Source organism: Oryx dammah, unplaced genomic scaffold, assembly GCF_014754425.2.
Source record: "Oryx dammah isolate SB20612 unplaced genomic scaffold, SCBI_Odam_1.1 HiC_scaffold_29, whole genome shotgun sequence".
In the NCBI taxonomy this organism is placed as follows: domain Eukaryota; kingdom Metazoa; phylum Chordata; class Mammalia; order Artiodactyla; family Bovidae; genus Oryx; species Oryx dammah.
This window is the reverse complement of record NW_024070213.1, coordinates 89,531,284-89,598,603: the sequence shown is the minus strand read 5'-3', so window position 1 is coordinate 89,598,603 and position 67,320 is coordinate 89,531,284. Positions and strand designations below refer to the sequence as shown.

The window sequence follows — 67,320 nt, the reverse complement described above, 5'->3', positions numbered from 1 at the left end:
GAGATCGCCACCTACAGGCGCCTGCTGGAGGGCGAGGAGCAGAGGTGAGGACCATCCCAGCTTGGCCCTGACTACCCATTCCCACCATTTACACAAATACTTCCCTTGATCCTGGCTGAGCAATGGCCAGGTCTGGGGCAAACCTATCATTTATCACTTTGAGGTGGGGTATTCTGAGGACTCTTCCTTCTGACACTCTGCTCCTTCTTACCACTCGTGGACCCCACTCCAATAAGTTATGGAGTTCTGTTTGCCGCTCTGATTCAGTCACTAATGTTGCCTTTTTCTTTTTCCCTCTCAGACTGTGTGAAGGCGTTGGGTCCGTGAATGTCTGTGAGTATCCTAGGCCCTGTGTGGATGGGTTCACTTGCTTCCTGTAAAGGATAGAAGGAGTGTTTTCTCTGACACCTAAATATGAGTGGGCTGGCATCACAGGAAGAGGGATTTGGAGTCAGACAGCAGGAAGGACCACTTCTTTTGGACTACAGTTGTTAAGATGCTTGGAGAGGGTCATAGTCGGAGAGGCAGCACCCTCGGTCCCCCAGAATTTTGACTCAGTCTTTGGGGTTCGCAGGTGTCAGCAGCTCCCGCGGCGGGGTCGTCTGCGGGGACCTCTGCGTGTCGGGCTCGCGGCCGGTGACGGGCAGCGTCTGCAGCGCCCCCTGCAGTGGGAACCTGGCGGTGAGCACCGGCCTGTGCGCGCCCTGCGGCCCCTGCAATTCCGTCACGTCTTGCGGCCTGGGCGCGGGCGGCGTGGGCTCCTGCGGCATCAGCTCCTGCGGCGTGGGTTCCTGCGCCAGCGTCTGTCGCAAATGTTAGGCCTCCCAACTCAGGCCCCGCCCGGGCATCTCTCCCGCGCAGCCCGGCAGGGCCCTCCCTGCATCGCCCCGCCCCCTCCGCCGCCACCCCAGCTCTGGGTGGAGCAAGCCCTAGGCTTCCTCTCTCGTGCTTCGAAAGGTCCGTGCCACTCCTGGCCTCTCACGCCTGTGCGTAATGCCCTCTTCCTGGGTTCTGCCGCCCGCTCGGGGAAAGGCTACCCTAGAAAAAAGTCCCTTTGGCCACCACAGGAAGGGACCCCAGGGCAGGGAGGACCAAGACCCCACTCTGGGTTGTCGTGGGGCCAATGGCCAGAGTCCCCACCCTGTCCCAGCATCTCCCTTCCTTCTCTGCTGTGTTCATCTCTTCCAAGATCTGTGTTTCCAATAAACCAATGTAGCCAACCCTGAGCCTTGTCTGTACTTATGTTATCCTCCTCAGGGTCGAGGTTTGGGAGAGTCCCCAGACATGAAGCAGAGAAAACCCCAGACCTGGGGTCTCCACTAGAGTGCTCTTTCCCTGGGCTCACAGCAGTCTCGGGTTTAGCCAAGGACGGTGCTAGGCCACTATATCCTGTAATTTTATCCACACCACATTCACGTGATGTCTTGCAGAGGAAGAAACTAGAGCTCAGGGATCCACAGTAGCCGGGGCCAGGCTCTACCCTGAGTTCAGTGGCACACAGCTGGGGTTTGAACCTCGTGTTCGTGTTTAGTGGTCATGTCACTAAACCACAGCTGCCTCCCAGAAATCACCTCTGTGCACATGTGTAAACTTATGAATAGATTCACCAGTCACTCAGAGCTTAAGGAAACATCACTCTTGGCTTTGGTGGAGAAGACTCATACCTGAGTAATTCATGAGAATTCTTTAAGGGGTGAATATAAGAACATGACTTAAGCTTTCAAAAAGCCTTTGATATGACTGCCTTTTTTTTAAATGGAGTCCTTTTGGGGTTTGGAGACCTGCCATCACTGATAAGTTACCTCAAAGCTAGACAACAACAAGAAGCAAAAAGATCATGTGGCCCAGAGGTGAGTACACAGACCCTGGATCCAGACTGCATGGGTCCAAAACTGGGCTCTGTTCGTAGCTGAGTGACTTTGAGCAGTTTACTTACCCTCTCTGTGCCTCAGTTTCCATACGTCTAAAGTGAAATGATAAAAAGAGCACCTCTCTTTCACCTCCTAGGGTTGGTTATTGGCAGGATGAAAGAATTTAATATATGTAAAATAATTAGTGCTTGCCACAAAATAACCGCAACATGTGCTTATTGTCAGTAGTGTTCTTTTGCAGAATATAAAATAGAAATCCTTCCTGGGATAAGAGCCATGGCCTGCCTATCATTACACTTATATCTGTGATCAGAGACGCAAGCATAGAGAGAAATCCCCACATCTGCTGGGCCATCAAGCTCCTCCCTGCAGTAAACCGTCCCCCTTACACTGATGATGATATTACAAGTGCTGGTGTGAGTGGGACGATGGCCCCCCAGCTTCACTAGAGACTGAACTGAATACCTGAATATACGTGTATGCAGCACAGTGAATCTGAAAACTTCTGGATCCGGGCCCAGGAAGCTAACAGAAATGGAAGTCCCCATTCCATCACTAAGGGCAATAGAAATAATTGAGACCAGAAGTGAGAGGTCTGGAAAGACACAGGTTCTTTTAAAGGACAAGATTAATCCTAGGTCTTCTGATCACCAATGTGTCCCCTCCACCCTCCAATGGAATTCTGAGGACAGAGCCCTTGGAGAGTTCCAGAATCCACAACTGTTCTAACCAGCCCTCTGTGCTGTGACAACATACAGCTCAGAAATAGACCTTGTCTGGAGTCCAGATCCAAGGCCCCAGTATCAGCTTCATCTCCCACCCCCAGTTCAGGAGCCACCGGTCCTGAGAGACAGCTCCTTCAACTGACCCCTCCCTCTGCATCTCACTAGTCTCTTCAGCCCAGCTGGACCTTGATGACCTGTCATACTTCACTCTCTCACCCTCCCTCTGGCTCTGACCTCTTACTTACTCCAGCTCCACAATCCTCACCTCCCTATAGGTTCCCAGTCCTAGACAGGCTCAGGCAGAGGCACGAGGGTGACTGAATCACATACATATTGCCCATGATGCAGGATGGTAAAGAAAATGAAACATCTTGCTGTGTGACATTCAGCAAGTCACTTCTCCTTTCTGGGCTTCAGTGTATTCACTAGTGGGAAAAAAAAAAATGCTTGGACCAGATAGACGCTAAGGTCCCTTAGCCATTTAAAGTTCTATTTTTTTTAATTGAAATATAGTTGATTTACAATGTTGTGTTAGTTTCAGGTACTCAGCAAAGTGATTCAGTATATATATAGATAGAGAGATATTATTTTTCAGATTCTTTTACATTTTAGGTTATTATAGGTTATCTAATATAGTTCCCTATGCTATACAGTAGGACCTGTTGTTTATTTTATATATAGTAGTTTGAATCTCTTAAACCCGAGCTCCTAACTTATCCCTCCCCCTGATCTTTCCCCTTTGGCTAACTGCAAGTTTGTTTCTAACTCTGTGAGTCTAATTCTGTTTTGTAAATAAGTTCATTCAGTTCAATTCAGTCGCTCAGTCATGTCCGACTCTTTGTGACCCCATGAATCGCAGCACGCCAGGCCTCCCTGTCCATCACCATCTCCCGGAGTTCACTCAAACTCTCGTCCTTCAAGTCGGTGATGCCATCCAGCCATCTCATCCTCGGTCGTCCCCTTCTCTTCCTGCCCCCAATCCCTCCCAGCATCAGAGTCTTTTCCAATGAGTCAACTCTTCGCATGAGGTGGCCAAAGTACTGGAGTTTCAGCTTTAGCATCATTCCTTCCAAAGAAATCCCAGGGCTGATCTCCTTCAGAATGGATTGGTTGGATCTCCTTGCAGTCCAGGGGACTCTCAAGAGTCTTCTCCAACACCACAGTTCAAAAGCATCAATTCTTCGGCGCTCAGCCTTCTCCACAGTCCAACTCTCACATCCATACATGACCACTGGAAAAACCATAGCCTTGACTAGACGGCCCTTAGGATCACTTTCTTAGACTCCACATATAAGTGGTATCATATCTGTCTTTCTCTATCTTCCTTCGCTTAGTGTGATAATCTCTGGGTCCATCCATGTTGCTGCAAATGGCATTACTTCATTCTTTTTTATGGCTGAGTAATATTCTAGTATATATATGCCACATCCTCTTAATCCATCCGTCGATGGACATTTAGGTTGCTCCTGTAATCAGTGAAAGCTCTATTATTCTTTAGTAGACATGGGACGGGACGAGGAGCTGGAGGGAAGTAGGGAGCCACGGTGCCGTGCACTGTGCTTCATCCCTCACAGCTCACTGTCTGTAGCTTTCTGTCTGTGAGTGGGACAGAATGATTGCATCCAGTTACATGTACATGTCTGGGCATCTGTGTGGAAACATGTACGTGTGTGAATATGTGTATACCTGTGTATATGTGCTGAAGAGATGACATTTGGGGGTACATGAGGGTATGACTGCAGTGTGGGTGCACAAGCGGACTGGTTCGGGTGAGACGGGGTCACATGTGAAGAACTGGGCTCCGCACTGTGGTGGGAGTGGTGATAGGCAGGTGCTGCTGGGGGTCATGCTGGGGAGGTGCCCTCTGACTGGGGACCCCTAGCTCTAACTTGGGCTCCTCTACCTACCCCTCTTGCCCTGCAATTACTGCAGCTCCAGCCAGGACAGAGGGAGACCAGCTGGCCTTCTTGAAGTTGGACAGCCTTCTTCAAAGATACTCAAAGCTTTTCCCAAGAACTCCAATAAGTGCAATATTGATTATATTCATAGAATTCCTACTATGTTTTCAGCTCTTTACATATAGTAATATATTTAATTCTGAAACATCCCTGTGTTAGGTACTATTCTTATTTTACAAATCAACAGTAGAGAGATTAATTAGGGAGGAAAAATACAAGGGATAAATGAATCTTCATTAGGTGTAGAGAGAGCAGGAATGAGGCTCAGAAACAGTAAAAGCAAGATTGGGAACAGAATCTGGGCCCTTTCTTCTTATTCCAAGCTTGACTGGTTGATATACTGTAGCTAGAATCACATCAAGAAGGGCACATCAAGAGACTCCCAAGGAGGTCCCTAGGGTTAATAGTGGAAGAACAGGGCCCGATTCATCCAAGGACAGAGTGGACCACACAGGACCACAGGGCTTCAGCCCATTCATATCTACTACATGGCAGACTCTGGAGATGGATGGATGAGGTAGGTCACGGTCCTCAAGGGATGCTATGAAGTTGCATCCAACACTCCAAACGCTGCTATCAAGTGTGAGGCAGGTGTGGGCGCAGATGGGGGCTGACCCCTCAGGATCTCTTTCAATGAGAAGCAACTGGTGACACCTTTCCTCCCTTCAGAAGTCACTCGACTCACAAAGCTTTGTAAATAGTTGAGGACTGACTCTCCATAAATGCCCCAGGCTGGAATGTGGCCCTTGGCCAGGAAAGCCACTCAGAAAATTGATCCCCAGACCACAGCATTGGCCTGGGCCCAACAAGTGACTAAAATCTGACCCCATGGCCCTTGGGGTCTCTAGCCTGACATCAGGCTTGGGATTTGGAAAGAAAACCTGTGGTCTGCAACCAGTCCTCAGTGATACTGGTTGCAGCATGCTCACCATCAATCCTGCCTGTAGCTCCTGGGGTGCATGGGGTGGGGGGGTGGGGGCAGGGAGGGGCATAGCTCTTCCTTCTGCACTTCCCATAATCTTCCTTCATTGACATGATCAGCATGGCAGAAGGTGGAAAAACCTGACTTTGAATATCAGAAAATCTCATCACTTCCTAGCAAAATGCAGGGAACATAAAATCCACCTGAAAAAGTGTGTTGAGGAGCGGCTCTGCTTTCAGGCAGCTGCTTTGCATTGGGCGTGTTGGTCAGAATGTTTATACCATTGGTGTCGGGCAGAAAGGATTAAGGGGGCTGATCGTCAGTCCAATGGGGCCCCATTCCCTGTCCCTCAGGTGATGGCAGGCTGCCAGCAAGCTCTAGTCCCATTCCTCTTGCATGAGACTGCTCTGTTTATCCAGGAGGTAGGCCTTTTGGGTACCTGTTCTCTGGGCAGGAACTCAGAAAACACAGCAGACCTTCTGGTACTAGCAAACCTTAAAAGGTAAACCTGGGCCTCTGGCCAGTGACTCACCTTAGCCCCACCCAGGGACATAGAAAGCAGGGACCACTGTCTGCCAGATAGGTCAGTAATGTAATCCTTTGTGCAACAGAAAAGAATGTGAGCTCCTTGATTGGAGGCTTCTCTCAGGCCTGTGTGGCAAGGAAAGAACCCAGAAACCCGCCTTTCTCAGGCCACCCCCACTGCCACAAACTGGCTTACCTTCTGCACCCTCTCTCAAAGGTGCCTTGTGAAAATGCAGACCAAACTACACCAGAGACCTGGAAGTAGCCAAACTGGAATTTCTGATTCCAAAGTTCATGTTTTCCTCCTCTGTGGTATGTTGTTCCCAGCCCACGGTCAGATGATTTGTTCATTTAAAGCCTGGACCACCCAACTGTGTCCATGTCCTCCAGCCCTAATCTGCCAGGGTCATTTTCCCCTGGCCGTGTCCCCAAGTGCTCACACCAGGGCGGTAGAGTGAGGCTCACCTTCAACCCCATCACTGTATTTCTTTCTGCTCCATTTCCTTGTTTAAGGCCTGCCCCCACCCACCATCACCAGACCATTGCCTGGGACTAGAGTGCCTTGCCCACCAAGCACTATGCCTGACCCTCAGTGGCCATTCTGCACTTATAGACTGAGTGGATCAATGAATGCAGTTCTCAGCAACTCTGGCAAGATTAGCTGCCTGTGGACCCCAGGATGGGAATCAGTCCACCATCATGCATGAATCAAACCCTTCTTTCCCTTTCACTGGGTTTTCCTGGCAGCTCCAGGGGCCCTCACACACACGGGCACACACACAGCACACAGAACATCCCCAACCCTCAAGATCCCGGTCCTCTGATATCACCATCAACTGAAGTCATATGGACCCACACACCCAAAGTGGGGGTGCTTCCTGGTAATGTGTCCCCTTTTCTTTTCCCTCCCCCAAATCCAGCCAGCTTTGTCTTTGCTCTGAGGATAGAGAGCCTGAGGAATCTAGGCACAAACAGCAGGAAGGCTCCAACTGCTACATAAATTTTTATTGCAGAGGAAGAGTCCCAGGAAAAGAAGGGGATGGGGCAGTTCAGAGGGGAGGGGTGCTGGATCCAGGGAAGACAAATACCATGCTTCCCAGTGGCACGGCGTCCAGCCTATGCCCACACTGGGGACGGCTCTACCATGGTCCAGTAAACCACATTCAAAGACTTTATACCCTAGGGTTGGGGACAAGAGGGAGAGGTAAGACGAGGGTCGGAACCGTGGGAGCGGGCATCTGAGACACAGGTCCAAGTCACTGGGGAGGAAGCTGGGGTTCCTTGACTTCTCCGGAGTAGGGCAGGAAGGATTCAGCATCCGCATGAGCCGCTGCAGCATAAACCCCCGACACAGCCGGGGGAGCCGCAGAGCGCACAGCCGCCGCCAGGGGCGCTCGTCTCTACGGCGCTGGGACCCGCTCTGAGCGGCCGCAGTGCCTCAGGGCCCGAGGTTGAGCCCGGCAGGCCGGTGGGAGCCCTTCCGAGGGCTGAGCGGAGAGCCGCTGTTAGAAGAAAAAACTCCAAGTCTCCCCTGCCCTTTCCGCCCCAGAAGACAGACATACAGATATACAGATGCACAGACACCTCCCCCTACCAGGAGACAGAGGTGCAAACTCCTCAAAGTGACAGATACACAGACCCCCATCCCCTAAGAAACAAACTCCGGAATGTCCCCTCCCTGGAGTCAGCCCCAGATTCTCCCCCACGCGAGAATAAAACAGTCTCTTCCACGGGGATAAACCCACAGACCTTCTTCCCACACCCCAGGACACATCAACAGATCCCCCGCCAAAGCACAGACCACAGAATCCCCTTTCCCAATACACACAAACACCAATAAACCACCCCCAAGAGAAAAAACAGCCCTCACAAATGGGAGACACACAGAGGAAGAGGCTCCCTACTTCCTTCCCAGAGAGGATACATACCCAGGGTGGGGAAGGGATAACATGGGGCCCCTCTCACCCCCAAGTTACTCTCTTATTTACTTACTGACATTTCCTGCCCCAAATCCCAGACCAAGCCTGCAGGGAGAAGGAGGGAGCACGTGAGTGAATCCATCCACCAGGCAGAATATTCACCATTCTTCAAAACAAAGCACTTCTGGCCCTCTCCAGACAGGCAGAAATCCTTCCATTCTGATAGTTACTTGGGTCTCTCAGATCCCCTCAGCCCTTTCGAGTAAAGACTCCTTCTGGACCTTTATACTCAACCCTTCCTGTCTTGCTGCTGCTGCTAAGTCTTAAATTCAAATAATTCTTTTACTGAAGAATTCTTAGAGAAGGGGTAAGACAGAAGATCTACACTGTCTTTAGCCTAAACTTATCTTGAAATTAGACCCCATGATGGGGGCATTTTGAAGGCAGATCCCAGAGGAGATAGGTCAGTTGTTTGGAGAATATTGTTCAAGCCTCACCCAGTCAGTTTCTACCTGTGGGTCCTTAAGGTGGTCTTTTACTCTCTGAGATTCAGTTTCCTCATCTGTAAAATGGAGATAATAGAACCTCCTTCCCAGGAGTTTAAAGGAGACAATATATGCAGCTTGTCTGCTGCACGATGGGTTCCCTTTCCTTCCCCTCAGTCTAGTGGGCCCAGCTGGAGCTGGAAGCCCTTGGGTCTCTACCTGCCTAATGTTCAAAGCCAGGCCCTACCTGTTGCCATAAACCCTGCCTCCCCCAGCCCGGAGGAGAGAGGAGCAGAGTTGAAGGCATCCACACCAGGGATCTTATTCCCCCTGGCTGGGCCTTGGTCCTTGCAGTTGTCTCAATAGACAAACTGGCTCCTGCTTTCTGATCCTGGGAGTGAAACAGTCACTCATCACAGGTGCTAAGGTTACTTGTTAGCTGGGACCCTTGGTCTAAAGGTCTGTGAGATGGAGGGAAAAAAACTGACTCCAGGAGAACAGATCCCTGGATACCCAGCTCACCTCTCTTCACCTTATCCCCCACTCCAGCTGGTGAGGACCCAGGCGGTATCCTCCCTTAAGCTTCTCTACTCCTCACCTTGACCACATCTGAAGCACCGCCTAGCCCTCACCTGCTCTCCTCGCCCTCCAGCAGCTTCCTGTAGATGGCGATCTCAAACTCCAGGCCCAGCTTGACGATCATGAGCTCCTGGTACTCATGCAGCTGCTGCACCATGTCCTGCTTGGCCTTCTGCAGGGCAGCTTCCAGCCAGACCAGCTTGCCCTTGGCGCTTCCTGAGGCACTTTCCTCCTGCAGAGCGGCTGGGTCCTTGCCTCTCTCTGGTTCACAGACCTGGGGGCAAAGGGAAGACCACAGACAGGAGGACATCCTCAGCCCCTCCCCACTCAAGGATCCAGACCTTTCTCCATAGCCGGAGGGCCAAAGGGAAGTTAGAGATGGTTAAGAGGAATGAGTGCGCCTGCTCTGAAATCTGTGCTTGTGTGTCTGCCCCACTCCCAGGGTGGAGGTTGGGGACCAGCCATCTTAGGTGACTGAGAGCCTTTTGCATCTTGTATATGTGTGCATATGCTAAGTCGCTTCAGTCGCATCCAACTCTTTGCAACCCTAGGGACTGTAGCCCACCAGACTCCTCTGTCCATGGGATTCTCCAGGCAAGAATACTGGAGTGGGTTGCCCCGCCCTCCTCCAGGGGGTCTTCCCAACCCAGGACTTGAACCTGTGTCTTCTGCAGCTCCCACCTTGGCAGACTGGTTCTTTACCGCTAGCCCACCTGGGAAGCCCACATCTAGTATAGTGACACTTCCAAAATGAGCTAGGGTCTGGGACGCATCAAATACATTTTAGCATGTCATTCTGGGGTTATTGTTTCATCAGGGAAATGAACAGAAAGAGTATCCTTTCCTGATAAGAGACTGGAATTTGTAGTCTCTAGGGAAAAAAAATATTGATAATAAAGGCCTGCCTTGGTGAGGCATACTTACTGCTAAGGGACCCAGTCAGGGAATCAGAGCAGCTGAGGCTGCTGGGAGACTGCCAACAATGGGCCCACCCAGCCACCACTCTGTCACCCCTGGAACCTGAACAGTTTGTCCCTCCTCAAAGTCAGGGGTTCCTGGAGAAGGAAGAACCCCCACTAATATCCTGCAGAGCCTGAGACACTTGTCTCTGCAGAAAATGAGAACTGACTGGAAGCAGAACCTCTTCCCTTTGCAGGGTGGAGCATGGGCCAGGGCAGGAGCTTGACCAAGAGGGCGGTGAGAGGAAAGAGGAGCAGGTGAGAGGGAGAGAGGTGGGGAGAAAGAGGGCATTCATGTGGGAACCTTCTCTTTCTGAAGCCTAAAGCCTGAGAAACACAAGTGCCTACAGAGCCTGGCTGGAGACATCAAAACGTATAGGCCAGGGACTTTCCTGGTGGCTCAGGGGTTAAGATTGCACTCCCAGTGCCCAGGGCCTGGTTCCATCCCCGATCAGGGAACTAGGAATGCTGTAACTAAGACTGGGCACAGTGCGGGTAGGGGGGAGTGAGCAGAGAGGGAATAAAGGCCAAATGTAAAGTTCCACAAAGAAATATACACACTCTAACTTTCCTGAAATCACAAGGATGTCTTTCCTGTTTTCAGTCTTTCATTTCTTCACCTTAGATAGAGAGCTAGAGCCAGAGCCTAGTTGTATCTCTTTGACAAGGATGACAAGAGTACTAGCCAAGGTGAGGATAAATGGCAAAGATCCCTCTGCCTCAGTGTCAAAGGATGCAGTCTGGAGTGGTGGATTCTGCAGCACGCTGCAGGAGCATGACCCCCATGTGAAGATGAAAGAGAAGATAGAGGCCTCTCTTCTCTCATCAGATGTTACTGTGTGAGACCAGTTTAATATTGCCAGATCTACATGTTTTTAGAGGGAATCCACGATACTGAATTTCTAGGTAAGATCTTGCCATTTCTGAAGATGGGCTCAAATTTCACACTGCAGGACAATCACAAAACATACAGACTTAAAAAAATATATATATATATACATAAAAAATAATCTACAAACAAGCATCCATATGCAGAGATTTTTACCTACATGTTAAGTATTTATCCACATTAAAAAAAAACTCAACGTCCTGGGCAAATGAAAGCATGGTATTTACACACATAACCACACTCCTGTTTGCTCAGACATTCACAAAGAGAAACTCTATCCAAAGGATGGGGAGGGGGTCTAGTCTAGTGTAGGATGCATCACGAGCATCACCACTCAGCTTCCCCCAGGCTGCCCCTCACCTGGCTCTTGGTGCCGTCCTCCTCCGTTGTCAGCCGCTGGATGGCCTGGTTCAGCCTGTTTAGCTCCTCCTTGCTGTGCCGCAGGTTCTGCGCGTGTTTCTGCGCTGTTGGCTTTATCTCCTCGCACTGCGAGGCGGGGGCAGCCAAGCAGGGTGGGGGGTTGATCAAGAAGATGAGGAAGCAGCAGGTGCACTCACTGGAGACCAGCAAGACCGTTCCAGCACCCACCCACCCACTTGTATCATGGGTGGTTCATTTGACTCCTCTGAGCCTCTGCTGCTCCATCTATAAGGTGGGAATGGTCATCCTTTCTATCCCCAGCGGTGGTTGAGAGAAGGAAGTGCACTTGGCTGGCACCATGGCACGTGGGCCACCAGGCCTGCGGATGCCAAAGGTAGTGTGAACTCAGCCACAAAGGGTAACAGTGCCGCAGTCTGTTGAGTCTTTGGACTGAAACCACACAGAGCTGACCCCAAGAATCAGGGTAGCTAACCCTAGGAAATCTATTCTCGTCCTTCACTACATAGGCTCATCTAAATGAGTACAAAAGGCAGTTGAAAAAAATTCAACATTCCCGAATTTTAAAAATACTTTTTCAAATCTAAGAATATGAAGAAACTTCCCTAATTTGATGAAGGTTATTAATCAGTGACAAAAGATCCAGTTTCCAGCTACTTCCCCAAACCCAAGGCCACTCTGGGACAACATTATGGGACGACAAGGGACAAAATCAGTGGGCCTTCACCCTTCCTGCATCCTGTCTGTACATGCCAACATCTAACCAGTTGGGTACGGTGACCGATGCTTTCACAGTGCCTCACACTCTCCAGCATTTTCCCTCCACCATCTCCCTGGGGCTCAGGACCACCTGTGAAGTAGGCCAGGGAGATGTTCCCGTCTCTATCATCTTCCCTCGGGCAAGCTGATGCTCAGCCACTGTGCAAGAAGTAGGGACCCTGAGGGATATGACCGACCCTGCCAGTCAATGACTGAGCCTGGCTGCATCTTAAGTCCATATACTTTGCTCTGCTCTCAAGGAACAGATAAAGTCACACAGGCCCTTCAACACAGAGAATAGGAACTGTCCACTCCAGCCCAGCGCAAATTTCCTTCCAAGGTATTGATAGATAGGGTGTGGGGAATGGATGAAAAGAGACAGTAAAACTTCATCTCCCACCAATCTCTGCCCTATTCTTACTGCCCACACCCGCTCTCATTCCCAAAAGCTGAAGACACAGCTCGCAAGCTTGTGCCTGGCTGGGTCCAACAGATCTGGATGGAGTTCAAGACTCCTCCTCCTGTGTGAACTGATGAGCCATATAGACAAGTCTCACCATAATGAGCAGAGCTGTTTTCTCCTCCAAGCCTCCTGTGGGCCCTGAAGCTCAGCTCTAGCCCAGAGAGCTCCTAGAATGCTCAGCTCTGAGGGACAAAGCCTCTTCTTCCTGGGGGCTCTGTGACCTCATCTTGTTACATTTGCAGAGTTCTAACTGGGGGAGTGGTGGAAGGGGCCGTCCTGTGAGCCCGGAGGGGAACATGATAGTCTCTGAGCTGGAAAGGACCTGCAAAGAACAGGAGGAGGAGGAAGCGGGGTAGGGGAAGGAAAAGGACTTCAGGTGGGGGAAATGTGTGGAGCTGGGGAATCTGGGCTTTGGGAGTGGGCAACAGGGAGCCACAGAAGGTGCTTGAAGAGGCCAGCAGCCTGGTGTACGTACGATGCAGTGTGGGAAGGCCTGTCTGGTAGCAATGCAGAAGACATAGCAGGGAGAGAGACTTCGCCTGGGAGTCCATTTCCACTAGTAGGTAGGAAATCTGGGGAAAGACAGGACTCCAAACTGAAGGAGTAACAGGGACCGGAGACCACAAGTTGATCGGCATTTACTTTTGTTTGATAAATTTCTCATACATGCAAGACTATATATAACATGGATTTAATGATTTAAATAGTGACATAATAAAACAAGCCCTTGTGTGCCCACCAGTACCTCCAAAGCCCAATGTGGGATGGACCCTTCCTGCTTACAGCATCCTCTCCCTCTGACCCCATCCAGTCTCCAAGGTGACTACTATCTTGGGTTTCTGCGTTGAGCACCCCCTTGCGTTTTCTTTATTGTTGTATCATATGTGTATGAATCCCTAAGCAGCTGTTTTAGTTTCTCCTTCCTTTAAGACTTCTATAAATAGAATTACATGCAGGCTTCTATGACTTGCTTCTCCCTCCTCAACATTCTAATTGTGAGATTCAACCATTCTGAGGCATGTAGCTTAGTTTGTGTTGCAGTGCTGTAGAGTATCCCAGTGTGATTATTGCTCCTAGGGGTATACACACGTGTGCTTTTTTTTTTTTTTTTGGTCATAGCAAACAATGCTGCTATGAACTTTGGGGTTTGTATTTGCTAGTGTACTTTGGCAAGAGTTTCTTTAGGGTACTGGCTGTCAAATTTTTTTTGTAGCCATAGCTCAAGTTATAAGGAATACATTTTAGGGACTTCCTTGGTGGTCCAGTGGTTAAAAATCTGTGTTGCAATGCAAGGGAGACAGATTCTATCCCTGGTCGGGGAGCTAAGAGCTCACATGCCACGGGAGCAGCTAAACCCACGTGCTGCAATTACTGAGCCCACAGGCTCTGGAGCCCACGCACCACAACCAAAGACCCCGCATGACTCAGCGATGATCCCATGTGCTGTAACTAAAACCCAGCACAGCCAGTTAAATAAATAAAAATTAAATAAATTAAAAATATATCTATATCATGAATCGGTACCTATATACATACCCACACACATAAACTGAAATAAATTTTGTGAAAAATTACTTCTACTATAAAGTGCCCTCTGATCCTCTAATCGATCACTTTAATGTTTCACTTTCAATTTATGGACCTAGGTTTTCAGTAAGGGCTCATGTTCAGGTTTTCATGTTTTAGTTTTTTCACCAAGCCTTATGTTTAGGTTTCATTTCTTATAAATAGCACATTAATCTCATTATTTGTTAAATAATGTAATGAAAACAAAATATCCATGAACTAACTTACTGACACAAGAACCCATTCTGTCCTCTCCTTCTCATTCTGGAGGTAACCACTTCCTTGAGTTTGTGTCAACATCCGCTTGCTTTTTTTTTTTTAAGTTTTATCACATACATTACATATATCTAAAAATATATCTGTAAGGTTTTCTTGTTTGTTTTTAATAAAAAGGGTATCAGTTACACAGGGCTTGCCTTTTTTTTTTTTTTTTGTCTTTTAACATTATTTAGCTAGGATTCCTCCCCTAGCATTCATAGTATTCTTTGAGCGAATATACTACACTTCTATGTTATTCTGTTTTTATTCTGTTATATTTTTTCATTTTACAAAGTTGGTTCTACAGTTTTTCTTAATGACCCCTGATACTTATATGTGAGAATTTCTCTTTGATACACATCTAAGATCTAGGAATGGAACTTGGGGATCTTAGGATGGTCAGATGTTCAACATGACAAAACAAAAATTATCTGCCAAAGTTGGTATAGTAACAATTTACACTTTGGTCAGCACTGTATGACTTCCCAGGTGGAGCTAGTGGTAAACAATTTGCCTTCCGTTGCAAGCGAATCAAGAGACACAGATTCAGTCCCTGAGTTGGGAAGATCGCCTGGAGTGAAACATGGAAACCCACTCCAGTATTCATTCTTGGAGAATCCCATGTACAGAGGAACCTGGTGGGCTACAGTCCACGGGGTCGCAAAGAGTCAGACCCGACTGAGTAACAGGCATGGTGTGGCATGACAGCACTGTGTGAAAGATTCATGCATTCTCCACATATCTTACTTTTCAACAATTTAATGGGGACTTCCCTGGTGGTCCAGTGACTAAGACTCCATGCTCCCCATGCCAGGGGACTGGGTTCAATCCCTGGTTAGGGAACTAGATCCCACATACTGCAACTAAGAGTTTTCATGCAGCAACTAAAGATCCCGTTTGCTGCAACTAAGACCCAGAACAGTCAAATACATAAATAAATATCTTTTTTAAAAAAACAATTAAATAGTATAATCAATCTTATTTTTGACCCTGCTTTGAATTTTCATGATTACTGTTAAGGTTGAATAGCACTATAAATGTTTATTATCCATATGGATTTGCTTTCTTTTGACCATTTTTTCTATTGGATTGTTTGCCTTAATCCTATTGGATTACAGGTGTTCTTTATATTTCTAGATATTACTATTTTATCACTTATATGTGTCACAAATAGCACTTCCAAATTTATAGCTCATCTTTTTACTTTCTTTATGGCATATTTTTATCAATTAAAGTTCTTAATTTTAATGTAGTCTAACTTATCAAGCTTTTATATTAAGCACTCTGTGTGACTTGCTTAAAAGTCCTTTTCTATACCAAGATCAGAAAGGTGTCCTCCATTTTTTTTCTTCTTAGAGTTTTAAAGTTTTGCATTTGACATGTATAATTTTAATTTGCTTGAAATTGGTTTTGTGTATCACAGAAGTCAGGGATCCAATTTCATTCTTTCCCATGTGGATAACCAATGTATAGTTCTTTCTCTGCTATTGATCTGCAGATCAAAGATATATATAGATATAGATATAAGGTTTATTTAACTTTATATATTATATATAATTTTATTTATGTCATATTTATTTAATATATTTATATCATATATACACACAAGAATAAATTGACCAATGTAACAAAACAGAGAGCCCCCAAATTGATGTGTATTATATATATATGTTGTATATACATATATGATGCAATACATTATACAGTATGTCATAAGCATAAATAATGCAATACATCTGTTCTATATATGTATGTATACAATACAGATCAGTTTAAGGGCTCTCTATTTTGCCTCATTGGTCAATTTGTCTAATCTTGTATAGATACTGCACTGAATTTCCGTAGCTTTCTGAAAGGGCAAATATTCATTCTTTCTTTTACATCAGTGCCTTGACTATTCTCAAACTTTTCTCTTCACCATAAATTTTAGAAACAGCTTGTTAAGATTTATGTAAACCCTTGTTTGGGATTCAATTGTAGTGGCACTGATACTGTAAATCAATTTAAGGAGAACTAATATCTTCTTTCAACAATGCTGTATCTCTTCATTTAGCTAGGTCTGCATTTTAACTTTCATTTCCTATAACATTTCATAAAATGTTTGTATTTCTCTAGGCATAGTTCTCTCACATATTTGTTAGATTTATTTCTAAGTATCTGATGGGTTTTAAAGTCATTAGTTTATCCATTTTATTGGGAGATAATTTACATACAGTAAAATAACACATTTCAAGTGTACAGTTCAACGAGTTTTGATAGATATTTGCCCTCATTCAACCATCACTGAATGAAGATAAACAACATTCCAGCAAGCATCTCAGTAGTTTCCTTCATACCCCTTTGCAGCAATCTTCCCACCTCATCGGAGACAACTACTGATCTAATTTCTAGCAATGGAAATTAGTATTGCCAGCTGGAGAACTTCCTATGAATAGAAGCACACAGTATATACTCTGATTATTTTCACTTAGCATAATGTTTTTGAATCATCCATGTTGTTTCATGAATCAGTAGTTCATTCTTTTCTCTTGCTGAGTGATAATCATCCCAGGAATATATCTGTTTATCCATTCACCTATTAATAAAATGTTTTTATTGTTTCTACTTTGGGGCTATTATGATTCAAGCTCCTAAGTAATTCATGTACAAGTCTCTGTGTGGACCTGTTTTCATTTCTTGCAGATAAATACCCAAGAGAGGAATTGCTGTGCCATTTGGCAAATGTATGTTTAAATTTATAAGAAATTGGCAAACTGTTTTTGGAGGTGACTATCATTTTATCCTCCATGAAAGTTCCAGCTACTCCAGCTACTTGATGGTCAGTCTTTTAAATGGTTAGTCTTTTAAATGATTAGTCTAGTGGGTAAGTTTTTTTCTCATTGTGGTTTAATTTAGGTTTCTCTGATGACTAATAATGATGAACAGCTTCTCACATACTTCAGTTCAGTTCAATCACTCATTTGTGCCCAACTTTTTGCAACCCCATGAATTGCAGCATGCCAGCCTTCCCTGTCCATTACCAACTCCCGGAGCCTACTCAAACTCATGTCCATCACGTCAGTGAAGCCATCCAGCCATCTCATCCTCTGTCGTCCCCTTCTCTTCCCACCTTCAATCTTTCCCAGAATCAGGGTCTTTTCCGATAAGTCAGTTCTTCGCATCAGGTGGCCAAAGTATTGGACTTTTAGCTTCAGCATCAGCCCTTCCAATGAATATTCAGGACTGATTTCCTTTAGGATTGACTGGTTGGATCTCCTTGCAGTCCAAGGGACTCTCAAGAGTCTTCTCCAACACCACAGTTCAAAAGCATCAATTCTTCAGCATTCAGCTTTCTTTATAGTCCAACTCTCACATCCATTCATGACTACTGGAAAAACCATAGCTTTGACTAGACAGACCTTTGTTGGCAAAGTAATGTCTCTGCTTTTTAATACACTGTCTAGGTTGGTCATAGCTTTTCTTCCAAGGAGCAAGTATCTTTTAATTTCATGGCTGCAGTTACTACCTGCAGTGATTTTGGACCCCCCCCAAAAAAAAATAGTCTCTCACCGTTTCCATTGTTTCCTCATCTATTTGCCATGAAGTGATGGGACCGGATGCCATGATCTTAGTTTTCTGAATGTTGAGTTTTAGCCAACTCTTTCACTCTCCTCTTTTATTTTCATCAAGAGGCTCTTTAGTTCTTCACTTTCTGCATAAGGATGGTGTCATCTGTGTATCTGAGGTTACTGATATTTCTCCCAGAACTCTTGATTCTCACATACTTACTGAACCTTAATACATCTTTGTATTAGGTTTGTAAAGTGTCAATTGAAGTCTTTTACCCATTTTGATTGAGTTGTTTGTCTTCTTGTTACCGAACCCAAGTCTGACTATTCAATGCTCAAAAACTATTAAAGAGGCCAGGCTGGTGGAAAGAAACTTTGCTTTATTTTGCATGCCAGCAAGCAAGGAGGCAGGATGGGGTTGGGGGAGGTGGACACCTGTCCAAAAGCTGACTCCCCCCACCATTGACAGGGGGCAAGAGCTTTTATAGACAGAAGGAGAAAGGGTTACATGCAGAAATAGCACAGTCAGCTCTGACAGTCATCTTGAGGTTGGTCATCAGTGGTCTGACCAGTGTCAACTTGACTGTTTTAGGTATAGTTTACCTTCATGGTCAATTTGTTCTCATTTCCTTGAGGCCAATTCTTGGAATTACAGCAGCTTATGTCATGGCTACTGGAGAAGGAAATGGCACCCCACTCCAGTACTCTTGCCTGGAAAATCCCATGGACAGAGGAGCCTGGTGGGCTGCAGTCCATGGGGTTGTGAAGAGTCAGACACGACTGAGCGAGTTCACTTTCACTTTCCACTTTCATGCATTGGAGAAGGAAATGGCAACCCACTCCAGTGTTCTTGCCTGGAGAATCCCAGGGACGGGGGAGCCTGGTGGGCTGCCGTCTATGGGGTCGCACAGAGTCGGACACAACTGAAGCGACTTAGCAGCAACAGCATGTCATGGCTACAGTCTGGTCATCATATAGTTAACTTCTTCCACCTGGTGAGGGTTTCAGTATCTGTAACATGGTTCACAGGATATGGCTCAGCATATTATCCACAGTCCTTGAGAGGAAACTAAATGTCCCTGATTATGCTTAATGACTACATTATTATTATGTTGTCTCCTTTGATTGTTTTCCTTTGTTTCTGCATTTTCTGACTTCTCTGATTAAACTTATTCTTTGGCTAAAGTTTTTCCATGGACAAAATGCAGGCAGAGGAAATGAGGGGGCAAGGACTATGGGGTCTTGTTCCATTTCATTCTTATTGAGAGCTGAGTTCTTTACATTTACATTTAATGTAATCGTTGATATGATTGCTTTTAAGTCAATAATTTTGTTGTCTGTTTCACATTTGTCTGGTGTGGTTTTTTTTGTTGTTTTTCTTTTTTAATAATAAACACTGATTTTAGTGATTGCTCTAGAGCTAAAACTGACTGTGCATCCTTGGGACTTCCCTGGTGGTTCAGTGGTTGGTTGGGACTCTGATTCCACCAGCGGGGCTGAGGTTCAGTCCCTGGTCGGGGAACCAAGATACTACCAGCCATGCAACTTGATGAAAAAAAAAGCATCCTTAATTTATCAAAGTCAATTAAGATCCCCTGGAGGAGGATATGGCAATCCTCTCTCCAGTATTCTTGCCTGGAGAATCCCATGGACAGAGAAGCCTAGCGGGCTGCAGTCCCTAGGGTCACAAAGAGTTGGACAAGACTGAAGCATCTGAACACACACACTAGTCATCTTCCTGGGGATTAGGCTGATGTGAGATGCTTCTGTTCACCCCTCTTACGATAGCATCTTGGTTCACATTTCATGATTTTTGATTACTTGTGAGCTTCCATTTGTGGTAACACTCTCTGGAAGAATTCCTAGAAGCCTGTGTTTGAATGGCATTCTTCTAGAAAGGATTTGTATTTGCTCTTGCCAGATTCAGGGGAGAAACACCAACCTGGGCTCATTTTAAACAATGTTCTCATGTATGGTACTGTGGGCACTTGCCACCAAAAGAAAAAAAAAAAAAGTGAACTCCAGCCCAGAGCTGGATGAGGGCAAACTTGTGGTTTAAAGTTATCAGGAAAAACTTTTCTTTACCAAAGCCAAGGTCAAGACGTACATGTTTCTTTCCTCTCTTTTTGCAGATTCTTTTCCTGCTTCCCCCTTCACTGAGGGTCATCCAGTTGCCTATTATGGACCTTGGATCCAATTCTCCCTTTTATGGGCCTAGGCTTTGTGTCCTGTCCCCTAACCATAGTGGCTTCCATCCATTGAATGCCAATGACCAACAGATGCCCCTTCCATGCCATCAGACTTCATCATCCACATACTTCCCTGGAGCCATGCTTACAGTTATTGTTAGCCAACTCTGATCATCTCTCGTGTGTTCTTGCTAGCTCATGATGCATTAAAATATTTTTAAAGTATATTATCTATAATTTTAATGACAAAAAGTTTATTCAGACTTCCTAGTCTGACTTACTGCAAGAAAAGGAGTTGCTGGTGGCACTCTTCAGAGAAAACAATTCACAAAGTTTGGTGACTCATTAGATAGGGAAAATAGGTGTCAAAGAGTTCTAAGCTGAAGATATTAGAAAGAACTAATAGAAAGAAGGAAAGTTGATGAATGGGCCGTCTGTAGAAGGGAAAAATGATGAGATGTTTTTAAGGCTGCTTGAATTTCGGTTATCAGTGCAACATTCACGTGGAGGTGCCCGTGGTCAATCGGAAACCTCAGGGATGAACTCATTCATTCTCTCAACGTTGCTCAGTGCCTGCTATAAGCCAGCACTGTGTCAGACACTTCCTAGCACTAGAGAATTACCTCAGAGAGCCCTGAGCCATCGAAGCACCCCTCCTCAAGGTCCCCAGCCCTGAGCACACAGTAGCAAGGCCCAGCAGCAGGCCCACCACTCCATCCTCCACCCCGCCCCCTCTGCTTCCTGGAGATCCCACCCACCTGTTCCAGGCCTGGAATAATGGACAGAAAGATGCACACATGTGATGGAAACTAGATGACTTTATTCTAAGCACAGTTAGCAAGGAGGAAAGAAGATTTGGGAAAGGAAGTGACGAACATTCAAGAATGCAAGGGAAAGAAAGGTGGGAGGGGGACTTAGGTGTTGCCCTCTTCGTGGGATCAGAGTGCCCAGAATCCTCAAATAGACTTCATCCATGGATCACTCCTCCCAGCAGCCTTTCTCAGCCAGAGGCAGGCAGGAGACAAGGAGGGGAGGAAGGGATTCCCACACAAGAATTGAGAGGTGGACAGTAGAGAAGGTGAGTCAGAATGATGGGTTGCACATGGTAGGGTTGGGCAGACAGGCCAGCTGGGAGGCTCGGAGAGGGTGAGATGGGCTGGAGCTTGGATGCCTCCTCAAGTCCTGCCAACTCAACACTTCTTACAGCTGCTGCTGCAGGATCCCACCCCATAGGAACTGATGCCACAGGTACGGGTGCCTGAGAGATTACCACATACAACTCCACCCCGGGAGCTGCTCACACCTGCACAGAGACAATAATGGTAAGTCAAAACCTTTGGGGGTGGTGGGGAGCTGGTCCCAAGCACAACTCCCTCCCTAACACCCAGTAGGATGTCTCTGGATCATCCACATCTCCAGGGAGAAAGACAATCTGAACTCCCGTGTGGTCTCAGAACTCCCATCCTCACTGGACAGGAATGACCCAATCTTTCTTAATCTATTCTGTAGCTGGTTTCAGGAAGAACTCCATGGGGACAACCACGCTGATAAAATACCTGTTTTGATCCGGAACAAGACAACTGGAGTATGGACAAGTGTGTTTGGACAAGGAGAAAGTCAGAGCTTCCTATGATGGGGAAAATAAGACTGACACTCTAACAGGTGTGGGGTGAAGTATTATTCCACTCATAACCTGTCAACCAGCTCCCTCTTTGTAACTATGTGGTTGGAAATTAATGGAACTCTTCTCCCTGGGTCTTTTCACCCTCAGAGCTAAGACTCCCACTGTCTCACTTCAGTGTCTCCCCTTCAGGGCCCGAGTTACTCACTGACATTCACAGCATTGATGCCTTCACACAGCCTGATGTGGGAGAGAAAAGAGCATAAGGACTGGGTGTTAATTTCTGACAACAATCCCAGAAGTCACATGGTCACCCACTCTGAACCCAGTCACCTAAGGAGCCACCCAAGTCCCTCCCCAGAAGGTCAGAGAAGGTCTGGGGTCCAGCACCCCTCGAGGTTCAGCATCTCCCCAGCTCTGTTTCAAGAGAACACCAAGGGGCAGGATCTCGCAGATCCCTCTAGGAAGAGGGTCCTACTCAAGTGCAGTGGGACTGCCCTCAGGACGCCAGCTTCAGACTGCCTACCCCACTCCTACTGACTGGCTCCTCCATCCTGAACAATCCAGTCTCCCTGGGCCACAAGCTTTTCTTCTCTCTAATAAAAATGTATTTTTCTATTTGCCCTTTCAGTTTGAGGCCATTTTTATCCTGTCCCTTAAGCAAGTGTGTTCTGGCACCAGCTCCTCCCAGTTAGTTCACAGATACTGTTCTGTACATTTCTAGCCAACTCTGCATAAATTCACAGTGGTAGCTTGAGCCCAGCCATGATAGAAGTATTTATACCACTAAAATATGCAAATGTTATATACATCATAGACTTTTTATTCCCTCAGAGAACCAGCAAACTATTGTCCTTAACTAAATGATGTAGGAGCCCATTGGAAATCAGACAGCGGGCTCAACTGAGACTGTTCTCAGCCTCTCCTCGGAGCAGAGAGGGAGCCAGAAAGGGTTCCAAGATGTGAGCAGAAGAAGGAATGGGGAAGTAGTAGAGGAAAAAAAAAAAGGCCCAGGTCTATGCAATTGAGGCCCCAGCTGTGCAAACTGTACCCACCTCTGCTCCTCGCCCTCCAGCAGGCGCCTGTAGGTGGCGATCTCGATGTCCAGGCCCAGCTTGGAGCTCATCACCTCCTGGTACTCCTTGAGCAGGCAGGCCATGTCCTGCTTGGCCTTCTGCAGTGCTTTCTCCAGCCCCGCCAGCTTGCCCCGGGCATCGTTAAGGGCCGCCTCGCCCTGCTGCTCCGCCTGGGTCACTGCGGCCTCCAGCTTGGAGTTCTAAGGGCCCAGGAGAGAATAAGGTGGGTTATGGCCTCTGGGTCTCTGTGTCCATTTCCTGGATGTGTCTAGTCTCTCCACCCAGATGAGATCACCCCAGGAACAGACCTCTCCATGGCCATAACCAAGGACTCAAGTCATACAAATAGGTTGGAGAGTGAATGTTGAGATCGAGCTGGGCACACACCCTGCCAGTGGGACCCTGGGTGGACCTCAAAAAAAACCCTACCTGGCACTTAGCATTTTCAATCTCAGCTGTCAGCCTCTGGATCAGGCGGTTGAGCTCATTGATCTCCTCCTTGGTGCGGCGCAGGGTCTCCCCATGCCGGATCACCGTGGCCTTGATCTCCTCACACTGGGAGAGGAAGCAGAGAGGCTCATGAAACTCAGGATAGGACCTCTCACACATTCAGGACAACATAGATGATTTGCAGGTTGTCCGGGGCTCAGCCTGTGCAACCATACATGGCAGCCCTGCCTTTCTACCCCGACCTGAGAGACGTCAATACTTTATCTACCGTCCCTAAGGATCGGAATCCCCAGACAAAAGTAGCCTTTTTAAATAAATGCCTTGAATCCCTCCCAGCGCCACGTCTAGGAGGCAGGTGTCCTGGACCACTCACCTTGCTGCGGTACCAGCTCTCAGCCTCGGCCCGGCTGCGGCTGGCGATGTCATCATAGTGAGCCTTGATCTCGGCAACAATGCTGTCCATGTTCAGGTCCCGGCTGTTGTCCATCTTGACGATGACCGAGGTGTCTGAGATGTGGGCTTGCATGACTCTCAACTCCTGAGGGGCCAAGAGTCATTCACATTACATACACCATCCAGAGCCAAGTAGAACAGAGTTCACATTCCGCCTTTACACACACACACACACAAGCCCACAATTTCCAAAACCCTCATGCCTGCTGTCTATATGCCTGCTGTCTATTTCCTCTGTACACAGGCCAGCCTGGGAATCAGGAGGGCTGAGTAATGTCCTCTCTGCTGGTGCTCACCTCTTCATACAGGGTCTTCAGGAAGCCCACCTCCTCTACCAGGCTGTGTGCGTTGGCCTCCAGATCTCCCTTGCGCACATAGACACAGTTAACCTCCTGGAGATACAAACACACAGCAGTCCCCAGTCATTGCAGAGGCTTTCCAGGGGGGCTCCACTTCCCCCAACCCCATCCCCAGCCCTGCAAAGCAAGTCTTAGGCATAGATCAATAAGTCAAGAATAAGGGAACTAAGGTCTCCCACCAACTCTAGCAAAATGTCCTGTGTGACTTTAGAAAGTCCTTCCATCTCTCTGGGCCACCCTATAAAGGAAGAGCCAGATAATTCCTGCCCTGTAGATCTCCCAGAGTGTGAGAAGGGAAATGCCCTTCTATCGGTTGGAATAAAATATAAGGTTATTAACTGAATAAAGGCAAACCAATGCCCTGAGGACTACCAGACTCCCAGGCAACTATCCCACAAGCAGACCGACTCACCTGCTTGATTTTGACAAACTCATTCTCTGCCGTGGTCTTCAGGGCGACCTCCTCTTCATACCTTCACAAGGGAAGGTAATTTGAAACAAGAGATTTAGCTAGTAATGGAAAGGAGGACCAACCTGACCCATCACATCCACCCCCCAGGATATCTGAAACATCCCTCTCACCTATATCCCTAATTACACATTTCTCTAACTTAGACATGATTCACTTTAAAGATATTGGTTTTGTTATTAGTCAAGTATAATAAACTGCCTGGAAAGGTGGATGGAACTAGTAGCTGGAACCAGTGACTATGAACAGTGAAGACATAGTGTCATTTCTTTGTACCTCCAGTACCTAGCACAGTAAAGCCAAAGAGTAAATGTTCAGAACAGGTTTATGGGATGGGTCAGTGGGTGGATGGATGGATGAAGAGGGATATGGTCCCTATCCTAAGAAGTTCATAACGCAATAGAAAAAGATTCTTTGCTGACATTTCAGCTTCTCTTCTTTTCATGTGTCTTCCTGTCACTGCCTTTAAAGCTGACAAAAGCAAAAAGTAAGTTAATGAAGAAAGAAGTTTCTAAGGCCAGTGTGCTCAGTGGTTCCCCAATTGTATCATGTCAACCCTTCTGAGAGAAGTGGACCTTTCCAAATGCACTCACTTCTTCTTGTAGCCCTCCAGCACCTCCTGCACATGGTTGAGCTCTGAGGCCAGCCTCCCGCCGTCGGCCTCCACACGCTCAGCCTCCCGCCTCAGCATCTCGATGTAGCCATTGAACAGGGGCTCCAGGTTGCTTTCGCAGCAGCGCTGGTTCTGGTAGAATTGCCACTTGGTCTCCAGCAGCTTGTTCTGCTGCTCCAGGAAGCGCACCTGCCACCCAGAGGAATAGTCACCCAGACAGCCGTAATTCCACCATCCTGCAGGATCCATCCCCCAAAACTTCCGCCCATTCCTTTCCCCATCCCACCACAACACATACATGAGGATCTCTGTCACTGAGATGGCTGCAGATCTGAGTCCAAGTATCCATGATCAAGCGGAAAAGTCCTTTTTCATCCCTGGCTTCACTGTGCCAAGGATCAGAATCCCCTCCCAAATGACCAAGCCTTCCCCTGAGAAACCTTCCCCAGTTAGGTCTCCTGGCCCACTCCTGTCTGAAGTGAACATCACTGAGGAAGCCTCAGCTGGCCCCAGAGTTCAGTGTGAGAGTGTGAGTGAGTGAGTGTGGGACGGGGGTGTGGAGAGAGATTGGCGGGGGACTACTAAGCATTCCAGGCATCCGCAGGGATGACCCTATAGTCTTATTTCTATTTCTTTTTTTCTTCTGTTTCTATTTCTGGTGTAAATCTCATATGTGTCCCATGGGGGACAGGGGTCTGTGTCCGCCTCCCTCTGACATGCAGTTCCAAGCCTGTTCTTGTCTCTCTTGTACATTGTAACAGTGCTATCATACCAGGAGCCCCTGCTCTATACTCACATCTCTTTAGTCTGTCTGCGCCCTGGAAATGTGTCCATCTCCTCCGTCAGACTTGGGGTTTGTCTGGTCCACATCTCTCCTGCCCCCTGACTAGCCCTTCAGTACCTACCCAGGAAAGAAGGTTCAGGAAGGGTGTGATCAAGGACACCTACCTTGTCAATGAAGGCAGCAAACTTGCTGTTGAGGCTCTTGATCTGCTCCTTCTCCTGGTGCTTTATGCACTGTGCATTGGGGTCGATCTCCAGGTTGAGGGGCTTGAGGAGGCTCTGATTGACTGACACGGAGGTGATGCAGGGAGGGCTGGGGCCGCCAGAGCGGTACCCAAAGCTGCAGCTGCTGGAACCAGCACGGGAGCCCCCGCAGACACTGCGACTGCTGAAGCCCCCGGTGAGACCACGGTAGCAGGAGACACCGCGGTAAGGAGCAGCCGTGATGCAGCAGCGGCCAGGCCTGGGCCCGCAGGCCGAGACGCAGCTGAAGGTGCGACCAGGACAGTACCTTTGAGTGGTCACACAGGAGCTGGAATTGCGGACTCCACTACGGGAGCTAAAGCAAGACGATCCACAGGTCATAGTGAGTCAAGGCTGGAGAAGATGAAGCCAGAGGAAGAGGAGAAGGGTTCTGAGCTCTCCCTCACTGTCTGTGCCTTTTATAAACCCAGACACCCAGCGCTGTCTATGTCACCACATGGAGCAACCTTCTTGTCACCTTTATGGGCTTGGGGAACTTCTCAGTCATTTCTCCTCTCCTGGGATAATATCATCAAGATGATATTATCTTGGCTTTGGAAAATCCGACACTCGGGCAACTCTGAAGCCTTGGCAGAATTTTTTCCATAGTTCAGGGCCTGAGGGTGCCAAGGAGCCTAGGTCAACCAAGGTCTGGGGACTCTGCATTTTGCAAGATAATTGAGGAGAGGAAGGGAAGCCAGGTTGGGATGATGGTTTTCAGGTCAGCTGGACTCATAACCTCAGACTTTTAGTTTGGGCCACAAGATTAACTAAGACCAGGGACAAAGGGTGGGCCAGCCTAGGGTGGGAAGGTGGGGGTGGACCCTGGCAGCTTTGAGAGCAAGAGCCTTCCAGGGGCTTCACAGGTAGGGTCTTGGGGGCCAGCTCTTCAGGGCAACTTATGACACTTGACCCTTGGCATGGCCAGAAGGAAATTGTGTTTACTCCCACCAAGACATAGAAAAGCCAGTCACACAACCAAAAAAGGATTTGTTCAGCCACTTCATGCTGGGGGATCCATGAAGTGGGTAGACATGTGTGAGCAGTGTGGTGTGAGAGTTCAGTATCTGAATCCCTAAAACCCCCTCTGTCCACCCACCTCCATCCCTCTTTGTGTGCCTTCAAGATTCCTCACCCACACCCAACACAGAATGTCTCCCTCAACTAGACCTTAAGTGCAAGGCCACACTCCCCAGACAGTCTCTTTCAAAGGCCTCCCTGTTTTCTGGGGCATTTTCAGAAGAGCTTCTCCAATAAGCTCTGAGCCTGGACTGAGTGGTGGGACCTGGGATCCATTCCAAGAAACTTCAATGGGCAGGAGGCCCCAGCTCCCAGACCTGGAAGACAAGGCAGGCCCAGGGTGGGGGTGAGGGGAGTGGGGAGGCTGGGATGGTTGGAAGGGAAGGTACCTGGGGCAACCAATGGGCCATAGAGGGGAAATATAACAACAACGATAATGATAACAGCTGATATTTATTGACCACTTACTATGGACCAGGCATTGTATTAATGCTTTACATATATACTCACTTTATCCATATCACATTCCCAGATAAGTTTTATTATCTTCATTCTAGATACAAAGGAAACAGGCTCAGAGAGGTTATGGAATTTTCATCCAGATTGCAAGGTGCAGAGCCCAGGCTTGAACCCAGGTATGTCTGATTCCAGAATCACTTTGACCATTATTCCATGGAGAAAAAAGAAGTGTGTCTCTGAAACGGGCATGCTGATGCTCAAGATGTTTCATAAGGACACCTTGGGTTGCCAAAAGTAGACACACACACACACACCCTCCATGTACTATCCCCACATCCCATTTGCTCACACATGGTGAATATGGCCTTCTCCCGGTCAACTACCTCTCACACTCAGCTTGACAGTCTAAGCCCACCTTATCCACCCACCATATTCACCATCCCCCTGCCTCCTTTCCCCCTAACCTCATCCATCTCCAGTTTTCCAACCAAAGTGGACTCACTGCCAGCTGTTCCACCCACATCCTCTGGCCTCCCTCGCTTTATGTCTTTGCTTACATGGTTCCCTCTGTCTGAACCCTCCTCCCCTCTCTCTTCTCTGTACATCCAGCTCTTCTCAGTGTTCTTCATCCCCAATCATGCTGTCATTTGCTGTAAGACCATGCCCTGACCTCTGGCCCCAAGGCGCTGGAGGCTGACTCTCCCACCAAGTACCCTGGCATTAAAGTCAGACCCCCTGCAGCCTCGTATTAAAGTCCTTTGTGTGTGCCTGCCCTCTGTGGGGACTGCAGACTCCTTCCAACTCCGAGCCTGGCTCCTGTTGGGTATCTATTTGCTCCCCGCCTTGTGTCGGCTCCAGGAGCCTACGGTGGGGGAAAAGAAGAGACACGACACCAAGATAGAGAGTTAGCTTTCCATCGGTTGACTGGTGGGTTGGAGATAAAGGAGGCAAGGGATCAATTTCTAGAAGATCTGGCTGAAAATGGAGCAGCCCCCCTCTTCCCCATCACTATGACCACCAACCATCTTTATGGGGAAGTCTGTCCTTGAATGTATCAGAAATTGGAGCTGGGTCAGGGATTGGTACTGACACTTGGGGGACCACTGTGCTTTATTTGTCAAATCTGTCATTTCCATCTTTCCAGTCATGTTAGAGAGCACAACTCAGCCTGCAGCCCTCTGGTCTCTTGGGACTTTAAATACACTTAATTATCAGTGTAAACAAAAGCTGATTACTAACCTCCTTATTGATTGTGATAGCATGGAAAATCTGCTCCATCCATCCACCAAAATGCAGAAGGAGATCCAAGCAAGCATCATGAAAGTGCTTCTGTAAGTCTAATTTAAATCTTTAAATTAAGGAAATTAAATACTTTGGGGTAAGTCCCTTTCCTCTTGTGAGGGAGATACCAAGGGAAGACTTCTTCAATACCGATTTATTCCCTAAAGAAAATTGGAGTAGAGGGCTTCCCAGCTGGCTCAGTGGTAAAGAATCCACCTGCCAATGCAGGAGACACAGGTTCAGTCCCTGGTCCGGAAAGATCCCACATGCAGAGCAACTAAGCCCATGTGCCACAAATTACTGAGCCCACTTGCTGCAACTAAAGAGCAGCCCCTCTCTCCACAACTAGGCAAAAATCCACACAGTGACAAAGAGCCAGCAGAGCCAAAAATAAATAATTTTTTAAAGAAGAAAACTGGAGTAGAAATTCATAATCCTGAAGCCATTAGTCACACAGCTGGAGCTGGAAGCAGAAGCACAGACGCTGGAGGTGGGCTCTGTCTTCTACAGAGGATGGCACTAAGGTTATACTGAAACCCCTGCAAAATCAAAGCTGGACCAAAGGGATTCAGGCCCACAAGAGAACTGGGAAAGGCAGCAAAGAGGGCAGCGAGGCACTCCCTAGAAATGGGACACCAGGCAGTCAAAGCCATGCAAGGCTGGCCAGGGTGACCTCTCCTGTTCCAGGATTTAATTACCCCCTTGCATAATAACAAGTCATATTTAAAAGCAAAGGAAGCCAAAGATGATTTGCGTGTTTCTCTTTAATGCAAGCTGCTGAGTTCACACTCTGGTTTCCTCTGTCCATAATTGGACACATAATTAACTACCATTATGACGGCTTGTAGCCTTCTAGGGTTGGTGATCGTGAGCAAGCATAAGTTGAGGAGAAGGCTTTGGATCAGACTTTGGATCTGATTTCTCTAAGACCCCAAAGCCTAGCAGTCTGGGCTCCTGCCTCCATGAGGAACTTAACTCTCATTCAGTCCTGAAGACTCAGACCCTTGAGTCTTGGCAGAGGGCTAGGAGCCTCCTTCCAGATTCTGACTTTGCCCCTTGATGGACCCTTCTGTGCTTTACCTTGTTGGGTTTTTTTTTTTTTAATCATTATTTTTATTTATTTGTTTCTGACTGTGCTGGGTCCTTGTTGCCATGAGGGCCTTTCTCTAGTTGTGGAGAGCGGGGGCTACTCTCTAGTTGCAGCAAGTAAGCTCAGTAGTTGTGGCTCTCAGGCTCTAGAGCACAGATTCAACAGTTGTGGTGCACAGGCTTAGTTGCCTCACAGCATGTGGGATCTTCCCAGACCAGAGATCAAGCCTGTGTCTCCTGCGTTGGCAGGAGGATTCTTTACCACTGAGCCACCAGGGAAGCCGCCATGCTTGATTGTAAATAAGCCATAAGTTCACTCGGAGTTCACCTTCCTAATCAAGTAAATGGGCACAGTAATTCTGACCTCAGAAGAATGCCCTGGGGGTTAGATGAAATAACGTAGGTAAATTCCTCACACATTGTATGTGCGTGTGTACACAGTCGCTTCAGTCCTCTCCTGCTCTTTCCGACCTCACAGACTGTACCCCACCAGGCTCCTCTGTTCATGGGATTCTCCAAGCAAGAACACTGGAGTGGGTTGCCATGCCCTCCTCCAGGAGATCTTCCCAACCCAGGGATCGAACCCGGGTCTCCCACATCGTAGACAGCCGCTTTACCATCTGAGCCACCCAGGAAGCCCACACATTGTAGGTACTCCATAAATGTAAACTCCCTTTCTCCTTGCCAGTAGAGTGGAGAGAGGTATGAGGGGTGGGGGCGCAGGATCCAACCTTACTGGGTGAGGAGCTATGAGCTGAGTTCTAACAAAGAGAGGAGAGAGAGTTTTTGTCCCAGGGGAAACAGGATGAATGGCAAATTAATAATAGAATAAACAGAACAAACTAACATTTATGGAGCTCTTATTAAGAGCTAAGTAGGGCCCTAAATGGAAAAAGCAAGAGAGTTCCAGAAAAACATCTATTTCTGCTTTATTGACTATGCCAAAGCCTTTGACTGTGTGGATCACAATAAACTGTGGAAAATTCTGAGAGAGACGGGAATACCAGACCACCTGACCTGCCTCTTGAGAAATCTGTATGCAGGTCAGGAAGCAACAGTTAGAACTGGACATGGAACAACAGACTGGTTCCAAATAGGAAAAGGAGTATGTCAAGGCTGTATATTGTCACCCTGCTTATTTAACTTTTATGCAGAGTACATCATGAGAAACGCTGGACTGGAAGAAACACAAGCTGGAATCAAGATTGTCAGGAGAAATATCAATGACCTCAGATATGCAGATGACACCACCCTTATGGCAGAAAGTGAAGAGAAACTAAAAAGCCTCTTGATGAAAGTGAAAGAGGAGAGTGAAAAAGTTGGCTTAAAGCTCAACATTCAGAAAACGAAGATCATGGCATCCGGTCCCATCACTTCATGGGAAACAGATGGGGAAACAGTGGAAACAGTGTCAGACTTTACTTTTGGGGGCTCCAAAATCACTGCAGATGGTGACTGCAGCCATGAAATTAAAAGATGCCTACTCCTTGGAAGAAAAGTTATGACCAACCTAGATAGCATATTCAAAAAGCAGAGACATTACTTTGCCGACTAAGGTCCGTCTAGTCAAGGCTATGGTTTTTCCAGTGGTCATGAATGGATGTGAGAGTTGGACTGTGAAGAAGGCTGAGCACCGAAGAATTGATGCTTTTGAACTGTGGTGTTGGAGAAGACTCTTGAGAGTCCCTTGGACTGCAAGGAGATTCAACCAGTCCATTCTGAAGGAGATCAGCCCTGGGATTTCTTTGGAAGGAATGATGCTAAAGCTGAAACTCCAGTACTTTGGCCACCTCATGCGAAGAGTTGACTCATTGGAAAAGACTCTGATGCTGGGAGGAATCGGGGGCAGGAGGAGAAAGGGACGACAGAGGATAAGATGGCTGGATGGCACCACTGACTCGATGGACGTGAATCTGAGTGAACTCTGGGAGTTGGTGATGGACAGGGAGGCCTGGCGTGCTGCGATTCATGGGGTCACAGAGTCGGACACGACTGAGCGACTGAACTGAACTGCACTGAGGGCCCTAAATGCTACCCGGCCCATTGCGCCCCCGCAGGTGCTGTTAGGAACCCTATTTTGCACAGGAGGAAACAGGTTATTCACCTGTCCCAGATCGTGACAAGAATTTCCAGAACTGACCTCTAAGATGCCTCCCCTTCAACACACACACAGACACATAACACACTCACACAGAGACCTCGCAGAGCCGCACAGGCAACTAAGACCAAAGCTGCCCAGCCTGCAGGGCGGTGGCGCAGGTTGGTGGGGCCGGGGGTGCCTAGCTGCCCAGTTTGGGACTAGAACCAATGCCCCTGCGTTTCCCGGCCCAGTCCCGGCCTAGGGCCGCTGGCGCCGGCCCCAAGCCCGCAGCGCACGGCCGGCGAAGTTGAGCAGGCGCTACCCGGTCCCATAAAGCGCGCGCGGGCGGGAGGCGAACGCCGTTTTATGGAGGCAGCCGGGAGGCCCGGTTCACTTTAATTCCGGCTCGCAGAGGCTCGCAGCCCGACCTCCAAGCTCATAAACGAGTGGGCCGCGCGCTCCCCCTTCCGGCCCGCGGGCCGCGATATAAGGCACATGGTGGGCTTCTGGGTCCAGCTGCCCTCTGCCACCGCCGCTCGCCGCCAACGCACCATGTCCTGCCTCTCATCGCGCGTCTGCATCCCCCGCGGGGTCCGAGCCTTCAGCTGCGTCTCCGCCTGCGGACCCCGGCCCAGCCGCTGCTACATCACGGCCGCCCCCTACCGCGGCATCTCCTGCTACCGCGGCCTCACCGGGGGCTTCGGCAGCCGCAGCGTCTGCGGGGGCTTCCGCGCCGGGTCCTGCGACCACAGCTTCGGGTACCGCTCCCGCGGCGTGGGCGGCCTCAGCCCTCCCTGCATCACCACCGTGTCAGTCAATGAGAGCCTCCTCACGCCCCTCAACCTGGAGATCGACCCCAATGCGCAGTGCGTGAAGCAAGAAGAGAAGGAGCAGATCAAGTGTCTCAATAACAGGTTCGCTGCCTTCATCGACAAGGTGGGTGTCCTTGATCACACCCTTCCTGAACCTTCCCTTCCTGGGTGGGCACTCAAGGGTTAGTCAGGGTGCAGGAGATATGTGGTCCAAGTGAGCCCCCAGGCTGATGGAGGAGATGGACACACTTCCAGGGCACAGACAGACCAGAGAGATGAGTCTAGAGCAGGGGCTCCTGATTAGAGCACTGTTACTATATACAACCTCTGTCCAGACAGGCAGGGTCCCCATAGACAAGATCCCACCCTTCCTGAGCCTGGACATCCTGGCAGGACCTGAGAATTTACAGGCTAGTCTCCCCTGGAAGTTCATTCCTGGTGGCTCAGTGGTGAAGAATTTGTCTGCAATGCAGAAGACCCTGGTTCAATCCCTGGGTGGGCAAGATCCCCTGGAGTAGGAAATGGCAACCCACTCCAGTATTCTTGCTTGGAGAGCAAGAATACACAGAAGAACTATACAAAAAATATCTTAATGACCCAGATAATCACGATGGTGTGATCACTCACCTAGAGCCAGATATCCTGGAGTCTGAAGTCAAGTGGGCCTTAGGAAGCATCACTAAGAACAAAGCTAGTGGAGGTGATAGAATTCCAGTTGAGCTATTTCAAACCCTAAAAGATGATGCTGTGAAAGTCATGCACGCAATATGCTAACAAATTTGGAAAATTCAGCAGTGGCCACAGGACTGGAAAAGTTCAGTTTTCATTCCAATCCAGAAGAAAGGCAATGCCAAAGAATCTTCAAACTACCATACAAGTGCACTCATCTCACACACTAGTGAAGTAATGCTCAAAATTCTCCAAGCGAGGTTTCAACAGTACTTGAAATGAGAACTTCCAGATGTTCAAGCTGGATTTAGAAAAGGCAGAGGAACCAGAGATCAAATTGCCAAATCTTTTGGATCATCAAAAAAGCAAGAGAATTCCAGAAAAACATCTGCTTCTGCTTTATTGGCTACACCAAAGCCTTTGACTGTGTGGATCACAACAAACTGTGGAAAATTCTTCAAGAGATGGGAGTACCAGACTACTTTGCCTGTCTTCTGAAAAACTTGTATGCGGATCAAGAAGCAACAGTTAGAACTGGACATGGAACAACAGACTGGTTCCAAGTTGGGAAAGGAGTGTGTCAAGGCTGTATACTGTCACGTGCTTATTTAACTTATATGCAAAGTACATCATGCATAATGCCAGGCTGGATGAAGCACAAGCCGGAATCAAGATTGCAGGGAGAAAAATCAATAACCTCAGATATGCAGATGATGCCACCCTTATGGCAGAAAGCAAAGAACTGAAGAGCCTCTTGATGAAAATGAAAGAGGAGAGTGAAAAAGTTTGCTTAAAACTCAACATTCAGAAAACAAAGATCTTGGAACCCGGTCCCATCACTTCATGTCAAAAAGATGGGGAAACAATGGAAACAGTGAGAGACTTTATTTTCTTGGGCTCCAAAATCACTGCAGATGGTGACTGCAGCCATGAAATTAAAAGATACTTGCTCGTTGGAAGAAAAGCTATGACCAACCTAGACGGCATATTAAAAAACAGAGACATTACTTTGCCAACAAAGGTCCGTCTAGTCAAAGCTATGGTTTTTCCAGTAGTCACGTATGGATGTGAAAGTTGGACTATAAAGAAAGTTGAGCACCGAAGAACTGATGCTTTTGAACTGTGGGGTTGGAGAAGACTCTTGAGAGTCCCTTGGACTGCAAGGAGATCCAACCAGTCCATTCTAAAGCAAATCAGTCCTGAATATTCATTGGAAGGACCGATGCTGAAACTGAAGCTCCAATACTTTGGCCACCTGATGTGAAGAACTAACTCACTGGAAAAGACCCTGCTGGGAAAGATTGAAGGCAGGAGGAGAAGGGGACAACAGAGGATGAGATGGTTGGATAGCATCACCGACTCGATGGACATGAGTTTAAGCAAGCTGTGGGAGTTGGTGATGGACAGGGAGGCCTGGTGTGCTGCAGTCCATGGGGTTGCAAAGAGTCCGACACGAGTGAGTGATTGAACTGAATTCTCCTGGAAATGGGGAATGAGGACTGTTGATATTTTATGTGAGTTTCAGATGTTCCATTGAATCGTTAAATAACATCAAAACACTTGATGAGAAAATTCATCTCTTTAATTTATTAATTTAATTTATTTAATTTGATCCTTAAAATCAAGTGGGGGAAATCTCATTAGGTATAAATATGTCTTTAATATCCCTCTAATACTTGCTACTCTCATGCTTTTAATGAAAGAGAGCAAGCCTCAGCTTCAAAGCTGTCTGGGGCAACAGTTTCAGCTAGAATTTCATGCTTTCTGTTTTCCTCTTATGTATGCCTAGTGATACTGGTTTTATAGCTATGATGCTAATATAAAGTTACCCCTTTAAGCCCCATTTAAGTGTTTAGTGAAATGCTAAACCAATCCATTTGTAGATGAATCATGAGTAAAACAGGCAAAATCCTGAAGTTGGCTTGTGAAGGGCTCATGTTTGAGAATCACTGCCACCAGAGTAGTCCTCTGAGTGCACATAGAGGAGAAAGGAGATGGAGAGTTACGGCAGGACCGGCCCCAGCCCCCACCCACATTCCCCGAGAGTGGGTGGCAGAGCAGGAGTCCAAGCCTGGCTCTTCCAGACTCTCCAGGTCCCTGAGGCTAGAGGGTTCAAAGCTTGGGGGCCCAGCTCCCCGACTCCTCTCGAGCGAGAGCTGGCCCACTTCCGCAGGCACTCTATCCTGAGTGTGCTGGCGCTCACACTCGGGAAAGGTGGCCACGGAGTGGAGCAGAAAGGGTCCTGGCCCAGGAGTCGGCAGCACGGGCTCTGTGTCCAGTCTCTCCACTGATTCTCTGTGGGGTGCTGGCCGGTGGCTTCCCCTCTCAGCCCCAAGGCTGCGCTAGGTGCACTGTGTGTGCTGGCCGCAACTCTGCAAGGAGACGTAGGGGTCAGGACAGGCAAGCGACTCACCACCATGGCTCGAGCCCTGCCAGCTAAGACCCCCTAAAATGATCCCGCGTAATATCAGCAGTCCCCTTTCTCCATTTCTGGGAGCTCCACAGGGATTGCCTAGCTGCATTCATCGGGTTGGATGAAAGGATACCAGGCCTATAAAAGGCAAGACAATGTCCCAAATCCAGCTAAAAGAAATCTGAGAAGGGGAAAACTGGAGACCAGGGGGCCTGGTCCTGTTTGCTGATTCCTTTCTGGCGGCACAGTGATTGCTGCCGTCACATCTTTCCAGTTTGAATGATTTCCAGCAGAGGTTTGCATGCTTTACTTCCCTAAGCCCCCACTCTCCCTATTTTTGAAAATCATCCCCCCTTCACATTACCTGCCTGGCTTCCAGACACATAAGAGTGTGTGTCTCCTCACACAGGAGTGTGTGTCATCCTCCACCAGGCCTCTTCAGACCCCAGCTATCCTACTTGGTGAGAAACTGCCCTCTCCAACCTCCCTCCCCAGCTAAGAAGCCCTGCCCAGGCTGCCCATCCATTCAAGCCCCAGGCTGGCCACTGAGGACAGAGCTCCGCTGCACTGGTGAGGGTCACAGGGAAAGGCTTTCCTCTACTCTAACCCTCTCAACCCTCCTCTACACTCCTTTCCTCCAGGAAACCTTCCCTGATTGCCACTACTGTCAACCCCTATCTCTCTCCACCCCAACCCAACCCAGCACAACCCATATGCCCGTCAGTGTCTCACTTACCCCAGCCAGGCCCAACTGGACAGACCCTCACTCAGATTCGAGCAAGCAATCAGGAGACAAGGAGTCTCCAGCTGCCTCCTAAGGCCAGGAGAGCCCAGTAAGGACGATGCCATCCACCCACCCTCTGCCTCTGCACACCTTGCTGTGAGCTCCAGTTCTCTGGAGCTCTGCCTGCTCTTGCAGGAGGGCTGGGCTTATTGGCTCCTCTCACTGTTTCTCCCACCTCCCCACCAGGTTCACTTCCTGGAGCAGCAGAACAAGCTGCTGGAGACCAAGCTGCAGTTCCACCAGGACCGCGAGTGCTGCGAGAGCAACCTGGAGGCCCTTTATGAGGGCTACATCCAAACGCTGAAGCGGGAGGCTGAGCATGTAGAGGCTGACGGCAAGAGGCTGGCCTCACAGTCCAACCACATACAGGAGGCACTGGAGGGCTACAAGAAGAAGTAAGTGCATCGGGGAGGAGGCTGCAGAGAAAGGAAATGGGGTGAGATCAGAGCAGGATAGATTTGGGTTAGACCCCTAGATGAACTTTCCACTAGAAAGTAGAGAGTGACAGAAAGCCTGGGGGGAAATTTTTTTCTTTTCTGAGATGGGAGAGGAAACATTGGCGAGTCTGTGCTTCTCCAGCCACCTCATCATTCTGTGTTTATTTTATTTTGATTTATCAAGCATTTGTCTATGTTCCAGGTGCTGTGTTGGGCCCTGAAGATGGGTAAGGATAAGAAAGTCAAGAGGACAGGAAAGGGGGCACCTGAACTAGATCAGGGTGCCGCCGCCACCACCAGGGAATTAGCTTCAGGGACAGAAAGGAGGCCTACAAAAATGTGCATGGCACCCACCCTACCTCTAAAACAGGAAGAGCAGTGGGTGACATGGCTGGTTTGGGTGCCCATAGGAGAGGGATGGACACTTTTTTATTCCATGACCACGTCCAAAAGATCCAGTTCCTGGAATGTGTTTGTCTGAGCCTGCCTTCTCTTTGCTTCTCTTCAAATCCCAGCCTATTGAAACTCTAGCCACTGAAACTTGTGCCCTTTTTGTCCCCAGGTATGAAGAGGAGGTGGCCTTAAGGGCCACTGCTGAGAATGAATTTTTGGCCCTGAAGAAGGTGAGTGGCCCCAGAATACACATCCCACAACTCAGAACCGTGGACAGAGGTGGAGGGGGCACTCTGTGATTCAGTGAAGCTGTGACTTCCCTGGAATCACACAGCCCAACCTCTCCCCTATTTCTTTCTCCAAATGTCCCAGTGCTCCCTGAGTGGCTCTGGCCATCGGAGCGCAGTGCTTCAAACAGGACAGTCTTCCACCAGCCCAGCTAACTCCCGTCTGCCCAATGGCCTCTCACCTCCTCCTGCTCTGAGCCTGGCAGAAAACAGCCACTGCATAGATTTTTGTGAACAGAAGAGCACCTGAATGCTTGGGGATGGCTCCATCCTTGGCCAGCAACGGCTGGGAAGTGCTGGCATGAACAGAGCTGTTGCTCCTCACCTCTTAGGACTTGACTCAGCAACACCGCTCTCAGTACACGGAGACACAGACCAAGCAAGGGTCTCGCCCTGAGTCACATTGGTTTGGGAGCAGAGTTGATCCCTGGGATGACTTCTAACCACACATCTCTAGATTTCTTTCCATACCATTCCAGAGCAGGGAGAGGTGGATGAGCATTAGAACTGAGCTATTTTACATCAGATCCTACGTTTCATGATAGTGCCTTCTAGAGGGACCATCCTAGTACCGAGGGGAATGCCTGGAAACACCGGGACACCCAGACCTGCTCTTGACCCCTCAAAATGAGTAAAGGACTTCACTAACACCATGACACCAGGCACCAGAACAAGCAGCTAAGGAGGGTCCAAGGAGTGCGCCCTCCCTGCTGGGGAGAGCTCTGTGCTGTCTCCCCACTGAGACTCTTGCTCCTCCCTCTCCTGTAGGATGTGGATGGCGCCTACCTCCATAAGTCAGAGCTGGAGGCCAACGTGGAGGCCCTGACCCAGGAGACTGACTTCCTGCGGCAGATGTATGAGGAGGTGAGGGGCCACAAATCAGCTGGGCACCAAGGAACAGGGCAGTTAGACACTGGAAAGTACTTGCCAACATTTGGCTCCTGGTTTGGGGACACAGGGCAGAGTTGAGCGACCCGATGCAGGTTTACTGTCAAAAGGTGAAAGGCATAGCTTCATGTCTTATTTGCCAAGCCCAGACAAGCTGGTGCTCCCAGTTAGTGTAGTGACAATTATCACAAATTTCAAGTTCTAGTCCTAGATCCAAAGGATCAAGACAGGAGGCCCTGAGTGAAGTCAGGTAAGCAGGCCTCAGAGCTGGACTCCTCTCAGCCTCAGGACTCTGGTCCTGAGGAGCACTGAGAGCTTCCAGGGTTGAAGAGGAGATGTCACTTTTGATTTGGGGTTTCAGACAGTGAGGCTGTGGAAGAAGCAGGGGCAGGGCACAGGAAAGGAGGTGAGAAAGCGGGCTGCCTGGAGGGGGGCTGTGGTCCAAGGGGCTCTTAACACTCCCCCACTTCCCCTCAGGAGCTCCAAGTTCTCCATGCCCACATCTCAGACACCTCGGTCATCGTCAAGATGGACAACAGCTGGGACCAGAACATGCACAGCATTGTGGCTGAGATTCAGGCTCAGTATGAGGACACTGCCGGTCGCAGCCAGGCCGAGGCTGAGTCCTGGTACCACAGCAAGGTGAGTGGTCTGGCAATCCCTTCCCAGAACAGGGATGCTAAATCTGAAAGCATTAGCGGGGTGGGGAGGGATGCTGAAAAAGCATTGACCTTTGTTTGGGTGGGCAAGGGAAGGGCAGGCAGCTCTCGGGATGGGGTACAGATGTGCAAGCTGTGGAGTTCAGTTGGATGGCATATCCTGTGTTTCATGAGCATCTGTGCTTCCCCCCAGTGTGAGGAGATCAAGGCCATGGTGATCCAGCATGGGGAGACCCTGCGCCGCACCAAGGAGGAGATCAGCGAGCTGAACTGCATGATCCAGAGGCTGACGGCTGAGGTCGAGAATGCCAAGTGCCAGGTACAGGGTCCTGGCCCACCCTCTGGTGTAGAAAGAGAACAGGGTTGGCCTGAGGCAGGGAGATTGAAGTCAGACACCTTGCCAAAGTGTGGGAAAAGGAGCAACTTGAAACTTCAGGCAGGTCCCCCTCCATAGACAATATTCTCCATTCCTCCTGAATGTGGGTTGTCGGGGGAGGGCTATGGAGGAGAATGGAATGACCTGGTCTTTCATAGTCTCTGAGGCAAAATGTGGCAGAGGAAATAGCACAGTCTGAGGAGCCGGAAACCTATGCTTTCTAACCAGCCCTGCCACTAGCTCATTAAGTGATTTGGGGGGCCCATTTCACCTCTCTGGCCCATTGTTTTAGGTCAGTGATCACACACTGAGATGTCCCCAGAGATTAGTGAATGAGCGAAGCAGGCTGTACCAAAGGCACTGCTGCTGCTACTGCTGCTAAGTCGCTTCAGTCGTGTCCGACTCTGTGCGACCCCATAGACAGCAGCCCACCAGGCTCCCCGGTCCCTGGGATTCTCCAGGCAAGAACACTGGAGTGGTTTGCCATTTCCTTCTCCAATGCATCAAAGTGGAAAGTGAAAGTGAAGTCGCTCAGTCGTATCCGACTCTTCACAACCTCATGGACTGCAGCCCACCAGGCTCCTCCATCCATGGGATTTTCCAGGCAAGAACACTGGAGTGGGGTGCCATTGCCTTCTCCAACCAAAGGCACTAGGATTTGGTAAACTGGAAAGCACAATGGGCAGAGCTCACCAGATCAAACTGCGACAGGCCCCATGGAAAAGCAGGCCCAGTGTGGTCAGATCCTCTGATTTTCCAAGAGAGGCCAGGAATGTGGGTTTATACGTTAAATTTCAAAAAGTTAAGGACACTGTGCCAACATTCCCCAAAAGCACTAATTTGCAACCCCTGAGCTAACAAACCAGTAAGGCCTCTTCTTCCCCTGACAGTCAATGGCCAGTGGATACCTGGTCTCTGACCCTAAGTCCAAAAGAAGGGGACTTAATAACCTTACCCTCCCCCCGAGAACTCCAAGCTGGAGGCTGCAGTGACCCAGGCTGAGCAGCAGGGTGAAGCAGCCCTTAACGATGCCAGCTGCAACCTAGCAGGGCTGGAGGAGGCTCTGCAGAAGGCCAAGCAGAACATGGCCTGCCTGCTCAAGGAGTACCAGGAGGTGATGAACTCCAAGCTGGGCCTGGACATCGAGATCGCCACCTACAGGCGCCTGCTGGAGGGCGAGGAGCAGAGGTGAGGACCACATGTGTGCAGAGGATATCTCTTCACCCTCCAACCTGTGTTCAGCCAGGAACGTGTCCGCATCTTATTTACATCTAATTTGCATCAAGATTATTTGGAGGAGGAAATTTGCTGGTTCTGCTCTCCCCAACTAATTTTTGTCTCTTTCTTCTTCCCACTAGGTTGTGTGAAGGCATCAGTGCTCTGAATGTCTGTAAGTAATCTGTACTGTGGGTCCTGAAATAAGAGCCTGGGGTTCCTGGTGGGCAAACTTTTTGCCAAATGGCCAAATAGTAAATATTTTAGACTTGGTGGGTCACGCGGTCTCTGCTCAACTGCTCTGCTTGTTGTAATGTGAAAGCATCCACAGCCATAGCAATACTTAACAGATGTGATTAGGTTTCAATAAAGCTTTATTTACAAAGACAGGAGGCCCTCAAGGGGCCACAGCTTAAGACCCTGAAAGGAAGGAGGGGGGTGTGGCAGTGAATGATTGTGCTGCTTAAACAGCTGTTCCTGCCTATAGGGAGGGCCTGGTCTAACAGTTTTTCTAGGATGCTTGAGGTTGGACTATAGGAAGGAGTGTCCGGGTATGATGGTGTTTGAGGGGGAAGGGGGAATAGAATGGAGGGAAGGGGCTCTGAGCAAGCGAAGAATGGGGGGGCGGGGGGGACCTCTGGCTAGCAGGCAGGAGCCGCTGACAACAGCCTTGCACGAGGACTGAGCCACAACCTTCTCGCCCCGCAGGTGTCAGCAGCTCCCGCGGCGGGGTCGTCTGCGGGGACCTCTGCTTGTCTGGCTCCCGGCCGGTGACGGGCAGTGTCTGCAGCGCCCCGTGCAGCAGAAACCTGGCGGTGAGCACCGGCCTGTGCGCGCCCTGCGGCCAGAGCAGTGGCAACCCCCGCCTTGTGCGCTTTGCATAGCGCCTTCCGCTTTGTAAATCCACCGCTCCGAAAGCCAACCGTACCTGCCTCGGGCGGCGGCGGGTCTTGGAGCTTCTGGAACTAGCCGGTTTGACCTGCCCCAACGGCTGCTTTCTCCTCCTGCATCTGTCCTCCGGCTTGTCTCTTCATTTCTCTCAGGGAGAGGGGCGGGCTAATCGCCCGCAGAACTCCGCCGGGCTACTTGCCCCGACCCCCCACAGTCCGAATGACCGGTTTCCTCCAGCCCTGGGCAAAGAGCCCATCCTGACTCGGGCTGCTCTGGGAGCTTGGACGTCCGTGGCTTCTAAGGGACAGACTGGCCCCAGGGCGCCTCCGGCGCTTCCTAAACCCTCCCACGGTGCCTGAGTTTGCGTCCCCGGGGTGGGAGGAACAACTTTATGCCCCCGCCTCCCTCCCACTCTCTCCCTGGTGCTTGGCCTCCAAGTTTCCCGTTAAGCTCATGACTCAAATATAACGCTCTCTGAGAATCTCCCTACACATGTGGACTGCCAGCTCCGTTTCTGCCCTCTTCCAAAGGAACAGAGGAACTGTTCTAAGCAAAGAGGGAGAGAGAGCTGTCTCTAAGGTACCCTACCCCTAGGACCACACTGTACATCCTGAAGGGTACCTGGGGGTGTCCTGCAGCCCCCAGAATCCAGACACACGGAGGCATAAGGGGGAGCTGGGAGGGAAGCGAGAGGGGCTGCAGGGAGGAGTGTTAGCCAGCAGGGGAGGGTCTCATCACATGTGGCGGCCGAAACACCAGTGGTCCATGTCCTTATTCCCTCACTCCACTCCCACCTCAGTACACGAAAATTCCTGACCATGGGATCAAACACACAGCCTTCACCTCTTCCCATAAACCAACACTCCCTAGATAGTCCCCTCCAACCCTGCCCCCACACCCACCACCACCATCACCTCCAGGGAATCCCAGTCAGAGACCTCCTACGTCCCTTTCAGTACCCAAGATATGAACTGCTGTCGATCAGAGATGGATACCCCCAAGCACAGACCCCCAAACACCCCACACACTCACAGACACACACACCACGTCAGAGACCCTGACACATACAGACGTCCCATCAAGCAGAGCCTTAACATACCGCTGTCCTCCCCGATCCCCACCCCATCAGGGATCCAGATCCACAGCCCGTCCCTGGGTGAAGGGGGTGAGACAGCCCCCTACCAGGGATCCAGACTCTGGGACCCCCTCACCCTAAAGTCCTCCCAAACGCACACAGACTTCCTCCCACTGCCATCACTCCCACAGAATCCCAGAACCCCTCCAGGACCTCAGACACACACCATCCAGGGCCCAGGGCCTGGCCAACTCAGCACCAGGAAGGGCTGAATTGCCAGTTGGCTGGTCCACCCGAAACCCAGGCCCAGGGCAGCTCAATGTTTGTGGTCTTCTCAGCACTGAGGAATGTTCTCTGACAGCACAGGGCATTGGCAGGGGGAGGCGGTGTACAAACAGCCCTCCCACTCCCTCAGCAGGAGAGGAGTCCAGTGCCCACTTCCTGGCAGAACCAGAACTTCCAGGGCTTTCTGGCTTGTTCAGGAGAGGAGCTGGAATCAGCCCCCGCCTTGAGAGGGGCCACGGCCTCACTCTAGGTAAGAGCCAGTTTCCCTTGAGCAGCGCCCCCATGTCACCAGTGTGCTCTCCCAGGGTTCTCTAGAGCCCTTCGCTCGCCACACCTTCCCCTCTGGGCCTAATGAAGCCAGGATACCAGGTGCCAGGCAGGGGCTCATCCAGGCCTCAGAAAGCAGCTGCTTTATTGGAAGCTATTCTGATATCTTTTTTCAAACTGTCTTGCAGTTCTTGGGATGAAGGGTGGGACCAGGGTTAGGGGTCTCCTTGCGAATATAGGAGGAGGGGGTATGTATCTCCCCACATCCAGGGCTCAATTGCGGGGGCTCCTGCTGGTGGCAGATGTGGTCCTCATGGAGTAGGCCTTGAGGGTCCCAGGCCCTCCACCGCTGGAGAATCTCAGGGCATTGTTGCCCATGGTTCCCCCAAAGGTCAGCCGGCTACCAGAGCCGCCCGTGGAACTGACCACAGCTGAGAGAGAAGAGAAGAGGTCTCCATCAGTGTGAGGCCCACTACCTGAGCCCCCAGCCTCCTGCCATAGCTGCCTGTTTCCCTCCCTCTACGCACCACCCTTCCCCTACCAACAGCCAGGGGTCAACCCAGAAGTAGCCCCAGACAGAGGTGAGGGCTGCTCCACACTGCCCCTGCTCCACCCTGCCCTCATGCATGGCTTTGCTGGGCTGTTGAGCCTGTCTGGATGGAATCTCCAGGCACCTGCTGAAAGCTGTTTAAGAGAAGGAGGCTCCAGGCCTCCGTGAGGCCAGGTCTTCAGGCCAATGTGCCATCTAATAGACCCAGCCTAGTCTGGACAGCACAGGTGATGGGCCGTAGCCAAGGACTTACAGATGTTCACGGCTCCTACTCCATCTCCGGTCAACCTGGGGGCAGAGGAGAGACCTGTGAGGGCTGCTCTCTCCTCAGCACTGGAGGAGGCACTCCTGCACCCCTCCCTCCAGGCCGCAAGCAGGACTTGTTCATTCCTGTGTCCCCACACATCCAGCCTTCCTGCAGCCTTTCACTTCTGGCTACAACAATCTTGGGAATGTCTCAGAGCCTCCGTTTCCTCACTTGCAAATGCGGTCTTAGCCTGTCCCAACCTCACAGGGTTGTTTGTGAGGGTTAAACTCATAACTTACCTAAAGCCCTGGGCACAAAGGATTCTATAAATGGTAGCTGCTGCAACCCACTCCAGTACTCTTACCTGGAGAATCCCATGGAGGGAGGAACCTGGTAGGCTACAGTCCATGGGGTCACAAAGAGTCGGACATGACTGAGCGACTTCACTTTCACTTTCACTTATTGTTTATGTAGATGGCTGCCTCCCTTAACCAGATCATAAAATCCTCAAAGAAGGCTGTGGCTTATTGATTCCTGCATCTCCAGTCACCAGCATGGGGTCTGGCACATGCTAATTACTTAATATGGGTTGAAATGGTTAATGCAATGTAAGTGTTGACTGAGTGAATTCAGCTACAGTGGGAACTGCGAGGGGAAGGAGGAGGCAGCGGTGGCTTTACGCAGCTTGGGGAGCTGAAACAGGTCTTGTACTGGAAATTAAAAATCTATCCGAGACAGGTATGTTTGTTCTGTGACTCATAGCCCCATTGCCACCAAGCCCTTGGCCATGAGGATGAATTTATGCTGCAGGGAGGAGGGAAGGCCTCAATTTAGTGGAGCAAGTGAAGGAAGCCCAGCTGACCTCAGCAACCCCAAGTCCTAGAAGGGGATAGAGCAAAGGGCAGGGGTAAGAGAGGTAGACACTAGGAAGCTTCCAGGCCCCTTATCTGTTGACAAAATGAGTCAATCAAGCCATCAAGGTATGAATGCAACCCAAGTTTACGGACATAGGTTTTGAGTCTTGTGTGAAGAATTTCCTGTAAGACTAACCCAGCCCAGCTTCATCACAGGCTGCAGGTAAGCATGCAAATATCTCTGGGGACAGGGGAAATTTACCTCCTCACCGTGCTCAGTCAACACCACATGAATTAGCCCTCAATTATGTCATGAGAAGCAGACTGTTGCCAAGGAAGATGGTTGAACCAGGAATCAGCAGAGCTCATAGTGGCTCTGTCCCCTCAGTTAATAAAACTAACCAGTTTCCCCTCTGTACACTCAGAAGTCAATAATACCTGTCTTGCTTACCCGATGTGTTCTGAGAATCAAATAAGATGACCTTGTTAACACACAAAAATGCTGTTATCAACTTTCCCACTGAGCTTATACCACAAGGTCTTTCCCTCCAGAAAGCCATCAAGGGCAAAGAAGCAAGCATTATCTGTACCCTCCCTGCACTTCCCATCCTCAGTGCCCTGCAGAAGGAGGGATACAGAAAATGCTTGCAGGCGGATGGGTGTCAAGCTGCAAGCCCCACTGACCAACTTGTATGTCCTTACCGGCTCTCCTCGCCCTCCAGCAGCTTGCGGTAGGTGGCGATCTCGATGTCCAGGGCCAGCTTGACGTTCATGAGCTCCTGATACTCCCGGAGCTGCCGGGTCATGTCCTGCTTGGCCTTCTGCAGGGCAGCCTCCAGATCCTCCTGCTTGGCCCGTGCATCCTTGACAGCCAGTTCCCCACGCTGTTCAGCATCGGCAATGGCGGCTTCCAACTTGGCGCGCTGTGGGGAATAGCGGGGCTCTGAACTGGGGTTGCAGGCCTCATCAGTCACTGCCTTCCTGCCTCCCCATCCTGCAGTGAGCACCTGGGCAACGTGCTTACTGTGGCTTCACTGGCATCAGCCTCCTTCCCCAAGCACCAGGGAATCCCAAGGGTTTAAATCATGGGCTTTGAGGGACTTCCCAGGTGGTCCCGTGGTTAAGAATCCACCTGCCAGTGCAGAGGCTCCCTCCCTGGTCTGGGACGGTCCCGCACACCAAGGGGTAACTAAGCCAGGGTGCCACGGCTACTGAACCCATGCGCCCTAGAGCCTGTGCTCTGGAACAAGAGAAGCCACGCAATGAGAAGCCTGCACCTCACCACTCGAGAGTAGCCCTTGCTTGTTGCAACTAGAGAAAGCTTGCGTGCAGCAACTAAGACCCAGTGCAGGCAGTAATTAATTAATTTTAAAAATATGGGCTTTGATACCCAATGCCTAGCTTTCAGTTCTGGCTCCACCTCTTACAAGCCATGTGATCTTGATGAATCAACCCTTCTAAGCCAAAAGTCTCCTCTTTTCTAAAATAACAGTAATCACGGTATATAACTATAGACGGGAATAGCTCAAGTAATGAAATGAAATGATACACAAGTCCCTGGCACAGTGTCTAGTATCCAGTAAGTACTTAATAAATGCTATTATGAGTAAATGCGATTCTGATTTATAAATGCTCACATACCCGACCCCTAGCTGGAGGAGCCCCAAGGCCATGGGGTTCTAGTGTAGTACTCAAATTTCAGGCAGCTGACCAGGCACCTTTCAGGTACCTTGAAAACAGGAGCCATTTTGCAACAGGCCCAGAACAGGGAGACTTGGAGCACAGAAATGCTTCCTGGAACCCCTAGACTCCAAGTCAACAGCCCGCCAGGTACAGATAGGGGTGGTGTGATTCAGAGGGACCTGAGCAACAGCTGTCACTTCCTGCCTGGCCTTAGTGTTCCCTTTCTTGTGGCCCATCCCCCACTAGAGGAGCCTATATAGTGTGGGCGGGGGGGAGGTGCACTCAGCTGTGTCTGACTCTTTGCGGCCCCATGGACTGTAGCCTGCCAGGCTCCTCTGTCCATGGGATTCTCCAGGCAAGAATACTGGAGTGGGTTGCCATTTCCTTCTCGAAGGGATCTTCCCGACCCAGGGATGGAATCTGCATCTCCTGCATTGACAGGTGGACCCTTTACTGTTGCACCACCTGAGAAGCCTGAGCCGCCCCTTATTCATTTCCAAGGGCCACCATCCCATCCCCTAGCCCAGGGCTCCTCCTCCTTCATTCTCACAACCACCTTCTGCCCTCAGATCCTCTCCCCTCAGTGCATGCACTCTGCCTCTCTGCCCGATCCTCCCAATCCTGCCCTGGAGGCTGGCTGACGCCCTTGCCCCCATCCACCGGTCAGCATCCTCCCCTGTCACATTGGTGCCCCCTTGGCAGGGTCATTCCACTGCCTCTGAGCCACAGCTTCAGGACCTGAGCCTGCCCTGATGTGTGAGAAGAGAACCAGACGTGGGAGAAGCTGTGGGGTTCGGGAAACTGCCGTTCGTTACTCTGTGCCTCCCCTCCTGGCCTGGATGCTGGCTCACTGCACCAGTGACTCATGGCTCCGAATCTGTGCCAGGAGGAAGCTTCCATTCTCGCCCACGTGTAAACAGGCCTGCAGGGCTCCAAGGGGAGGACATTTCTGGGTAGGTCACCCTCACACCCCATCCCCCAGCTGTCATCCACCAGCTTCGTTCCCTTCCCACTGCAGATGCCTGCTGAAGCCTAGCCGCCTCCCCGACTTCCATGCCTTCGTCAGATCTTAGGGGACCCTTTCTCATCAGTGGCCCCTACCCCAGCTTCACAGGATCTCCTTGCATCAGTCTGTCTTCTGACACCTGTGCCCTACTATGTGTCAGGTGTGGGAAGGGAGGAGCAGCGAACCAGATGGAAGAGGGGGCCCAGCTCTTACGGCATTTTTAATATCCCAGTGGAGGTGAGGGACAATATTTACTTACACTTAATTAATAAGACTTCCCTAGTAAGTCAATGGACTTCCCTGGTGGCTTAGACAGAAAGAATCTGCCTGCAATGTGGGAGACCTGGGTTTGATTCCTGGGTCAGGAAGATCTGCTGAAGAAGAGAATGGCTACCCACTCCAGTATAAGATAGAACATTTCAAAGAGTGTTAAGTGTTTCAGGGATCTTCCCACAGACTGCTGAGAGAGTGGCTAGGTGGCTGAGGAAGCCATCTCTGAGATGAAGTCTTTTGTCCTCAACAAAAGACGATGAGAAAGGGGCACGATGTGCAGAGCTGGGAGAACCACATTCCAGATGGAGGGAACACCAAGTGCAAAGGCCCTGAAGCATGAAGATGCTTGGCAAGCAGCATCTCCAGCAAGCGGCAAGAGCACGGCCAGAGAGGGAGCGGTGGGGAGTGAGGTCAGCAGATGTGGCGGGGTCTCGGGAGTCACGGTGAGTTGGCCCCAGACCCCGTGGCCCCCATTCTCAGATATACATTGCACCCAGAGCTAGGTGCAAGAAGAGGGCTCAGAACTAATGTGGTAATGTGGTGGTTCTCGTCTGGCCGGCAGCCTGAGGCTCCCTCCACGAGCGCTATGCCCTGCTAGGACTCCTGTTCTCCCTTTGGCCAGACCAGCACCTGGCCAAGGATGTTTCATCCTGGAGGGCCCACAGGTGGGTCTGAGAGGCTAGAGCTGCCCCAGCCTCATCCCCAGGGCAGCAGGGGCAGGACTTGTGCCCCTGCCTCCTGCCTCTCATCCTGAGCCTAGTCCCAGCTGGCTGCCCTTCACCTGCCCCAAGGACAAGCACTGGTGCCCACCTGGTTCTTGATGCTGTCGATCTCAGCCTGCAGCCTCTGGACAGCCCGGTTCATGTCCGCAATCTCATTCCGGGTATTCCGGAGGTCGTCCCCATGCTTCCCAGCCTGGGCCTGGAGGGTCTCAAACTGGAGGGACCACACAGAAGGGTATGGCAGGGGTGGGCTATGATTACAGGGGGCTCATCTTCTCCCCACCCAAAGAAGGCCCCAGGTTCTGAGTGACAAGGCCTCCCAGCTTATCGTGCCGGGGAGGGACAGTCTGACTCCCAGCAAACTTTACCCGACGCCAGAGGCCAGACTCCTGGACAGTGGGGTGGGGCAGAGTTCAGCTTCCTCCCAGCCAGGACTGGGAGGACAACGATGGCTCCCTGGACCCGTCCCCACTGATACCAGTGCTCTTCCCATTTCCATCATGTCCTAACGCTGGAGAACCACAGGAAGTCTGAGAGCCTCACCTGTTAACCCCTTCATCAGCATCATCCACCTCACAGATGAAAAGCATGAGTCCCAGAGAGTGGAAGGGACTGCCTGAGAGTCACACAGCAAGTCCTTACTGACATACCTGTGTTCTCACGTGCACCATGGATGACCCCCTATATCTGCAGAGATAGCACTCTACACCCCTTTTAAACCCTCAGGCTCCCTCCCTCAGTTACCCCAGCACCCCCCACCCCACCCCAGCCCCACCCATTCCCTCAGCACCTGCCCTGTCAGCTGCCCTGCCCTCGCCCAGTGCGTATAATGATTAAACATAATCTGGAGCCCTTGGATCCAGAATCTGGTCTCTGCTCTTCCATTCACTACCTGTGTGGAGCTAGAAAAATCACTTAACTTCTCCATGCCTCAGTTTCCCCACCTGTGAAAAAAGGATAATATTGCATACCTAACAGGCTGTGCTGTGGGTTATATGAGTCAATACAGGTAAAATATTTCAAATGTTGCCTAGCACCGTGCTTACTCGCCAAAGTTCAGCTATAATAATTATTACTCCATGTCCATTTCCTCTGCCTTGCCCCCTACATCAGGCTGGAATCTCTCCCTGGGCAGGTGCCTGGCCTTCTCTTCCTCTTCTTCCCAGGACACTGGAGACCCCCACACACTTAATCCCTGGTGCCTGTCAGCACAGTGAGACACAGGCCCCAAAGGCTCGAGACAGGGTGAGGAGTAAGGGAAACCACCACCCAGGACCCTGCCAGGAAGAAAAAATATGCCTCCAGTGACCACACACCTTGGTCTGGTAACAGGCCTCAGCCTCGGCCCGGCTGCGGTTGGTGATCTCCTCGTACTGGGCCTTGACCTCAGCAATGATGCTCTCCAAGTCCAGGGAGCGGTTGTTGTCCATGGACAGGACCACGGACGTGTCTGAGACCTCAGACTGCAGCTCTTTCAGCTCCTGTAGGGACCAGATGGAGCATCAGGGCTTGGGTGACACATTCCTGTCCCCACGCCCATCCTGGGATCCCTCGCACTAGGGAAAGATAAAAGGAGAAGAGGCCAGAGTGAGAGCGAGTAACCAGGCAGCCAGAGGGCACAACAGACCCTGCACCCACTAAACGGCTCCACCAGCCCTGGCTCCCAGAGGAGCCCATCAGCAGCTCGTCAAATCAAAGAGTCTGGTGGGATCACAGAGGGAAAAACAAGAGACAGAGTGTGCTGAACTGCGGTAGTCCTGGCTGTGAGTTGTTCTGCGGGTTGAGCTCTACGATGATACAGCCATATTTATGGACAGGGAACTACATCCATGATATACAGTTATGTAAAAAAGGCATGATTCTATTTTATTAAATATGTATACTTCTGTATCTTTATGTATATATATACACATACAGAAAGAGCCTGAAAAGGTAGCTATCAAGATGATAAGAGATGGTATACGAAGCTTTTTTTCAGTTTTATCCTTTACTTAATTTTCTAGATTTTTTGCAATGAGTATGTATTTCATAACAAGAGGAAAATAATTACATATACATGTATACACACACACACACACACACACACACACACATAACATAAAGACCCACATAAAGACCCACAATGAGACTAGGAGGGCCCAAAATCAGCTTCAAGGATCCAGCCCCCGAAATTAACACACGTGGAAATTCTCTCAGAGATGCAAATGGAAGCTGGATGTTCAGGTAAAAGCAAGACTGAAGAGAAGTAAGAACTAGTCTATAGTTTGCCTCTCGTGTAACTATGTCCCACACCAGCCTGATGATCAACATACTGTCTTCTGCCTAAGGCCAGAGCCTCACACTAATGGGATGAAGTGGGTTTTGACCCCCTTCAGGGAAAGGATCTGGAAGCTCAGGGCAGGGCAGGAAAGGAGATGGGAGGGGCAGGCAGAGAGAGAGAGGCTGGGTGGTGGGCATAAACCCTCAGGCACTCCAGCCTCTCCTGACCTGGTTCCCCTGCCAGCCCACCCAGTGCACCCATGAACCCCATCACAGCCCAGATCCCTCAACATCCTCCTGGTTTCTTCCAGCCCCTCCCAACCCCCCTTCCTTACAAATGGTCATCCCATGTCTCTAGAAGGCCAATTTTGACTGACACACACCCTCACCCCCCATCTTCACCCCCCTGCTACACTGCCTCAGCTCTTCCTAAGCTCCTCGCCCACCACCGATTCCTGAATCTAGAAAAAGTAAAGAGCAGGGTCATCTCCCCTACATGCACCCAACACACACCCAGACTGACCCAGAGGCAGAGAGTGGACCAGATGGCCCCCTGGCTAGGACATGTAGGATGTGGCATATTTCCCACCCCTGAGGTCTTCACCTGCTCATAGAGGGTCCTGAGGAAGTTGATCTCATCATTCAGGGCATCCACCTTGGCCTCCAACTCCACCTTGTTCATGTAGGCAACATCCACGTCCTGGGAGGGGTGGTGGCAAGAAGAAGTAGATGGATAGCATGTTCTCAGTACGTGAAACATTTGGCAGCCAGTACTGTCCAACCCCAGGACCAAACCCCACTGCCCTACCAAGAAACATACAGCAGATCCATGCTGCCTGACCCATCCACAGCAGGAAGTTCCCTCCAGTGGACCCGCCCAGGCTTTGAGATGGACATTATCTCCACTCATCCCCAGGACTGGAGGTGCCTTCTCAGCACTGACAGCCCAGAGCATTCTGAAGCCCCAAACCTAGCGCTTCACCAGTTCCTAAAGGCTTTAGTGGTTTAGACACACCCCCGGCTCTGCCCTCTAGTGGCTATGGCACCTTGAACAAATCACTACAACTCCATGAGCCTCAGCTTTTCACTAGTCAAATAGGGGAGCATGAAATCCTGCAGACTCTAGGATATCACACCCGGAGATGAGAAATCTCCAGCCCAAATGTGTAACTGGCAACTTGGGTGATGCTGAAGCAGGCAGGCCACAGATAACACCACAAGTCCAGATGGTGTCTGGGCCCCATCCTCTGCTGTGGGTTAGCTCCTGTGGGGAGCACTCACTTCCACTCATCCCTGAATCTCCAAGGGCCCAGCACTCCAGGGCAGGTTACATTTCTGTGGATGGGCCTGGGACACTGAGTAAGTGTACTTTAAATCATAGTCTTAAGTCAAGCCCTTATTCCTAAGGCCTTCCAAACAACTTGCACACCTCCAGGTATAGGAAGGCTCACTCTGCCTCAAGGCAGCCCATTCATTCACTATTTCAGGCCTACCATGTGCCACCCTCATTCATAACTGAATGTTCTAACTGATAGAACACTTACTTATTGTGGGGTTGCAATTGCCCTCTCTAACCTCCAACTTGTAGTCTTAATTCTAATCTTTCCAAGCCCAGAAACAAGTCTACTGACTTGCCACACACACACACACACACACACACCACACGCACACACACACACACCACACGCACACACACATACATGCACACGTTATAGCCTTATAAAGGGCCTGGCTTTCAAATCTTTCCTTCTCCAAGCCCATCATTTCCCTCTTACAGACCCAGCCAGACTCTGACCACAGGTCCCTATTGGTTGCTTTGGTGAGAGGCATGTGGTCCCCGGGCCCCTCTGTTTCTACAGTGTCCCCTACCCTCCCTGTATGCCCCCCTCACCTTCTTCAACACCACGAATTCATTCTCAGCAGCTGTGCGACGGTTAATTTCATCTTCATACCTGCAGCAAAGAAGGGAAGCATGGTGTTGGTGCAACTCTGCCTCTATCCCCTCATATCCAAGTGTGAAGGTCTGCCGTGCATCACCTTCACTCCCTCCTTAATGACACAGTAGCTCAGTTGGTAAAGAATCTCCGCAATGTAGGAGACCCTGGTTCGATTCCTGGGTCAGGAAGATCCAGTGGAGAAGGGACAGACTACCCACTCCCATATTCTTGGGCTTCCCTGGTGGCTCAGCTGGTAAAGTATCCACCCGCAATGTGGGAGACCTGGGTTCAATCCCTGGGTTGGGAAGATCCCCTGGAGAAGGGAACGGCTACCCACTCCAGTGTTCTGGCCTGGAGAATTCCATGGACTGTATAGTCCATGGGGTGGCAAAGAGTTGGACACCACTGAGCGACTTTCACTTTCACTTATGACGCAAAATGTCCCTGACTCATCCATATGGCTATTCCTAGGACTATTCCTAGGGGGTGGGGGTGGGGGAGCAGGGAACATATGTGAATGAAAGGACAGAGGCTGCATATCCTGGGAGTGAGAAGGCAGAGAACAGCCATGCTTATGGACCGCTTCATATGGCCCTGCCCCGTTACATGCTTCCTGCGCATTCGCTAATTTAGTGTCCACAACAATCCTGTTAACAATTGCTGTGACTCACAGGAAGAGGAACAGAGGCGCTGAGAGGCAAAGTACTCTGTGCAGTCATCAAGCTGCTAAGTGCAAAGCCCAGACTTGAAGCCTGGTCATCTGACGCTTGAGCTTAACCTGCTTAATCCCATTGGCTGAGGGTGAAGAAGGGGCCTGAAGAGGAGGAACCCTGTGGACTCGGGAAGAAGAACCAGGTCCCAAGTAGGTGGGGAGCCCCCATCCCTACTCTCACAGCCCCCCTCCCATCCTTCTTTCTCTCAAGGAGCCAGCCCCTTGTCCATAGAAGGACACCAGCAAAGCCGGGCACAGAGCAAAGAGGGCAGCTGGACCTGGCCCAGTGTTTACTAGAGGATTCAAAATAGGTGTCGGAAACTGAAACTCAGCAGTGCACACAAGCTTCTGGAGAACAAGAGGAGCAATGTGGGGCAACTTCAGTGGGGAGCAGGATGCTCGGGTAGGCAGAGGTCCTCCAGGAGACCAGACCCCCAAAGTCCACTCCCCCTACCCCATCCTCTAGAATAGTTAGAAAAATATCTACAAGGCTGTCTGTCCATTCGTGCTGTGCCGCTGGGCCCAGAGGGTACACGGATGAGGGCTCCCTGGGCAGCCGCATCAGGACCCCTCCCCACATCTCCTTCCAGCTCCTCCTTCAGCCTGGTCCGGAGCTCAGCCTGGGGCCCCAGGAAAGTGCTCTGGGGCTTTGGCTGGGGGGAGCATGTGTGCACACATGCAGGGCAGGGGAGGCCTGGACAACAGGGGCTCACAGGCTGTCTCAGGCCTCCCCTGCCCTGCACCTGTCTGGTTCTACCTGCTGTGGGATTAATCCTGTTGCCTTAGGGAAGTTGGGGGAGGGGGGAAGGGGGAAGGGACGCTCCCTTCAGAGGCCTTTGTTTGTTCTACCTCCAGTCACAGGAAGTGGCCCTGCTCAGGCTTAGTCATACACCCCCAGGCAGAGCACAGAACTCCCTCATTACCCACCCCCCACCCTGTGCCCCCAGGGCAGGGATGCCCACTCAGCCTCTGGCTTTGGTTTCTATTCAGTGAGAACAGCGGGCACCTCAAAGGCCTGCCCTCAAAACCAACCTCCACACTCCCTGCCCCTCCTCATAGCCTCCTTTCTGGTTCCTGCTCTGGCCAGAAACCCCTATCCCCACCCCCACCCCAGCCTCTGCAACCTCGCCCATCACTCACAATGATCATCCTCTCTGCTTCTTTCCTCAAGTTGGCTCCATGTGTGGAGTCAGGGCCCCCAAAGCAAGACCCAGCATTCCCAATGATCTACTCTGCAGTCTTAATCAAGTCCCTGCAACTTGCTGGACTCTAATCCTCACAGGAACAAAATGGAGTTGTTCTAGAATAATCTGAGGGTCATACAAGTTCTGATGCACATCTGTCGTAGGATGCTTCTTGCCCTGCCGTCTCCTGGGCCCTGGTCAGGCTCCCAAAGGGAACAGTGTGGATCAGGAAAGGGTTGAGAGAGTTCTTTGGGAATAAGTCGAGAGAAAGGACCAGAATGACTTGGAAACAGCCCCCAGAGACAAAGATAAGAAAGGGGAGGAGAGGCAGGGAACCTGTGAATCAAGACCTTCCTTCCCTTGAGGGAGTTATTGTACCGAGCAGCAGCACCCCCTGACCTCTGACCCCCGAAGGATTATGAGGGGGTGAGCTGAGAGGGGCACACTAGCCCAGGACACGAATCCCCACAGGTTGCACTGGGGGACCATACTTATTCTTGAAGTCTTCCACGACATCCTGCATGTTCCGAAGCTCCCCCTCCAGACGACCCCCATCCAGCTGCAGGGCCTCTAGCTGCTTCCGCAGGCCAGCAATCTGGGCCTCAAAGATGCCCGGGAGGCGGTTGCTCTTGGCAGACTTCTGCTCCTGCAGCAGCGTCCACTTGGTCTCCAGCAGCTTGTTCTGCTGCTCCAGAAACCGCACCTAGAAGGAGCAGGGGGAGGGACTCATGGAGGGCAGACTGTGCCACTCAGCGCAGCTGGGAGGGTCTCCCAATGCGCACCTAGCAGAAGCCGCATTCCCACTGGCTCTTCCCCCAAGCTGGGCCTCTAGCCCTTGGCCCTCTTCTCCAGGAAGCCCACCCTGAACAAGCCTCTCCTCCAGGACTCTCTGTCTCCAGTATATCCAGGGCTCAGATCACTGACATGTCCCAGTGCTTACGCTTTAGGGTCTCCTTCCTCTGCTCCCCATCACACCACAGGTGATGGTCTCCATCACCCTCTGGAAAGGGCTGCCTCCCTCCTATCTTCATCCTGAGCCTGACTTGGGCCCCCTCCCTTCAGGCTGGGACCTTATCTCTTCCTCTCTCAATAGCCTCCCTTCCCCTCTTCCGTCTTTGTCCAACAAGGCCTCAGGACAGGATGCTAGAATCAAGCCAGTGTAAAAGGAGCCCTAAGAAGCACCAGTATGACTGGTGGTGGGAAGCCAGCCTCCTCAAGACCAGCCAGTCAGGCAGCAGGACCCGGGGGCTGCAGCTAAGTAGCAGGGGGAGGAAGCCTGGGCCTGGGGCTTCCTGTGGAGGCTGCCCCAGCACCTGATGTGTATGGTCTGAAGGGTGAAGGAGAGGAGGAAATGGGGGAACAGAGAAGCAGAGAGTTACACAAGGCAGGAGAGGAAAAGCCTGCCCCAGGCCCAGGGAGGAGGCCCTGGCCCTGCTCCAGGGATCTAGCCCTTAGTTCCTGGGTCCAGCCCCACAAGTCTGCACCCCCATCTCCATTCCCCACTCTTTTGGGACCTGAACAGCCGAGAAAAACACCTCCTAAATGGCCCTTGTGCCCTCAGTGGGCTCTCTCCAAGGGCAGGAAGAGCCTCACTTCCCACCACCAAACAGAGGGTTGGAAGACCAGGTAGGTGGGGCAGCCAGGGTTGGGAGCCTCCCTCTCTCCAGCCCTTTATTTCCAGCAACGGCTGGAGAGGACAGGTGGAAGGGTTCTCAACCTACCCCATCTCTGACTCCACACAGCCCCCTCTCGGAGAAAAGGGCCCAGGGAAAGAAGTCCAGGCCCCCAGAGTTTGGAGCTCTAAAACTGGCCTTTAAAAGCAGCCCAAGAACTCCAGGTCACAGGACAGCCCCTGGCACACATTCTGGGAGGAAAAAGCAGGTTGATTTTGGTAGCTTGCCAGAAGAGAGAGGCTGAGGTTGACAAACAGCCACAGGATTCATGGGGAGGGTTCAGTCCCCGATATCGGAGGAAAGAGAGCTGGTACCAGCCCTGCCAGCGCCCGGCTCACGTGTGGCACGGCGGGGCGGCTGCTGGGGCCTGGAGCCTGGCTCCTGGCAGTGAGGGAGCTCACCTTGTCGATGAAGGAGGCAAACTTGTTGTTGAGGGTCTTGATCTGCTCGCGCTCCTCCTCGCGCACCTGCTGGATGGAGGGGTCGATGTCCACCTGCAGCGGGGTCAGCAGGCTTTGATTGATGGTGACCGCGCGGATGCCGGTGCCCACGGGGGCCCCGTAGGATGAGCGCGCGGCCACTCGAGGCCGAGAGGCGCCCAAGCCATAGAGACTGCTGCTGCTGCCGAAGCCGCCGGGGCGCACCGAGCTCAGGCGCACCGGAGTGCCACGGCCCGGGAAGGCGGCGGAGCGCGAGCTGAAGACCTGGGAGCCGAAGTGGAGCGACATGCTGAGCTGGGTCTGGATAGAACGAGCGGCTAGAGACAGGGGGCTGAACTCGCTGACCTCCGGCCAACAGGGCCGCTTTTATCCGCTACGCGCGAGCGGATCGGTTTACACAGGTAGGGGCGGGGCTGGCCGCGCGCCACCTTTCTCTGCCCGCTGGCCCCTCCCGGGACCGCGCTTCCGCCCTCCGCGCGGTCCACCTGGCCGAGGCTTTCGGTCCCAGCCAGGGCCAGTCCAGACTGGGGAGGGGGGCTGTAGACCCCCAGACCCCTTGATGCAGGCGAATGCAAAAAGCGGTGGAAGACAGCGGGCCCAATCAATCTGAGGGTCAGGGGAGGCTTCCTGGAGGAGGCATAGGGAAGAGGAGAAGAATATCCAGATTTCTGACAGCAGAAAGATCAAGCGATAAAAGATTGAGCTAAGAGGTGAACAAAATGTTCTAGTGCAGGAATCAGCCTCCCCACTCCGGTCCCTTCCCCAGGCTACTGAAAACCAGAAAATCATTCCCACCCAAGTTCATCTCCAACTTGAGAGATCAAGCAGCTCAGTTCTTGAGTCAGCTAACCCCAAGGTGGGCCCACCAGAGCTGGTTTCCCTGGCCACAGGCCCCCACACCTCATTTCTATACAGAGACTAGGCCAAGTGGAGCGGGACCCCAGTTCTTGCCCCTCTCCTCCTCACCCAGGAGACATCTGAAGCCCAGAGGCCCCTGCAAATAGTTACCCTGGGCCTGCCCATCCCCCCACTCCCAAATCACATTCCTGTCCACTTACTTCATTTGTCTCAGGAGAAGAAGGGGACACCTGTGTTTGAGACACTTGGCGCTAGTGTTTTGTGTGTACATGCCTGCAGGTTCCTGGGCTTGGCTGTATACACATTCTAGGCATTTGTGTTTACATATGTGTTTGCATGATTGGGAATGAACTTATACAAATGGGAGTCTATTTTGGGGGAGCAGGTGGATAGGTGCATCTGTGGATACACACTTGCACACTTTTGTAAGCACATCTGTGCAATATGCTTCTATTTGCACTCAGACACTCCTGCCTATTCCCCACCCCTGCCGCTTTCCTGTTTAAAGGTCCCACAGCTGAAGCCACCACCAAACAATCCCCAGCAGTTTCAAACCCAGGATGAAGATGGGGATAAATGTGCTGGAACAAGGAACGCTGGCCCAAGGAGCTAAGCACTGGCCTCACTTCCTAGTCTCCAGCCACACGTGCCACACCCTCTGCATGGCTCTGCTAGAGAGGCAGCCAGAGAAGCTTTTCGAAAAGACAACTGACAGGGCTGTTGTCATCTTTAGGCCACTTCTAGCCTCATAGGCCAAGTTGTCACTTCAGACCAAGCCCTTGGGGGCATCCTGGGTGGAGGAGGGTGGGCATGGAATGCCCTTCCTGGTTTTCATTTCAATTAGACAATGAGGACTAATCAGCAGTAACCCTTTCTCAGTGATCTCAGTGGAGACCCAGGCCCCTTCCCCTCCCTCTCCTCCACAGTGGTGTTGGGACAGCTTAAGCCAAGGGATTCCCAAGGAGGCCTTCAGTGTGTCTGCTGCAGGGTGTGTGTGTGTGTGAGAGAGAGAGAGACACACACACTCACACACATACACACTCACATACATATATGCATATATACACGCCCATACACATTCATACAAACTTTCACCTACATGCACACCATGCCACAGACACACATACACACACATACCATATCACTCACATGAGCACATGCACATCACACACTCACTCACACACACTCTAAAGTCCTTATCCCTCAGTGTTCATCCTCAGCTCTTTTCCCCACTACCTCCCACCCCAGCCCCCTAGCCCTCCACCTCCTAAACCCACCCAAGTTCCACAGCTGGCCCCTCCACCCCTCCAGACGCAGCTCCCCCCTCCCAGGATCTGCCCTTTGGAGTCTACGCCCCACTCATGCCAGGAATTCCTCCCCCTATACCCCACACCCCCACTTCCTTCCTGGCCTGGGAAATCTCTGGCTAGGCAATGCTGGTGACCCTGAGCAAGTTACTGCCCCGCCCTGGGCCACAGCGTCTTCACCAGAGGTGAAACCTGCAGGTTAATGGGGAGAAGGAGCTGGGAGGACACAACAAAAGACAAAAGGCCTGTGGGCTTTTCAGGCTCAGGATGCAGCCTGGCTTCTGGCCACATTTCCCCATTCCAGACCTGCCCTGGACCCGCCCCTCAGCTCCCCGTCTCCTCCCTCACGTGTTCTGGCTGCTCCAGCCCTCCCCAGCCTCCTACTGTCCCTCCATTCCCAGGCCAGCACCATGAGCCCACTGGGTGCCCAGCTGCCCACACAGACACCTTCTGGAGGGCTTCACACAGAGCTATCAACACTGAGAGGCCAAGGGTCAAATTCCTGCCCCTCAAGAGTGCCCCATCCAGGGGTTCCCACCAGCCGATCCGGTCTCCCATCAGCCGATGCCTCTGCTGGCCTCACAGAGACCCCCTTGGGAGATTCTGGGTAGAATCTTGAGCTGAATTAATTTCTAAAACCTTTGCCAGTTGTTCCTCCCCACCCCAGAGGCTGCCTTCATCTCTGTAGTGTTCTGTCACACACGCTCACACACACACACACACGGGCGCACACCACGCACATCGCTTGTCCTCCCACTGCCCACCTGACCTCCCCTGCACCTCTGGACCCAGCTGTGAACAAGCAAGCTGCCCCAGGTCCACAGGCCTGCTTGGCTTCACCAAACCTGCCCAGAAACCGCAGTCCCACAGCCCTCAAAGCTGGAACAGACTGGATCTCTGTGAGAAGTGGAGTAGACATTCTTTCTGGCTCCACTACTCATTGTCCATCCCCTCCAAATACCTCCTTAGATTCCTAAAGAAAACAAATGTTTAAGGCATAATTTGTTTTCATTATCTTGGAATTCCAATTATTGCAATCATAACAAAAGCCATTTAACATTTCCACATGCAATGTAATACTTTAAAAATAAAGCCAAAACAATTTTTTAAAATAAAGTCAATTGACAAAACACATATATGGCAGCCAACTTTCCAAGAGACAAATCCATAAGGAAAAGAAAAGTGGGCAACGAACATGTATTGTATCAGCCAGTGCTTACCTCGTACTTACTTTATCTGCGCCCAACTCTGTTCTAAGCACTTTGCTGCTGCTGCTGCTGCTGCTAAGTCGCTTCAGTCGTGTCCGACTCTGTGCGACCCCATAGACAGCAGCCCACCAGGCTCTCCCGTCCCTGGGATTCTCCAGGCAAGAATACTGGAGCGGGCTGCCATTTCCTTCTCCAATAAGCACTTTGCATAGTGTACGGTTATTTTCTCATTTTAAGAGAGGTAAAGCGAATGAATTTGAGTAAATGGCCCATGGTCACACAGCTAGTATGCAGAAAAGCCAGGATTTGAACCTTGGCAGTTTGAACTGCTGGATTGCTTCTAAAAAAAGAAGAGAAAGAAACAAAAGCAAATACTAAATATGAAAAAAAAAGTTCAACTTCACTCAAATTAAGGAAACACAACTAGAATAGCAATAAAAAGCCATTTGTACCTGGCGGGTTATCAAATGACTAAATCATTTGCTAACAGTGTTAGGGAGTGTGTGGGTAACAAATGTTTGCCGTTTATTGGCGCACCCTCTTTAGGTGTCATCTATCGGTGCATCCTCTTTAGAGGGTAAGTTGGCGACAGCTATCAAAATTAAAGGCATTTCCTTTACCTCCATAACCAAAACTAATGAAATGAATATGCTTGTCCTTGGCCAAGCACATTCACTGCCAGGAACTTATCCTACAGGTGTTCTCACCAAAAGTGCATACACACACACACACACACACACACACACACGATCTCTGTTTCCATTATTCTATATCAGCGAGACATAGGGAACAATATAAATGCCCATCAGTTGGATCTGATTCAATGCATTGAGCTGCACACATTCAGAGAAACGCTATCTATTGAAAAGAATAAAAGCCTTTGTACACTGATTGAAATTTTACGTTTATATATTGATCGTACAAATCACTGTGATTTTTTTTAAAAAACCCTCAGGAAGCGCATACCGTCAGCTATACCACATCTACCCTCTACCCTGTGGCTGGTCCCAGTGGGCCCCACAGTCACAGCCTGATCCCCTGGCCACTCCCTCACATGCACCAGCGACTCTGGATCCTGGTTCTGGGTGCTCCTCTCCCCGCCCCCGACAAACCTCATCTCCAGGCATATGACCCACTCAGCATCTTAGCCTGAGCCAGGCTCCCCAGTTCCAGTGCCTTCCGTGTCCATCCTTTTTCTCTTGTCTCTGCCTGTGTCCGCTCTCAAGACCCCAGACTGCTCCGTCTCTGAAACCTCACACTCTGACCTCACACAGAGGGCCCTTCAGAACTCTGCCACTGTCAGCAGGCAGGCTCCTCAGCCACAGCAGCACTTCCAGTCCTGAATCCAATTATTCCATTTTCTACCCCCTAACCTCCTTCAGTGGAGAAGGCAGTGGCACCCCACTCCAGTACTCTTGCCTGGAGAATCCCATGGATGGAGGAGCCTGGTAGGCTGCAGTCCATGGGGTCGCTAAGAGTCGGACACGATGGAGCAACTTCACTTTGACTTTTCACTTTCATGCATGGGAGAAGGAAATGGCAACCCACTCCAGTGTTCTTGCCTGGAGAATCCCATGGACGGGGGAGCCTGGTGGGCTGCTGTCTATGGGGTCGCACAGAGTCGGACACGACTGAAGCGACTTAGCAGCAGCAGCAGCAACCTCCTTTAGGGGCTTCCCTGGTGGCTCAGATGGTACTGAATCTGCCTGCAATGTGGAAGACCCAGGTTCCGTCCTTGGATCAGAAAGATCCCCTGGAGAAAGGGAATGGCTACCCACTCCAGTATTCTTGCCTGGAGAATTCCATGGACAGAGGAGCCTGGCAGGCTACAGTCCATGGGGTTGAAAAGAGTCGGACACGACTTAGCCACTAACACTGTCACTTTCTCCATCTCTGGGTCAGTCTGTACCTTGGGTGTGTGCCCACCTCTCCCTGGCTGGAAGCTCTTCTTCTTTGCAAAGCTTTCCCCAGTTCCCAAAATGGGACTGCAAGTGTTGAGAGCCGAGACAAGACGGAGCAGACTGATAAAGCAGAATCATCTTGGTAGGTAACGCTTGTCAAACCACCGGTGACCAATTCCAAGGTGACTGTCTGAGCTGACTGTACTGTTTCGGCATGTAACCCCCTCACTCTGTCAATAAAAGCTCTTGCCCCATAATTGTGGGAGAGCAAGGAGGAAGTCAGCCTTTAGACAGGCGTCTGCCCTCCCCACCTCCAGGTTGCAGGCATCCAAAATAAAGCAAACTTTTGTTTCCACCCACCTGACTTCTTTATTGGCTTTTGAGTGGCAAGAAGCTGGACCCCGACTTTCAGTAACAGGAGAGATCATCTTCATTATGTGCGTGGCCTGTAGAGCATGGAACTGCACAGACACCTGTGGGCTTTAGGCACGGCTCCCATGGGCCTTGGGCAAGTCACTTCTCTCACTCCTTTATTTGCTGATATAGACATTTACAGAATGTTGACTCTGTGTAGCAATGTAGTATTTACGGGGTGAGAAATGAGCCTCAGAGAGGGTAAAGTGACTCACACAAAGATAGATGGCTCACAAAAATGGCAGAGATGCAACAAAAATCCAGGCACCCTAACTTCTAGGTTAAGAAGACCAGGGCTAGAGATCTCCCTAGCAAGACACCCCTCTAGTAGCTTCCGATCTGGGGTCACCGAAGTCTCATCAGAGTCCGATTTTCCAACCTTGAGAACACTGAGTTCCCCAGAGGGCTACCAGATCATCTCCTTCTGCAACAAGCGAGAACATGTAAGTACACAGGCAGCCACCTACATTTATAGCATATAGTCTTCACTTTTCACCCTGGGGCCTCAAGAGTTATCTACATACCATTCCCTAGCCCTTTCCTTGAGCAAAATTCCTTAGTCATTTGTAGAAAATGAACAGTTATGCTGAGAATGAAAAGGCGATTCAAGGGGACTTCCCTGGTGGTCCAGTGGCTAAGATTCTGAGCTGCCAATGCAGGGGCCTGCATGCCATGATGAAGATTGGATCAAAGATCCTATGTGCCGAAACTAAGACCTGGCACAGCCTAATTAATTAATTAATAATAAATAAAAATAAGTATTAAAGAAGGGTGAATCAGGACAGAACAGTTTTCTCCAAAAACATTGCAGATGGTATCTGCTTGCATCTTTGATCACTGTTAACTTTTCAGAGTTTCTTATTTCATTGTCTTTAATTATAAAGGCTGTTAATCAATACATCCTACTTGTTAAAAACAACTTAAAAACTCAAGAAGCACATAGAGAGAAAGATGAACGGCCTGTCTTCATGTCCCTAAATCTCACTCCCTGACCTGTCTGTGTAGGTCACTACAGTCATGGCTGTCCTTCCAGATTTTTTCTTTTTTAAATTCATTTTTCTCCTCCCTGGTGTTTGGAATTTTTTCCTATGTATCTCAAGTTTATTAGTAATTAGATTTCAATTTATATTTTATTATCTCTTTATTTTTAAATTATTTAATTGATTATATTTATTTTTGGCTGCACTGAGTCTTCGTTGCTGCATGTAGGCTTTCTTTAGGTGCGGTCTGCCGGCTCCTAATTGAGGTGGTTTCTCTTGTTGCAGAGCACAGGCTCTAGGGTGTACAGGCTTCAGTATTTGTGGCTCATGGTCTCTCGAGCACAGGCTCAGTAGTTGTGGCATAGGGGCTTAGATGCCCCATGGCATGTGGAATCTTCCTGGACCAGGGATCCAACCCACGTCCCCCACATTGGCAGGCGGACTGCCAACCATTGGACCACCAGGGAAGTCCAAGGTTTCAATTTACATTTGAACCCATGCTTCCCTATCAACATACCGAAATTATATCGTTATATGATACCCTCCGCTCAGTGCACACTGTTATGCTTTCTATCTCCTCGTCTTCATCCCCTCTTTCCTCTCAACTCCATCAGTCTCTCCATCCCATATCCTGGGCTTGGTTAAAAATAATCTGACATTTTAATTTCAACCTACTAGTAAGGATTTTCCCTCTGTCTTCTATTTCAAAGATCTTTTCTGGTTTATAACATAGTTAAAAGTCAGTTTACCATCATCCATTTATTTGCTATAGATTTTACTAGATTCGTTACACTCCGCTGCTTGACATGCTCTTTGTCTTCTCTTGAGAGATATCTGTTTTCATTCAAATTTAACTTTCATTTGTCTTAACTACCTTCTTGATTAGGTTTCTGAGAAATTGATCATGGAACTTGCAGATCTGAAAATATCTGCCTTCTGTTCTCACACTTAAACACCATTTTGGCTAAGATTCCTTTCCCCTAGAAGCCAGGAGTCTTTTCCAAGGCCCTGGGGCTTGCCAAGTTGCAGGTGATAATTTCAGTGCCAGTACAATTCTCTTGGCTTTGTGGATTACCTGTTTCTGTTGTGAATTGTTGGATTGTTTTTATGTCTGGAGATTTTCAGGATTTTCATTCTTTTTTTTTAAGTTCTGAAATTTCACTGGGATCTAGGGTTCTAACAACTCAGAGAATTCGAATCTTCTGACGTATCTCCTCTGGGATCCAACAAGAAACCAAACTTCCCCCAACCACTCTCATTAGGTGGTCCGCTTTTTATCCTCTTGGTTGAGTCTCCCAGAAGGACAATGGGAAAAAGAAAATCACCCTTCTCCAGCCACTGGTTTCCCAGTGGGCCCCAGGTATAGATAAATTGAAGAATGAATGGATCTCTTATTTTCTCGCTTGCACTTGAATCCCTGTTTCCTGCATTCTGTCTCTTCCTCTTAAGTTTACCTCTTTATTCCTTTTTAAAATATTTATTTATTGTTTATGTATTTGGCTGTGCCGACTCTTAGCTTTGGCACATGGGATCTTTGATCTTTGTGGCAGTATGTGAGATCTTTAGATGTGGCATGACAATTCTTAGTTGCAGCATATGGGATCTAGCTCCGTGACCAGGGATGGAATCTGGGACCCCTGTGTTGGGAGCAGGGACTCTTAGCCACTGGACCACCAGGGAAGTCCCCTGCCCCTTAGTTTTCTCTCTTTTTTCCTTTTTTTTTTAAAAAAAAAAGTATTCAAATATAGTTGATTTACAATGCTGTGTTAATTTCTGCTATACAGCAAAATGACTCAGTTATACATATATATTTTTTCTTTTTCATATTCTTTTCCATTTTGGTTTGTCACAGGATATTGAATGTAGCTTCCAGTGCTATACAGTCCTACCCCTTAGTTTTGATAGAGCATACATATCCTCCAGTAGCTTTCTGAGATAGGTGAGGTAAATGTTGATAGGAATGCAGGTCTGAATATTCCCTGTGCTCAAGAGTAACTCATGGTTTGTAAAGCTATAGAATTCTGAGTTGGAAAATGTTTACCCTCAAAATTTTGAAGGTTTTAATTGTCTTCTAGCTGCTAATATTACTGCTGACAAGTCTGAAGTCATTCTGATTCTAGATTCTTTATACGAAAGTTTTTTCTCCACTCTATAAGTTTGTAGAGTCTGTTCTGTCCCCACCTTGATATCTGTTGGAGATTTCGGGTCCATTTCAATCTGCAAACTCATATCCTTCAGTTCTGGAAGTTTTTCTGGGAATATTTCTTCTTTTGTTTCCCCTTACACTTTCCCTGTTCTCTCTTTCTGGGACTCTTCTTATTTAAACACTGGACCTCTTGAATTGGTCCTCTAATTTTCTTATCTTTGATCTCCTATTTCTCATACTTTTATCCTTTTTCTCTACTTTCTATATTTCCTTCATATTCTCTTCAAAATTATTTACTCAAGTTTTCATTTCTGTTATCACAGTTTTTATTTTCAAGAGCTGGCTTCTTTTCTGAATATGCATTTTTTATTGTATCCTGTTCTTTCAGGAATAAAGTATCTTCTCTTTCTTTTTGAAAATACTAATAAAATCAATGTTAATATTTTCATCTCCCTAGTCTCTGCTTCCTCCACATTTTTCTTTCATGTTTGCTATCTGAGCTCCAGTTTTTATGCGGAGGCTCTTCTCAAATGACTGACTGCTCCATGGCTGACAACTTACATTTCCAGGGGCAGCACCAACAACTCCAGGAGTGTGGATGAAACATGTCAATGGTAGGCTCTCTGTACAGTGTTGGTTAAGCTATTCACATGGAGAGATTCTAATATCAGTGTTTTGGGTCTTTCCTTTGCAGTTAGTTAGAACAATCTTCTAAATTCCCTCTTAAGAGTCCACAAGCCTGACTTCTAGCATTCTGGAAACCAAATGAGAAAAGAGGGCTGGGGATCTTAGCCCTGGGTTGTAAACTTTCCTTCATTCACCATTTTTTCAGTAAGGTGTCTGTGCCCTACTGTGCCTTGTTACAAAGACCCTCTGTTAACCCTCCAGAGAATAAACCTGAAATCCTCTGTGGAGGTGGGGAGGAACAGTGTCTGGCCATTCTGAGCAGAAGAGGGGATTCCAAAGTCCAATGGCTCATGGAATAGATTTCGACCAATCTTTCAGATTTTTCAAATCAATTTTATTGAAGTAAAATAAAATGCATCCACTTTAAGTGTAAGTTGGATCTGTTTTGATAAAAGTTACTTGTGTAACCACCACCAAAATAAAGAACATACCCATGACCCCCAAAGAATTTCCTTATATCTCTTTATAATCAACCCCCACAACCCTAGGCCCTGAGCAAACAGTTATCTCTTTCCTGTCACTATAGAATAGATGTGTCTCTTCTAGGATTTCATATAAATGGAATCCTACAGTGGGTACTTTTTAGTATCTAGCCCTTTTGCTCAACATAAATTTTTTGAGATTCGTCCATGCTGTTGCATGGATAAATCTTCATTTCCTTTTATTGCTGAGTAGCATTACATCATGGCACAGTGGTGAGGAATCCACTTGCCAGGGCAGGAGACACAAGAGACGCAGGTTTGATCCTGGGTCAGGAAGATCCCCTGGTGGAAGAAATGGCAGCCCACTCCAGTGTTCTTGCCTGGGAAATCCCATGGACAGAGAAGCCCAGTGGGCTA

General features: G+C 49.8%; 5 protein-coding genes across 8 annotated transcripts in view; 2 read left to right on the top strand and 3 right to left on the bottom strand.

Moving 5' to 3' along the window:
* Positions 1-1,226, top strand: part of LOC120858113 (keratin, type II cuticular Hb1-like) — a 10,300-nt gene extending 9,074 nt beyond the window's left edge. The window contains exons 2-4 of the mRNA XM_040233972.1: positions 4-44; positions 302-333; positions 575-1,226. Of these exons, the coding sequence (XP_040089906.1) occupies positions 4-44; positions 302-333; positions 575-819 (318 nt within the window). The 3' untranslated portion in view covers positions 820-1,226. The remainder of the gene's footprint in view (positions 1-3; positions 45-301; positions 334-574) is intronic.
* Positions 1,227-7,257: 6,031 nt separating this feature from the next.
* Positions 7,258-11,437, bottom strand: LOC120858112 (keratin, type II cuticular Hb1-like). Its single transcript, XM_040233971.1, has 5 exons — positions 11,429-11,437; positions 11,193-11,318; positions 9,038-9,258; positions 7,994-8,025; positions 7,258-7,331 (listed from the first exon to the last, which is right to left on the bottom strand). The coding sequence occupies exons 1-5, from the start codon at positions 11,435-11,437 to the stop codon at positions 7,258-7,260; spliced, it is 462 nt and encodes a 153-aa protein (XP_040089905.1).
* A 9,362-nt stretch (positions 11,438-20,799) lies between these two features.
* On the bottom strand, positions 20,800-29,118 carry LOC120858274 (keratin, type II cuticular Hb1-like). The gene is made up of 9 exons (XM_040234218.1): positions 25,983-29,118; positions 25,015-25,223; positions 24,365-24,425; positions 23,890-23,985; positions 23,514-23,678; positions 23,120-23,245; positions 22,670-22,890; positions 21,823-21,854; positions 20,800-21,296 (listed from the first exon to the last, which is right to left on the bottom strand). The coding sequence occupies exons 1-9, from the start codon at positions 26,400-26,402 to the stop codon at positions 21,184-21,186; spliced, it is 1,443 nt and encodes a 480-aa protein (XP_040090152.1). The 5' UTR covers positions 26,403-29,118; the 3' UTR covers positions 20,800-21,183.
* Positions 29,119-32,541: 3,423 nt separating this feature from the next.
* LOC120858278 (keratin, type II cuticular Hb3-like) lies at positions 32,542-41,105 on the top strand. The gene is made up of 8 exons (XM_040234226.1): positions 32,542-32,925; positions 36,854-37,062; positions 37,667-37,727; positions 38,553-38,648; positions 39,150-39,314; positions 39,525-39,650; positions 40,675-40,895; positions 41,066-41,105. The coding sequence occupies exons 1-8, from the start codon at positions 32,542-32,544 to the stop codon at positions 41,103-41,105; spliced, it is 1,302 nt and encodes a 433-aa protein (XP_040090160.1).
* Positions 41,106-43,557: 2,452 nt separating this feature from the next.
* On the bottom strand, positions 43,558-57,417 carry KRT7 (keratin 7). Of its 4 annotated transcripts, XR_005719820.1 has the most exons (10): positions 56,942-57,390; positions 55,359-55,570; positions 52,926-52,986; positions 51,639-51,734; positions 50,092-50,256; positions 48,864-48,989; positions 45,794-46,014; positions 45,354-45,421; positions 44,244-44,278; positions 43,833-43,871 (listed from the first exon to the last, which is right to left on the bottom strand). XR_005719820.1 is itself a non-coding variant. In XM_040234219.1 (9 exons), exons 1-9 carry the CDS (start codon positions 57,266-57,268, stop codon positions 43,714-43,716), a joined length of 1,401 nt encoding a protein of 466 aa, XP_040090153.1. In that variant the 5' UTR covers positions 57,269-57,417; the 3' UTR covers positions 43,558-43,713. The 4 variants fall into 4 exon arrangements, 3 of the variants coding, with proteins under 3 accessions (XP_040090153.1, XP_040090155.1, XP_040090154.1); XM_040234219.1 differs by lacking the exon at positions 45,354-45,421 and having other exon boundaries at positions 43,558-43,871; positions 56,942-57,417; XM_040234221.1 differs by lacking the exons at positions 44,244-44,278; positions 45,354-45,421 and having other exon boundaries at positions 43,558-43,871.
* Positions 57,418-67,320: the final 9,903 nt, after the last annotated feature.

Excerpts from the sequence above, each read along its gene's own strand:
- LOC120858274 (XM_040234218.1), bottom strand. The coding sequence starts at position 26,402 with ATGACCTGTGGATCGTCTTGCTTTAGCTCCCGTAGTGGAGTCCGCAAT. Across the intron at positions 23,986-24,364 it reads AGTTTGTCAAAATCAAGCAG|GAGGTTAACTGTGTCTATGT; the intron begins GTGAGTCGGTCT and ends TTGTATCTCCAG. Across the intron at positions 23,679-23,889 it reads TGAAGACCCTGTATGAAGAG|GAGTTGAGAGTCATGCAAGC; the intron begins GTGAGCACCAGC and ends TTGGCCCCTCAG.
- KRT7 (XM_040234219.1), bottom strand. The coding sequence starts at position 57,268 with ATGTCGCTCCACTTCGGCTCCCAGGTCTTCAGCTCGCGCTCCGCCGCC. Across the intron at positions 52,987-55,358 it reads GTGGAAGACTTCAAGAATAA|GTATGAAGATGAAATTAACC; the intron begins GTATGGTCCCCC and ends TCTTTGCTGCAG. Across the intron at positions 46,015-48,863 it reads TCGACAGCATCAAGAACCAG|CGCGCCAAGTTGGAAGCCGC; the intron begins GTGGGCACCAGT and ends TATTCCCCACAG.
- LOC120858278 (XM_040234226.1), top strand. The coding sequence starts at position 32,542 with ATGTCCTGCCTCTCATCGCGCGTCTGCATCCCCCGCGGGGTCCGAGCC. Across the intron at positions 38,649-39,149 it reads TGCGGCAGATGTATGAGGAG|GAGCTCCAAGTTCTCCATGC; the intron begins GTGAGGGGCCAC and ends ACTTCCCCTCAG. Across the intron at positions 39,651-40,674 it reads TCGAGAATGCCAAGTGCCAG|AACTCCAAGCTGGAGGCTGC; the intron begins GTACAGGGTCCT and ends CCTCCCCCCGAG.
- LOC120858112 (XM_040233971.1), bottom strand. Across the intron at positions 8,026-9,037 it reads CTGGAGGGCGAGGAGAGCAG|GCTTGGTCTGGGATTTGGGG; the intron begins GTGAGGGCTAGG and ends TTCTCCCTGCAG. Across the intron at positions 7,332-7,993 it reads ATTTGGGGCAGGAAATGTCA|CGGCTCATGCGGATGCTGAA; the intron begins GTAAGTAAATAA and ends TTTATGCTGCAG.